The sequence below is a fragment of the Panicum virgatum genome, chromosome 6K (genome assembly GCF_016808335.1).
Source record: "Panicum virgatum strain AP13 chromosome 6K, P.virgatum_v5, whole genome shotgun sequence".
Lineage (NCBI taxonomy): Eukaryota > Viridiplantae > Streptophyta > Magnoliopsida > Poales > Poaceae > Panicum > Panicum virgatum.
Genome location: NC_053141.1, coordinates 38,687,757 through 38,758,165, shown reverse-complemented (window position 1 = coordinate 38,758,165; position 70,409 = coordinate 38,687,757). Strand labels below are relative to the sequence as shown.

At 48.0% G+C, this 70,409-nt stretch overlaps 5 protein-coding genes and 1 pseudogene across 7 annotated transcripts; all 6 read right to left on the bottom strand.

The window, feature by feature from the left end:
• Nucleotides 1–14,558: 14,558 nt before the first annotated feature.
• On the bottom strand, nt 14,559–15,700 carry LOC120639213. Its single transcript, XM_039915204.1, has one exon. The coding sequence runs from the start codon at nt 15,338–15,340 to the stop codon at nt 14,897–14,899; it is 444 nt and encodes a 147-aa protein (XP_039771138.1). The 5' UTR covers nt 15,341–15,700; the 3' UTR covers nt 14,559–14,896.
• A 2,688-nt stretch (nt 15,701–18,388) lies between these two features.
• On the bottom strand, nt 18,389–21,792 carry LOC120712541 (keratin-associated protein 5-9-like). Of its 2 annotated transcripts, none has more exons than XM_039998341.1 (5): nt 21,394–21,792; nt 20,567–20,619; nt 19,867–19,911; nt 19,724–19,768; nt 18,389–19,141 (listed from the first exon to the last, which is right to left on the bottom strand). In XM_039998341.1, the coding sequence occupies exons 1-5, from the start codon at nt 21,502–21,504 to the stop codon at nt 18,571–18,573; spliced, it is 825 nt and encodes a 274-aa protein (XP_039854275.1). In that variant the 5' UTR covers nt 21,505–21,792; the 3' UTR covers nt 18,389–18,570. The 2 variants fall into 2 exon arrangements, with proteins under 2 accessions (XP_039854275.1, XP_039854276.1); XM_039998342.1 differs by lacking the exon at nt 21,394–21,792 and adding an exon at nt 20,980–21,387.
• A 7,897-nt stretch (nt 21,793–29,689) lies between these two features.
• On the bottom strand, nt 29,690–32,313 carry LOC120712540. Of its 2 annotated transcripts, XM_039998339.1 has the most exons (5): nt 31,968–32,313; nt 31,555–31,698; nt 30,704–30,825; nt 30,189–30,582; nt 29,690–29,830 (listed from the first exon to the last, which is right to left on the bottom strand). In XM_039998339.1, the coding sequence occupies exons 1-4, from the start codon at nt 32,101–32,103 to the stop codon at nt 30,256–30,258; spliced, it is 729 nt and encodes a 242-aa protein (XP_039854273.1). In that variant the 5' UTR covers nt 32,104–32,313; the 3' UTR covers nt 29,690–29,830; nt 30,189–30,255. The 2 variants fall into 2 exon arrangements, with proteins under 2 accessions (XP_039854273.1, XP_039854274.1); XM_039998340.1 differs by lacking the exon at nt 31,555–31,698 and having other exon boundaries at nt 29,698–29,830; nt 31,968–32,306.
• Nucleotides 32,314–35,313: 3,000 nt separating this feature from the next.
• On the bottom strand, nt 35,314–38,050 carry LOC120712539 (exocyst complex component EXO70B1-like). The gene has a single exon (XM_039998338.1). It carries the CDS (start codon nt 37,719–37,721, stop codon nt 35,811–35,813), a length of 1,911 nt encoding a protein of 636 aa, XP_039854272.1. The 5' UTR covers nt 37,722–38,050; the 3' UTR covers nt 35,314–35,810.
• Nucleotides 38,051–52,366: 14,316 nt separating this feature from the next.
• Nucleotides 52,367–53,736, bottom strand: LOC120639212 (annotated as a pseudogene).
• A 6,876-nt stretch (nt 53,737–60,612) lies between these two features.
• On the bottom strand, nt 60,613–61,308 carry LOC120713467 (ethylene-responsive transcription factor ERF018-like). The gene has a single exon (XM_039999425.1). It carries the CDS (start codon nt 61,306–61,308, stop codon nt 60,613–60,615), a length of 696 nt encoding a protein of 231 aa, XP_039855359.1.
• Nucleotides 61,309–70,409: the final 9,101 nt, after the last annotated feature.

The window sequence follows — 70,409 nt, the reverse complement described above, 5'->3', positions numbered from 1 at the left end:
CCTGGAACGCATTGGAGTTGTGGATCCGCCAGAGTTTCTTTACCGGGAGTACGACTCCAAGGGCACTCTTCGGTGTGACCTGATGATCTTCATAGCAAGAAGCACCCGCTACCCTGATGTGGACCCTTGGTTCATCTCCACCACTGGATTCCGTTTCCCGGATACCTATCGGAAAGCCGCCCGTAAGGCCTTGCGACGGCTCCGAATGATCTACAGGCATCACCTCCAGCGGACTCCTATGGGATTTTTCCCGCCGACTGAAGGAAGAGGACGCACATGGATTGCCAGGATGAGAGGACTTGGAAGAGAAGAAGAAGACCTGGAAGACACGGTCTCTCACCTATCCATCTATCTCACCGGCCTGGATGAGCTCTATCGCGAGCAAGCAGCACAACTGAAGCAGCAAGTCCACAGAGCAGAAAAGGCAACCCAGGAGATGGATGAACAACGGTCGAGGACCGTACATGCCGAGTATTCCCTAGCCGCCCTCCAAGTCCAAATGGATGAAAAAGAGGAAGAACTGGAAGAACAGCGGGTAAGAGCCACACGCACCGAGGATTCGCTAGCCGCTCTCCAAGCTCGGATGCAGAGGTACGAGGCTCGTTGGGGAATATGTGGATGGATAGAGGAAGACGAAGAAGAAGAACCCATGGAAACCCATTGGGATGTTGGAACTCAAACTGAAGAAGAAGAACCTGAAGAAACCCACTGGGATAAAGGAACTCAGACCGAGGATGACATGATGGATCAGTATCTCCCACTGAAGAAGCGCCCTCTTAGGATCGAGGAAGAGTCTCCATGATAGGAGTTGTCTCCAAGCTAGAACCTTTGCTAATAATCATGTACCCATGAAGTTGTACCCCCCATGACGCCATAAATAAAAATCATCTACCCCTTTGTGTACCTCAAATAATTGTGCAAGTTTTTCACCATATCTTTGTTTTCAGATGGCTGAGGAAGGATGGACCCAGGGCGACTGCCAAGCTGCGCCTGGCTTCCCCAGCCTATTGATCAACGCCCTGGAGAGCCTTGGCGTCACGGAACGCCCAAGGTACTACAGCAGAGAGTACGAGCATCACGGCACTCTCCGCTGCAGGGTGATCCTAGTCATCGCCAGAAGTGACCGCTACCCCGACATCCAGTCATGGCGAGTGACTGCTACAGGGTTTAGGCACCAGGACACCTATCCCCTAGCCGTCAGAAAAGCACTTCGTTATCTGTGCCGGATTTTCGAAGGACGCCTCACCCCCACACCAATGAGGTTCTTCCCACCAGCCATCAGGACACCAGTTTGGGAAGCTCGAATGAGAAGCCTGGAACGGCGCCGTCATGAAGAAGTCCTCCTGTACCAAGTAGCTACCTACCTAGCCTCTTTGGATCAGCTCTTTGACGAGCAAGCCAACTTGCTGAGGGAACAGACCCATCGAGCCGAGCAAGCAGAGCTCGCGCTAAGACTGCAGCAGATCCGAGCAGTCCAAGCCGAGGCAAGAGCCGCAGCAGCGGTCAGCAGTGAAGCAGTTGCTCAGGAGAGCCTCAGGCAAGCCCGAGACCAGCGTATGCAAGAATGGGCTAGTAGTGGAACCCCAGTCCCGGCAATAGGAGAAGACCATGTTCTGCTCGGAACGCCCGTCATAGGATGGGGACCACTCGTTGGAAACCCACTAGCCCCACCCGAGAATCCTGGAAGGTCTACGGCCGCCGCCGCAAGAGAAGCCGCAACGCAACCCCGGGAAAACGGAGGTCTAGAGGATGGCGAACCGGGACCACTCATTTCCCCGGAGGTCGTGAGTTCCTTTCCGAGGGAGGAACCCACTCAAGCCGATGAGTCAGCCTAAAGTGCTAGCGACCGTCAAGGGATGAAGCCGTGTGGTCCGAAGAAGATCAGTGCCCCTTTTCTTTTGTAGTTGTGTACCCGGTCGTGTAGTATGCGTTTGGCCTTGCCCCTTGTTGTACCACCCTTGCTGTAATAAAGTTGCTTGTGCTTGTTGTTTGTGATGATTGCTTGTTGATTGTGTGCTTGCCGGCAGTAAATAGATACTGCCTTTTCAAAAATACGACTTAACCAACTTAAACATCACCTAATTTTAGTCCCAATCCACTCGTTCTGCAGATGGTTTCCCGGAGCATCACAAGGGCCTCCCGAGTCAGGGACCCTGCAGCCGCTGATGCAGGAGTACACCCTGACGGGCAAAACCATCCTCAGGAAGAACAAGAAGTGAGTCAGGGCAGAGGAGAAAATCATGGTGCACAGCTGCCACCACCACCACCACCACCTTTCGTGGACCTGGCACAAGTAATCCATAACCAGACTCTCATACTGGAGACACTGGCCAATGCTCTAGTGAACAGGCAGCCACGAGAGCAGACCTTTAATGACAAGCTGACAGCTTTTCTGAGGGCCAAGCCACCCACTTTTGCCGGATCCAGCAACCCCTTGGATGCAGATGACTGGCTCCGCGTGATCCAGAGGAAGCTCGAGCCATTTGGGTGCCAAGATCGAGATAAAGTTCTTCTGGCTGCACATCAACTCACCGGGACTGCCTTAGCCTGGTGGGAGAATTACTGCGCTGCAGCCAGAGATGCCTCCACCATCACCTGGAATGAATTCGTGAGGGAGTTCCGCCGTTATCACATCCCCTCGGCCACCATGAAGCGCAAGGCAGATGAGTTCCGCGCACTTCAGCAGGGGAGTATGTCGGTGGAAGAATATACTCACCAGTTTATGGAGCTGTCTCGATATGCGCCAGATGAAGTGAACGACGACGAGAAGAAGCAGGACATGTTCAAGAAGGGACTAAACCCAGAACTCAGGACCCTGCTCACCCCTCAGATCTATCCTGATTTCAACACCTTGATGAACAAGGCAATCCTCACCAAGAAGGCTAAGATTGATGAAAGGAAAGAGAACAAACGCAAGTTTCTGGAGAGTAAGTCTCGCCAGCAGGATCGTTTTCAGAAGACCAGAAGTCTCAGCTACAACGCACCAAGGTCCCAAGCCCCAATGCAGTACAAAACTCAGTCTCAAGTGACAGGACCACGGGCCCCTAACACACAGCCCAGAAGCCAGAACACCATGAGGGCCTCACAGAATAATGCGAGTCAGGTCACCAACAACAACAGCAACGTGAGAGCCTGCTTCAACTGCCGTGAGACGGGTCACTTCATTGCCGACTGCCCCTATGCCAAGAACAAGCCGGCTACTTCAGCCTTTTCCAACACAGTGAACGGACCCAAGCCAGTGCTGACCGGTGCCAACCGAGTGCCCCTCCGTGGCAACAGCAACAACAACAACAACCAGCAGAGGCAATCCCAGCAGTCTTTTGGACGAGCCCGTGTCAACCACATCGACGCACAGGAAGCTCAAGGAGCCCAGGGCGTAGTACTCGGTGAGTACCTAGTCAGCTCAACTCTTGCAACAGTACTGTTTGATTCTGGAGCATCACACTCATTCATATCCTCGAGCTTTGTGGAGAAACATAAAATACCTACGGTACTACTAAAAACACCCCTAATAACCCGGACGCCCGGAGGAGACATCAGGTGTCAACTGGGTTGTCTACGGGTAAGGATCAATTTAAGTGGGGTAGAGTTTCTAGCAGACCTAGTAGTACTTAAGTCAGAAGGGATAGATGTGATCCTTGGAATGGATTGGCTGAGCAAACACAATGGCCTCATAGGTTGTACGGATAAGGTAGTACATTTAACAAACTCAGAGGGAGTCCGAGTGACCTGTCATACCCGGGAAAGTGGAGCAAACCCGATGGTGTTTAGCATGGAAGCCAAGTCCTTGGAGGAAGTCCCAGTAGTGAATGAGTACCCCGATGTCTTTCCCGAAGAACTTCCCGGTATGCCACCAGATAGGGACATAGAATTTGTCATTGACCTTGTTCCTGGAACCGCCCCCATAGCCAAAAGACTCTATAGGATGGCAGCCTCTGAGTTGGCAGAGTTAAAGAAACAACTAGAGGAGTTACAACGGATTGGCTTCATCAGGCCAAGTTCGTCTCCTTGGGGAGCCCCGGTTCTATTCGTCAAGAAGAAGGACGGAAGTATGAGGTTGTGTGTAGACTACCGGGCACTAAACGAAGTCACCATCAAGAACAAGTACCCCCTTCCTAGGATCGATGACCTTTTTGATCAATTAAAAGGAGCCAAGTACTTCTCAAAGATTGATCTCAGGTCTGGGTATTTTCAGCTCAAAATCGGGGAGAGCGACATCCCGAAGACAGCTTTTGTCACCCGATACGGACAGTTTGAGTTCACAGTGATGTCTTTTGGACTGACAAATGCACCTGCTTATTTCATGAACCTCATGAATAAGGTTTTTATGGACGAGTTAGATAAGTTTGTCGTAGTCTTCATCGACGACATACTTATTTACTCGAAGAGTATTCAGGAGCACGAGCAGCACCTGAGGGTAATTTTGGAAAAGCTAAGAGTGCATAGACTATACGCCAAATTCAGCAAGTGTGAGTTCTGGCTGGAGAAAGTAGCCTTCCTTGGTCATATTTTGACCGCAGAAGGAGTGGCGGTAGACCCCGAGAAGGTCGAAGCAGTATCCAACTGGCAGCAACCAACCAATGTCAGTGAGATCAGGAGTTTTCTCGGATTAGCTGGGTATTATCGGAGATTCATTGAGGGATTTTCTAAGATAGCCCGGCCCATGACGGAGCTGCTCAAGAAGGAGAAGAAATTCACCTGGACGGAATCGTGCGAAAGGAGCTTCCAGGAGTTGAAGCGAAGATTGACGACAGCCCCAGTGCTAACCCTGCCGGATATTCATCGGGACTTTGTCATCTATTGTGATGCGTCCCGACAAGGATTGGGTTGTGTGCTGATGCAAGATGGGAAAGTCGTTGCATATGCTTCCCGTCAGCTCAGGACTCATGAGCAAAATTACCCGACTCATGATTTGGAGCTTGCAGCCGTAGTTCACGCACTTAAAATCTGGAGGCACTATTTGATTGGAAATAAGTGCGAAATCTTTACCGATCATAAAAGTCTGAAGTATATCTTCACCCAACCAGACCTAAACCTGAGGCAGAGAAGATGGCTGGAATTAGTCAAAGATTATAATTTGGAAATTCATTATCACCCAGGTAAAGCCAATGTAGTAGCCGATGCCCTAAGTCGGAAATCCTACGGGCCCAAGAATGACCATTTACGAGAGGAAATGGCACGATTAAATGTGCACATTGTCCCTCGAGGTTCCAGCCAAGTGCTGAACGTTCAATCCACTCTAGAAGAAAGAATCAGGAAAGCCCAAAAATCGGACAAGGGGCTGATGGAAATCCGGAGGCAAACCGGAGAAAATAAGGCCCCAGACTTTCGAGTTGATAATAAGGGAACGTTGTGGTATAAAGACAGAAGTTGTGTGCCCCAGAAAGGAGATTTCAGGCAGATAATCATGGATGAAGCCCACATCTCAGCCTACTCCATCCACCCAGGATCCACCAAAATGTATATGGACTTAAAACAGAAATATTGGTGGAATGGGATGAAGGCAGATATTGCACGATTCGTCGCCCATTGCGATACTTGCCAGAGAATCAAAGCTGAACACCAGAAGCCGGCAGGATTGTTGCAACCCCTACCCATTCCAGTTTGGAAATGGGATGAAGTAGGAATGGATTTTGTAGTGGGCTTGCCCAGAACCCAGAAAGGACATGACTCCATATGGGTAATAGTGGATCGCCTTACTAAATCAGCTCACTTCATACCCGTACGGACCAACTATGGCGGAGAGAAGCTAGCCAAACTTTACGTGGAAAATATAGTGAAGTTGCATGGTGTGCCCAGTCGAATTGTTTCCGATAGAGGGACCCAGTTCACCTCTAGATTTTGGAAAAGTTTGCATAAAGCTATGGGCACCAAGCTAGACTTTAGCTCCGCTTATCACCCACAGACAGATGGTCAGACAGAAAGGGTGAATCAGATCATGGAGGATATGCTGAGAGCGTGTGTCCTCACTTATGGCAAAGATTGGGAACAAAGCTTTCCTATGCCGAGTTCTCATACAACAACGGGTACCAAGCAAGCTTGGGCATGTCACCGTTTGAAGCTCTCTACGGAAGAAAATGCAGAACCCCTCTGATGTGGTCAGAAGTTGGAGAACGTGCCCTAGTCGGCCCCGCACTCATAAAGGAAGCAGAGGAAAGAGTCGCCGAGATTCGAGAAAAGCTAAAAGCAGCCCAGTCCCGACAAAAGAGCTATGCAGACAAGAAAAGACGGGAAATAAGTTTCAACCCAGGAGATTTCGCGTATCTCAAGGTATCACCCATTCGAGGAACCCGAAGATTCCAGGTACGAGGGAAATTGGCCCCCCGGTACATTGGACCGTACCGAGTTCTGAAGAAAATTGGAGCAGTTGCATACCGCCTAGAGCTACCTGAAGAAATGTCGGATATACACCCGGTGTTCCACATCTCGCAATTAAGAAGGTGTTTGAGGGTACCCGAAGCAGAACATGTGCCAGTTGAAACGATAGATCTGCAGCCAGACCTGCGATACCAGGAGGTACCGGTTAAGATTCTAGACACTGTCACCAGGAGGACCAGAAACTCCGAAGTACGGATTTGCAGGGTCCAGTGGAGCAGACATGGAGTAGAAGAAGCGACGTGGGAACGTGAAGACGCTCTGAAGAAAGAATTTCCCCACCTGTTTAGGAGCCAGCCGAATCTCGAGGACGAGATTCATTTTAAGTGGGGTAGGTTTGTAACATCCCAAAAATTTACCGAATTAAATCACATGACAAAACATTTCTTTCAAAAAAATTTCTTATTGTTGAGCTCAAGTCATTCCTAAACCCCTTTTCTGATCGAGCCTCTAAATCTTCCTTGGCCTAAGTATCACCTAATTATTTTCTTCCCTAATCCATGATCACGCCAACTAGCTTCCTTCTTGCTAGTCCTTCTTCTTCCTGTTGAGACCAACTGTGCAACACCCACATGCTTGACCCACGCACACGCACCCAGCACGCAGGCAAGCAAACAACTAAAGCACGCCAGGCAATGCACCCCTGCAACACGCACGCGGCCTCGACACGCCGAGCCGCGACCCGCGTGCACGCACCGCCGCTCTGGGCGCACAGCACTGGTGACCTCGACACAGCGCCGCCTGCGACGGTCGCCGCCTGCCCGAGGCGTCGCATCACCTCGCCGTTTGCACCCCCGCCCGTCGTTGACGCCCGCACAGTGCCCGCTGTCACCGCCGGCCGCGCAAGCGCACTGCTCCCTGAGCCCCACGCCGCGCACGCGCCCCTGCCCGACGCGTCCCATCCCGCCAGCGGCTCGCCGCGCCGCTCGGCACAGCGCCGCCGCCTTGGCTCTCGCGCACGCTGCGAGCAGAGCTCGCGCAGCTGCCGCATCGACCTCCCCTGGCCGCACCTTCCTCGCTACGCGCCAACGCCCTCTGCACACCCCGTCCTCGCAGCCGCTGCACACCACCCTCTCCTCGGCGCCGCGCCGGTCCCAGCCACCATTACTGCCCGTGCGCAGAGCACCGGCCGGCCACCACGTCCTCCCCTCCTCCACCGCCTCTCCTCGTCTATAAAAGGCGCCCCGGTCTGCTCTCCACCACCACCAAGCCATTCCGGCCACCACCTCCCCTTCCCAAGCTCTGCAGCACCGTAGCCACCAGAGCCGTCGCCGAGCTCGGGCCGCTGCCGTGGCCAGGCCACCTCACGCCGCCTCCACCCGAGGTGAGTAGGGGGATAGACTCCCCTCGGCTCCCTCTCCCTTTTGCCTCACTTCCCGGCTGCCATCTCGCCTCGGAGCACCGGCGCCCAACCCCCTCCCGTCGGCCTTCTCCCGTCCCCTGTTCTGTCGACGCGAGGAAGAAGAAAGGGGATTTTCCCCAAAGCCCCCTCCTTCCTTTCTTTTGTCTAAAGAACCCCTCCACCAGCCCAGTACCAATCGCCAAGCCCAAATCAGCAGCCAGGCTTATGAGCCATTAGCCCAACCCAATTAAAGCCTAGCACGTGCACGTGAACCCCTCCCCCATTTAGGATTAATCATTTTCGGAATTATTAAAACAGCCAGCCATATGTCCCACGTATTTTTTCAATTCAACTCCGATTCCATTGATTCTCTCTTCTAAATTCCACACAACTATTATACCATCATTTTCAGTGACCCTGGTCTCTGTCGAGCTCATTTTTAGAGTAGCACTAACATCTCTAACTAAGCCCTTCTCATTTATAAAGTAATCACCGATTAATCCTAAAGCTCCGGATTTAATCCTTTAACTCGATCGGCTTATCATTTCATGCGCCAAAACAACTCCGATCGACCCAAAACTTTACCACATCTCTCTTAATATAGTTTTGACCATGGCATTAGAAGCACACCCAAAAATATCACTCCATACCCTATATCTTATGTGTTCCCGAATCGAGCTCAACGATAGACCCTTATTTTCTGTGTATTGATTGTGTGCTTGTTTGTGTACGCTGTAGACCACGGAGTGAACGAAGGAGAGCCCGTCAGCGAGCAGTACTGTGAGCAAGTGAACGAGGACCCGTTCCACGACCCCGAGCCCGAAGGACAGGACATCCCAGAAGGCTTTGAAGACGGCAAGTTCAATCCCATCCTTTGATGCATGTTTCTGTCCTAGTTTTTATAAACACGACCCAATGGCCTGTTTTATAAAGTTGCATATGTTTTACTTGCATGAAAACACGGTTGGATAGCCACCCCTTGATTTGTGACGACTATTCCTTGACCACCTAGATTAATGTCTGATTTTGCTTGGACGTTAATCGATATTAGAACGCTTAGGACTCTACTCATAATATAATTTATTTGATAAAGAAAATGTGTGCGTGTGGGAAGGGAATAAAATGTGGATTTTCGAAAGATGAGTATGGACGGGATGGACGGCATTTCTGTGTGAATTGCCGATTGGTGTGCTTATGCCTGTGTGGCAGGGCAAAGAAGGGAGATATCCATCTTGTCGTGTCTAAGGACCGAGTTGGTGTGTCATCTCACCTAACTCCACTATCGTGCAAACCACTCGACCGTTGAATGGGCAACGGCGTAGCATAAATCCCACTAGTTGGTGTGATAGCCATCAGGAGAGCTGAGAGCAACGGGTGACTAAGAAAAAGGGATAAGCCCCGAGTGACTTATGCCCGGTTATACCTAAGTGAACGGTTAATGACCCCTTGGTGCGTCCCGTGATGGCTAGTCAGGCTTAGCTATGGTGGGTAATGGCTATGTTGGGATCTACACCGACACGACGGTGTTCGAGTTGTGGTATCCTACTTGTGGATCTTGCACACCTCTGCAGAGTTAAGAATCTATTCGAATAGTTCGTGCCCACGGTATTGGGCGAGTTACGGTGTGGTCACATAACTAGTGTTTCTTTGGGATGGGCTGGTGTGAGTTGTTTTGGAATTGTGTCCGGCAGATGTGCCGTGTGCTACGACGGACGGGGAGTCCGGTAGCAGTTTAAAAATTGGAAACTCCGTGTTACTTCTGAAATTGATTTTCATAAAGGTTTTCTTTAAAACAAACCCCTGCATAAAATATCGTTTTTCTGCAAATCAAACCGCAACCTTATCCTTGATTTACCTGTGCATGTTATTCTGATATAACCCCCCTCCGTGGGTGTGGTTGGACTTGCTGAGTACATTTGTACTCACCCCACTCTTACTTTTTACAGAAGAAGACCCGGACTTCGTACCAGACGACGCCGAGTAGGGTTATCGTTCTACACCCAACCTTGCCTGTGGAACCGGCCCTGTTGAGATGCCTCCGCTGTCGCAGTACTCTGAGCCCGTAGTAGACCCTATGTGGTTCGCGGTCTGGTGTTATGTCGTAGCCTGGTTAATTATTATTATCATCTGTATCGAGTGTCCTCCAAGGTTTGTACGGTTTTGAACCATCTGATGTAATAAATGTGGCATCAGCCTCCTGGGACTGGTGTTTTGTATCACATTTAAGTTCTCTCTTATGAGGGGACGATTCAATGTCCCACCCTGGACAGTGCATCGGCTGCCAAGTTCTCCTTGCCCTTCCTATATACCACCTTGAATTGCAGCCCCATGAGTCTGGTCATTGCCTTACGCTGCATATCTGAATGTAAATTTTGTTTACAAAGGTAAGAGAGACTCTTATGATCTGTGTGTTTAAGGAACTCTTGGCGTTGTAAGTATGGCCTCCATTTTTCAACTGCCATGATTAAAGCTAGGAATTCTTTCTCATAGATAAACAACTTTTGGTGTGCTGGACCCAATGCCTTGCTGAGAAATGCAACTGGTTGGTCCTTCTGCATGAGCACAGCTCCCACCCCCACTTCAAAAGCATCCGTCTCCACAACAAAAGGCACATTGAAATCAGGAAGAGTGAGTACTGGTGTAGTGGACATGGCCTGCTTGAGACTATCAAAAGCTTGCTGAGCTTCAGAAGACCAACAAAATTGTTTTTTCTTCAATAACTAAGTTAATAGTTTGGCAATTAAACCATAATGCTTGACAAATTTCCTATAGTATCCAGTCAAGCCCAAGAAGCCCCCAAGCTCAGTGACAGTAGTAGGAATTGGCCATTGTAACATAGCTGCTGTTTTTGTAGGATCTGTAGACACTCCTTGATCAGAAATGATATGTCCCAAGTACTCCAGCTGATTTTGAGCAAAAGAACACTTGCTTCTTTTCATAAACAACTGATGTTCTCTGAGTTTGGATAAAACTTGTGTTAGGTGTAACACATGATCATGCAGGGTAGGGCTGTATACTAGAATGTCATCCAGGAACACCAGCACAAACTTCCTCAAAAATGGACTCAAGATGTCATTCATGATACATTGAAATGTAGCTGGAGCATTTGTGAGACCAAAAGGCATTACTCTGAACTCAAAGTGACCATGGTGTGTTTTAAATGTTTTCTTGTGCTCCTCTTCTTTCTTCATTCTTACTTGGTGGTATCCTGATCTCATGTCCAGCTTAGAAAAGTAGCTGGTGCCTGCTAACTCATCCAAAATTTCATCCACCAAGGGCATAGGAAACCTATTCTTAATGGTGATGTCATTCAAGCGTCTATAGTCTACACAAAACCTCCAACTGTCGTCTTTCTTTTGGACTAACAATAATGGAGAAGCATAAGGACTAGTGCTAGTGGTAATGAGCCCAGCCGCCAGCAGTTCTCTGACCTGTCTTTCAATTTCATCCTTGTGTAATGGGGAATATCTATAAGGCTTTGAATTGACTGGAATAGCATTAGGGAGGACAGGGATGGCATGGTCATACTGTCTTTCTGGAGGTAGACCTTTTGGTTCAGCAAACACATCTTGGTACTGATCCAGCAATTGTTGCACTGGTTCTGGTATATGTTCAGGCGAAGAGTCTGATGGTAACACATCTACTACAGACAGAGCCCAAACATCATTACCCACCATCCATTTCTGCAGTCTATCCACAGGTAATTCTTCCAATGACCTATTCCGAGTTTGGACCCCTTTAATAGTAATAGGTGCCCCTTTATGTTCAAATGACATGGTTTTGTTATCCCAATGATGAGTGATGGGACTGTGGGCACTCAGCCAATCAAAACCCAAAATGGCATCATATGCAGGCATATCCAGAACTCTCATATAGGTGACAAAGGAATGCCCCTGAATCCACCATTCTAGTTCAGGCACACACCTGTCAGAAATTAAGATGTCCCCATTGGCCACTCGTACTTGTTTTGGTGGGGCTGGTACGGGCACAATACAACTCTCTGCAGAAATGCTAAACTGACAAAAGAATGGGAGCTACCACTGTCAAGCAAAAGTAGGAATACTTTGTTCTTTACTAGTGATCTTAATTTCATTGCCTCTCCATGTTCAGTGACAGCCAAAGCATTCAGAGATAAGGTGTAGAATTCCTCTGCCAATGCATCCTCCATGTCTAACTGTTTCAGAACCTCATCAGTCAAAGTGACATCCAAATCATTAAGAACCAAGGCATTGACTTGATTCTTAGGCCGTTTTGTACATCTAGCAGCATGTGTAGAATCATATGGCTCCCTGCAATAGAAACACAGGTTGTTGGTTCTGCAATAATCCCTCAGTTGCCTCTCTTTGGTCAACTGCAAATTGGGAGTTGGGGTTCTCTGCTCATGCTTAGGTGGGGTGGAAGAAGTGTGTCTGAATGGTTGATGAAATTTAGATCCTGTGCTCCTGGTCTTCTCTTGGATGGTTTGCTGTATTTTTGCTAGCATCACAGCCTTTTCCATTGTTGCTGGAACTTGTCCCTGCACTGGATATCTGATCTCTGGTTTTAATCCTTTGATGAATTGTGAGACAAAATAGGTATCCCCCATGCCTAGATCATGCATAGCAACTTGGTATTGTAAAGCCTCGAATTCAGAAACATACTCTTCCACAGTTCCAGTTTGGTGTAACTCCAACAATTCATCAATAACATGTTGATAATCATAAGCCCCAAATTTCTGCTCTACTGCTGTCATGAGTTCCTGCCAAGTGCTAAGGCCATGTTTCAACTTGTATACCTGCAACCACTTTTCTGCATTGTCATCCATGTGTAAAGAAGCTGCAGTAGCCCACATTGATTCAGGAATGTTCATCAGCTGAAAGTAGTCCTGACACTTATCTTTCCAAATTCGTGGGTTCTTGCCATTGAAACGAGGAAAATTCATCTTGGGAGCAAAACTTTTACTGAGAGAATGATCAGTGGGAGGCCCTCTGCTGGCTGCAAACGGATTTCGACCTTGATGCCCAACATGAGAAGTCCCTGCACGACGTGGTCTGAAAGGTGGGACAGTAGAAGTCTCTAACGAAGTAGCGCTGCCATGTATATCCTCTTCAGTACGCATCTGACGAATAGTGAGCTGAGCAACTACCTGCCCTGTAGTCTCTATCTGCTTCGCTAATGTCTGCTGATCCTTGATCATCTGGTCCAACACAGTGGCAGAGATGTCCACCTTGGCTTCCAACTTGTGTTGCATCCGATCTACCTCCTCTACCTTGGCAAAAAGCAAATCAAAATTCTCATTAATGTTGTCCCAACGTTCCTTATCCAGATTGGCTTGGTCCTCGATGGTCGACAACAGAATCTGGGTTTGGGCGGAGGGCTTAGGGGGAGCCGTTGTGTCTGCACCTCAAGCAAGCAGACCACGATTCGGATTGATGTAACCTCGGGTCACTCCACGAGGCCCAAATCGAGTCTCACAAGCCGAAGGAGTACAGCAAACACTCACCGAGATCCCCGAGCGTGCGTCGAGATGTTCGATGCCGTGCCCGTCTGTTCGATGCCGCGCCTGTCTGTGAAACCCGAACTTCCGTCACCGTGTGCGATGAAATCCTTGGCTCCAGAAGCTTCCGCGACTCATCCAGGGTGCTAATTGCAGTCAAGGCCGAGTTCGATCCCACTACAACCTAAGCGGCGCGGGAGAAATTGGTGGTCGACGGCGCCGGATGGCTAACCGTCGATTTGCGGTGGCCGACGCCGACTGGGAGTCGGTAGGCGGGGCGTGGACACCGAGATCGGAGTGATCCGCGGCGGAGCAGGTCTAGATCGCCGGAGTAGCGGATCTGACCGGGATTGGGATCGGTAAAACGAACGGAACGGAAGTGGCCAAGGATAATTGAATCTGATACCGCCGCCGGCAATCGCCGTGGCGTGAGAAGATCACAGCTAGAACACAGAGACGGGTAGGAGGGATGGGCGGCGAACCCCGAGTCCCTGCGATACTTGTTTCTCAAGAAGAAGGATTCGTGTCCGCGATACAGAGGAGCTCGGCCTATATGCTCGAGTCCTGACACTGACAGCTGGGTCCACGACTACAGAAAGCGATTACAATACAATGATCCTGACACTGACAGCTGGGTCCACAACATCCCCTATCACACCTTGGTGGCGTACCGCAGGTTTCCCGCCTCGGCTGTATCCTCTCGTGTGTGCGTTACATCCAGCTCGCCACGCCCGATGGCCAATGCCAAGCTGCCGGCCGCGACGTGCTGGCAAGCTTTGCCGTGCCGCGCCGAACACACGGCCCTCGTCCGTTGGACCCCGAGCAAATGTCCACGCCGCCGTGTGCGTGGTGCCAGCCCAACAGAACGCACCACTACTGCTCGGCTCAGCAGCTGACCACCCTACCCTACTCCGTCGCACGGTCATCTGATCATCTCTTGAATGTGCGGCTGCTGGAAGCTTAGCCCGTGTTTAGATGTTTTGAAAAAAAAAATTTGTGATGGAATTTTACGAATTTGAAGTACTAAATGAAGTCTATTTACAAAACTTTTTACACAGATGGATTGTAAATCGCGAGACGAATCTAATGATGCTAATTAATTCATAATTATTTAATAATTAGCGGATGGTTACTGTAGCATCACTGTTGCAAATCATGGATTAAGTAGGCTCATTAGATTCGTCTCGCGATTTACAGCTCATCTATACAAAAAGTTTTATAAATAGACTTCATTTAGTACTCCATGCATGTGTCGAAACATTCGACGTGATGTTTTTTGCGTTTACGGAGTTTATAGGGTGGTAACTAAACAGAGCCTTAGAGCCACGTTTTCATCCAGTGAATCCACCAGCAATCAATCATTGATCCGCCAGACGTTGTTGTCCAAAAACAAAATCATTGAGCCGCCAACAACCGCTCTGATATGATAATACAAGCAGAATTTTCTGTACCAGTAGTACAGTTCTCTGTGGATCATGGTGAAACTGTAGGCGATAGTGACCTTCATGATTTGCGAATGATTCATCTACGACGCGGTCAGTGGCAGTGCTATCAGGGACGGATGATACAGATCGCACTTGATGACATTGGCGACCATCATTATCACTGATCTTCCTCTAGATGATTAAGCGAACAGAACTACTATACATGCATCATGAATTCTCGTGATGCTGCCGTCGCGCAACTCTATCAATTTGAATTTGTTAGACCTTGGAGATCCTGAGGAAGATACAGAGGTCGTGCGCGAACGCGGTGATCGCGATGGTCTCGGTGACCCTGGTCAGGTGCTCGACGGCCACCTCGACGGCCGGCGGCGCGCGCGCGGGCGGGTGCAGCGCCACGGCGGCGGCCCCGAGGAGCGTCCCGAGGAAGAGCGCGGCGGAGTTGAGCCACAGCGCCCTCGCCTCCATCGCCGCCTCCGCCGGGCACTGCTGCTGCGGCGGCGGCGGCCGGCCGCCGCACTGCTGCGCGGACACCAGCAGCGCGAGCCCCGCCACGGCCACCGAGATGGCGCACTTGGCGGCGCGGGCGGGCGGCGCCGCGCCGCCGTCGGCCAGGGCGGCGCGCGCGTTCGCCGGGAGCGCGAAGGGGAGGTACCGGCCGAGGAGGAGGATGGCGGAGAAGGCGACGAAGAACGGCACGTCCATTGCGGCGGGCGCTGGGGTTCCAAGTTCGCGATGGCGGTTGGTGAAGGATCGGAGCTCCGAATGCCCGCTGTTATATACACGGTGTGCCAGATTCTCAGTTGCATTGCGAAAATGTTGCCGCGTAAGGTAGAAGACGACGAGACGAGACGACCTCGACGGGGTCGTCGCCGAGCCGCGGTTACCGCGGCGAGCTCTTGCGCGCCGGCGACGCGGGCTAATAAGCGCGTTCGCTCGACGTATACTACTAGGGCTCTAGAAGTGGCTGGAGTTGCATGAACTTCAGACGAGAAATAGTACTCTATAGTCTATACTGCGTGGTTACAGTCGTCGCTTGGTCGAAACCATGTATGAAAAGTTCGGAAGAGATTAATTGGATACTGGTGTGTAGATCCGGTCTCGGATCTGGATCGGACGTTGATTTTATATCGTAGTTGACTCTTCTTCTTTTTTTGACTAGTAGTTGACTCTTCTTGGCAGAGAGTTTGAGGTGAAAACGAAGGCCTTGTTTAGTTGCGTAAAGATTTAGGTGTAAAACACTGTAGCACTTTCGTTTGTATTTGATAATTATTGTCCCGTCATGGGTTAACTAGGCTCAAAAGATTCGTCTCGCAAATTACAATCTAACTGTGTAATTAGTTATTTTATTTAGCTACATTTAATACTTCATGCATGCGTTGAAACATTCGATGTGATGGGGAATCTTGTAAAGTTTTGGAATTTTGAAGGGAACTAAACAGGACCGAAACGTTGGAGGCTGGAACATTCGGAGATCAGTTCCTGGCCGTCAGTTTGTTTGGCCAAGCTGAAGAGCAGTGGAAAATATGGCACGGTCATTTTCAACTTAATAGTTGTAGTTGCAGGGGTGGAGCTAGAAAATTTGCGCGAGCGTCAGAGGGTGACAAATGAATTATTACGGAAAAATTCATTTTACACTAAGAGCAAGTATTACAGGACACAGTCAGCTAGCGAAATAGCATACCACGTCAGCCAAATCTGATGTGGAGTGAGAAAGGGGGAGAGAGAAAAAAGCGTGCGTGTCGTGACCAGGGTTCACCTAACCGGTGGGAACCGGTTACCGGTCAAACCGGTCCGGCCCGGTTCCGGTTTGGGTCGGTACCAAACCGGCCCAAATTCAAAATTTAAATTTAAATTCAAAAAAATGAAAAATTCCCAAAAAATTCCTAAAAATACTTCAAGGTGCGACGAATCTAATGGTGTCAAATTTTCTCAAAATTTCGTTCATTTAGTATAGTTTGCGGGGATTTAAAGTTAAACAAAAAAACGTGCATACAAAAATATATAAATACAATGAAAAAATAGTATAAAAGAGGGTTGGAGGGTTCATTTAGACTAAACTATGTTATACACATATTTATTTAGTATACTTTGCGGGCATTTGAATTTAAACAAAAAAAATTTGAATTTGATCGGTTACCAGTCAAACCGACCGGTTACCGGTCAAACCGGTTGAACTGAGTTTTTTGAATTCAAATTTGAATTTGACCGGTTTCTACCGGTAACCGGTCAAATCAGTCCGGTAAACTGGACCGGTGGGCGCCGGATCGGTGCAAACGGCCGGGTTAGGAAAACCCTGATGGTGACTCGCCGGCTCCGAGCGGGCGTAAGCCTTTTTTTTAGCCTGCCCCGTTCTTCCATTGGCTCCTGCTCCCTGCGCAAGTCAGAGCAGCGCACTAAAGGATGTGGGCCCCCCCCCCCCCCCGCTCCGCAGCTCGGATGAGCCGGAGCCTGAGACGTCGGCCGGTAGGCGAGTCTATTAACCATGCTCTAATCAACTGTTATATCTGTTTTTAACATTTAGCTATAAAATCAGATAAAGGTGGCCATCCAACTGTTAAAATCGAACAAACTTGGCCGGTTTTCAAAGGTGGTGGTTTTTGTGACAACCCACCTTATTATGAACATGGATAAACTCTAAGAAATTAGGGTTAAGATAATAAAGAGGGAAGGAGAAAAGAAAAAGAAAGGAAAACGCAGGAAGAAAAGTCAAACTGATTCAAATTTGGCAAATTTCATCCAAGTTTGAAAGTTCGAATATCAAACTCTTTGAAGAGTGTCAAACAACAGATTTCAACATACATTCGAATCTGAAGTATGGAATTCAAATTCCAACATTTACTAAAAGTGAAACCTATCAATTCGTACTCTACTTGTTAGTAATTTTAATCCAATTTATTTTTATTTTTTAGTGTTTTTATGTTTATAGTTATGCCTATTATGTTTTCATAAATAAGACCCAAATAGAACACTAACGGATAAATTGTATTTTGGAAAAAAAATATACCTCTTCTAGACCATCATCCGAGATCACTAAACCGAAAACAACCTACTATAAATACTTGATCATGCTGAATTTGAATTGATTCGGCATTGGAAACGGTTCAAAAGTAAACCATGATCAAAGGGCCACCGGTTCAACACTACAACTGCTGGTGGTTCGTGGAGCTCTCAGCGTAGGGTAGGACACGACGAGAAGACTTGGACAGGGTCGTCGCCAGGCCGTGGTTATCTCGGCGGTTGGACAGGGGCACAGGGCACACGGACACGGCGAGCAGAGTCGAGCTCCCTGAGCGGGCGCCGCGGGCTAAGCGCGTTGCTCAACGTACGGCGCGGCTTAGAAACGGTGGTTGTGTTGCTTTTTTTTTTTTTGAGGCAGGTGGTTGTGTTGCATTGAGAGAGAGAGAGAGAGAGAGAGAGAGAGAGAGAGAGAGAGAGAGAGAGAGAGAGAGATTGGCCGATACGCCGTGAGAAAAAGCTGAAAAACGGCACTGTGTTGACACGGTCCTGGGTCGTTGACATTGCGGTTGACTCCCGGGAGTTTCAGAAATTTGAGGTGAAAATGAAGCATTGGAGAATGCAACATTCATAGATTAATTCGGGCCATCACTGTCATTTATTTTGTGATGCAGCAGTATTTTTCAAGTTTTAGAGTTTCTCTGCACCGAAACAAAGCCTCGATGGTTCAGTTTCAGTCTGCTGAATTTTACCGGGGATTTATGCCTCGTGGTAAACACTTAACGCTACCTGCAATTCACGCCGTAATTTTCATCTGATGAACATTTGCCTCCCAGGCTGATTCTCTACACTGAATACACACACGAGCAAAGTTTCACCCACATGACATGCCATATATAATTCAGCACAAAACAAAAAGAAGAGCAACAACCACACTAGCTAGTATCTACTACTGCAGTAACAATCTAGTCTAGTACCTAGCACAAGCATCCACCGGCGCAGCAGGGGTTGTTACCGCACGGCGGGCACCGGCACCCTCCCCTGCACCGGGGGCAGGAGCACACGCAGCCGCAGGAGCACTCCAGGCACGACGGCGCCGCCGCCGGGCCGCCGCGGCAGCAGGCTTCCGTCCCCCGGCAGGACGGCTCCCCCTCGCAGCACGCCGACTGGCACTTGCAGCAGGGACGCCGCAGGCCGCTGCAGCACGAGGACAGGCACCGGCCGAGTGCGCCGAGGCAGCCGCAGCGCCGAGGGCAGGAGCACGGCGGGCCGCCCGCGGAGGTGCAGTCGCCGGAGCAGCAGCCGCTGCACGGCGGTCGGCAGTGGCCGCCGCAGCCCGGGCTGCAGCTGCAGCTGGGAGGCCCGCAGGCGCGGCAGCCGGGGCTGCCGCAGCACGAAGGGGCCTTCGGACAGCTGCAGCTCGGCGCGCAGCAGCCCCCCGTGTCGCGGCAGGCGCAGCAAGAGCAGCCGAAGCAGCCTGGCGCATTGGGCTTCGCCAAGCAGTGGCAACAGCAGCAGAGGCATGAGAAGCATGTGCGCAGTTTTGATCTGCACAGTATTACGTAGTCTGAATGGTGGCCACAGTTCAACTGTGCAAGAAATGAGGAAATGCTGTATGGAAATGGTACATCTTGAGCTTTGAGAAGACAACATGCCATAGGCTTCGCCAAGGCTGCAAAATTGATTTAAAGATACCACTATACCAGATGTCAGCAGCTTTACCTTTTTCCGACATATCTCCTGGAGTCACTTTGCTGCTGTACTACCCATTGCTTCTAAGTTCTAAATTCTAATACTACCCGATGAAAGCTCAGTTTTACAACAACAGTGTAGACTAAACTTGAATCTTGAAAGGATCGATTCTTTGATAAATACTACTGAATTCAAAAGTAATGTTAATTTACATATATATTCCGAGCAGAAACACGGCACCAGATTACCCAGCATTACTGTGCAATGGCTTTTGCTGCTACTTGAAATTGATGGATTGTTTATTTACTTGTTCAGTGCTTCATCACATCTTAAAATCAGTGTCATTTCTAGTGTTTCATAGTTTGAAACAAGCAATTAAAAAGCTTGAATATGCTTGTCCATTAGTCCAAAATAGTTTTCAGTGGAAGAACGAGGTACCTGATCCAACGATAGACGCTGCAAGATCCATGTTTCCTTTTGCTTCTGTAAGTAGCAGAGCCAGCAAAAAAAAAAGAGACACTGATAAGCAGCATCAACGTAAGACCTAGCTGACATGCAAGAATCAAGTTAAGAACTCATACACTGGTATCATCGGATCGGCCTTCGTGCTGACGAACTCGGTGACACTGTCAGGAATTACTTGAAAGCATTAGTAACTTGGTGAGCAGAACATTGGTAAATCAGGGTACACACAGACATAGCACTGTTAATTCTTGATATACTGCTACTAGCCTTTATCCTCCAGCCTGCCCTCAAATGTGAATACAAATGGAATCTGATCTATGTTTGAACAGTCCAAATTTGGAGCATGGGACCGCCAGGACAAAATACAATTATTACGGAGCCACAACAGTTCAAGAAAATCACAGTATACATGTCGCAGTTCATGTGAGGCTGTTTCCTATCAAGGGGGAAGGTGTGGGGTCAAGAAATATCTAGCCACAAAAGAGAAGATATTTCTTTCTTTCTTTCTTATTTTATTCTTTTAAAAAATAAAGAGCCAAATTCTACTAGGACTTCATCACCATAACTGCACATTTCTTAAAAAACAAGAAATATCATCAAGAACAACAATTCTAAAAAAATAACACTGACTTGTCTTTTATGCTAAAGAAAAAAACAATGACATGGAGCATGAAAGTAGTATGAACAAGAAGGAGGTTACTCTGGCCGCTTGCCCATCGGAGGCAAACAATCATAGGAAAAGGTCAGCGATGAGGTTGCAACTCGAGACGAGAAAGAAAAAAGCAGAAAGGGAGGGAGAGAGAACAATAGCGTTACTCTTTGCAGCAGCGCGAGACCGGCTGAATCCGCTCGAGGCCCTGCATCTCTTGCTGCAAAAAGGCGAGTAGTCCCCGTCAGTTGATCAGTCGGGCATCAGTCAGGCCGCACCGCACGACGCAGCAGCGAAGTGCAAGCTCCGCTCCCCGTCCATGTGCCATGAATGGAAGAGCGCAGGCAAGGCAAGCAATGCGCTGCAGGCCTGCCGCAGAGCGGGCTCGTCTGCCTGCCCATTGATTGCCATGCCGTGCCGATGCAAGACGACGACGCCATGGCTCGTTCAGCAGCAAACATTTTTTTTTTTGAAGAAAGAAGCAGCAGCAAAGATCTGAGGTGAGAGGTACTAGAAACTAAAGGAGAATTTTTTTTCGAAGGAAAAAACTAGGGAGAATGTGACTAATCCTAGTACTTACGAAAAGCACATGCATGACGAGCATCAAGCTTGATTAAGATGGATTATTACAGCATGGGCTCACGGTGCTTGCTCCCCTTCTCTTGCCAAAGCCTCCTTTCATCACAAGAGAAGAGAAGATCTTGGAAAGATCAAGACAGCTATGGGTGACAAAAGCATTATACTAGTCCGTACGGCGTGGCACGCACGTCCGAGCAGCCGCCGAGGGGATCCTGTCGCGCCTCGGGCCTCGCGACCAACTCCCACTCGCACTGTCCCGAGACCCGACACGGATGAACTCTCACGCACGCACGAACGCAGCACAAACTTTCTCGTCCTCCCTGAGATTTTGCTCCGGTCCCGGCGCGCGCTTCCCAATCAGGCATGGGGCGCCCGCCGGCGAGCGAAGGAACAAAGAGAGACAAGGGGCTAGTACCTCGAGGAAGCCGACCTCCCGGTTGAGGACCTGCACCTCGAGCTGCAGCCGCCGGCGGCCGCACAGGTCCGGGTACCTCGGCGGCGACCTGGGCCTCGGCGCCTCCCCCATCCTCGGCTCGGCCGGCACCTTTCGACCAACGGCCAAACCAACCCTACGACGCTAGCTAAGCTACGCTATGGATGGCCTGCTGGGCGCCACCCCGGCCGTGTCGCGCGGGTCGGCTCAGCCGCTCAGGGGCAAGTGCGCGCGCGAGAGGGACAGCGCGAGGCAGGGTGGCGGCGGCTGGTCAGAGGAACGGCAGGCGCGCGGGGGGCGGCCGTAGGGACGGGGATGGATGGGTGGATCACTGGGCAGTGGGCAGTGGGCACCGGCCGAGTCGACCCGACCCAGGCCGGCAGCTCGCGCGAGCTAGCAGTGGCTCATGATTAGCAGCGGCAGTAGCAGTACAGCGCCGGACCCAGGGGTTACATCTTCAATCCCTTCAAGATTCGCCGTTCTCAGAAAAAATTAACAAGTGCTTTCTCTTCTCTTCGGTGGCACCACAGTACGTGCCATCGCTTCGCCTACGCAGAGCCTCATCCGGGAATGCGAGCTGAAATAATGCCCCAACCAAACAGAGACCACGGCGCCTTCTTTTGTTTTTCCGGCAAGGCGGCAGCCGCTTCGGCCGCTGGCTCAAGCTTCCAACTCCTGAGCCAGCTCTCACTCCGAAACGGCGGCCTACCTGGCCCTGGGTCGGTCGATCCTTGGCTAGCTACGAGCCGAGACGGAACTGAAGGCGAGCCGAGACGGCAGCTACGAGCTTCACTTCACCTCACCATTTTTCTCTACCAGACTACCACTACCAGCAGGCAAGGCAGCAGCCGCATGAGCAGCCACCGCCCACCGGCTTTGGTTGCGGCCGCAAGGATTGGCCCGGCCTCGCCTGCCGCCACTGACGCCCGGCCAGGACCGAGCGGGCCAGCGGCCAGCGGCCACGTGAGGGCTCAGCGCGCCTGCCCGGCGGGGTGTGGGGTGGGGTCTGTGGGGGAGCCCTGCCGCCGCACAGGCCGTGGGTGATCTTGTTGTCCGACGACGAGTGTGATGGTTGGCGGGTGACGCGTCGGGGATCCCGATCCTCCTCGTGGGAACGGGGGCTCCGCCGCTCCTCCTCGGATGCCATGCCAACGCCCATGCCCGCCGGCCGCCGCCCGTGCTCCCGTTCGACCGCGGAGCGTGCGCGGAGGTGCAGGTTGCGGGTCGCAAACCGCACCTCGCAGCCTATCATTCTTTTTTTTTTCCTTTTTTTTGAAAAGAACATTCTTTTTTTTCCTGAGGGGGGCAAAACCAAACGTTATCTGGAGGTGACGTGACCGACGGACAGTCACACTGACACTGTTCGTGGGAGCTTTGTCCACGTGTCAGGACGGGTTCTGGTGACGTGACCGACGGACACAGTCACACTGACACTGTTCGTGGGAGCTTTGTCCACGTGTCAGGACGGGTTCTTTTTCTTTTTCGGGCTGGGCTGGGTCGTTGGAACCCGATGAGAGAGAGACGGTTGGCGACAGCCCAAACCCAACGCATCTTGAGCCTCCTCCTGCCTTCATGGGCCACGGGCGGGGAGTAGTAGCCCATGCATGCAGTTAACCGAGCCCACATGACCAGCTAAGAGCAAGGATGGGAAGCCGTTTCCCCTTCCGCGTTCCCCTTGCTACAGTTGAGAAGGGCGGCGGAGAGGCGATTTCGATCCCGGCGTCGATCTCGCCGGCTCCTCCTCGCGTCCGGCGATCGTTCCGGTGCCGGAGGTGGAGAGGAGCCGCGGGATCGATGGCCGGTGTACATACCTTTAGACCTAGTAGATAGTCTAGGGTTTAGTTTCTTCGCCTTGTCGACGACGGCGAGGAGCTCGGTGAATCCAGGTGGTGTCCGCAAAGTACAACCGGCGCTGCGTTCTGGCAGCGGCGACGGGCTGGTGCGGTGCGTCCTCGCCGATCTAGGGTTCCGCTAGATCTCGGTGAGTTCTTTTGTCCCTCCTTTCTCTTCTCTGGGGTTGCTTCTATGGTCGTGGTCAACTCCGGTGAGGATTCAGGGAGGTTAATCTACCGCTTTCCTGAGGAATCGGGTGGGTGGTTTCTTTGCAACTGTTTGGGTGCCCTTTCTCCCCTGTCGGTTGCTTTGTCGTCCGGTGATTTCGAGCTGTCGGCGGTGCTTGTGGCGTCAAGTCCCAAGTTCCTCGGCATTGAGATGGCCGGCGGTCATCAATTCCTGCTTGTGCGTTCAGTGGATCTACGGCACGTCGATGATTTTGGCGTGCTACTCGGTGAGGCAGTCAAAAACTTCGTTTCTTCATCGAGATGGGCTTTGGCTTCAAGCTGCAGCCTTGACGGCTTCATCTTCCAACCTTTGGGGTGGTGGTGGAGCGTCGAGGGGCGGCTCCTTGCGCCGGTGACGAAGACGACCGGGAGGCCCTTGGGTGGACCAAAATGTAATTTTTCTTTTTCCAAGGGTGTGTTTGTAAGAGTTGCAATATAAACCTTTAGATGTGAAATGAAATCCCGGTTCTCTCAAAAAAAAAAGCTAAGAGCAAGGATTATAATTCAGCCAGCAGCTGGCTGGATAGCAGTGCCACCTCATACACCAGCAGCATATAGCCGACTCGTACAATAGCTTGACTAACAGATCGGCTAAGAGAACAGCTGTATTAAATATTCAAGCAATTAATGCTGGTACATTCTCATCATCAGCTGTGGTCTATATCTTTGTGGCCCAAAGAACACAATATGAAACCATACAGATAAGTTCATGTGCCAAATATCATCACGACACACATTACATAAGTGTTATTAAAAAGACATTAACCAAAATTATTTCCGACATGCAAACCGTCAAGTAGAACAGAAAATTATTTATCTAATAAGCGATAGACACCACATCATAGTTGCATCTTCACTACAAAAGAGCAGCCAACCCATTTTCATTTGCATCAACAGACTTGGAGTCACTGTATAAAAGAGCAAAACAAGCAGGGATAAATATTTGATCAATCCAAACTTACAGATATATTCTCAAACAAGAGCATAGTATTCTCAAACTAAAGTAAATAACATAAGAAGCTGAATGCTTACCTATATATAGCAGCACCCACAGCAATCACCATATAGCATGGTATCCTGAAATGAAGTCCCTATAAGATATCATGTTGATGATTAAAGTTAAAGGGAAAATGAATTCAAGCATATGCATATACAAGTATCTTACCAATGATTAATTTGGATTCCTATTTCCAAACCTATGCCAAATGTGCTCAATCATATCATTTTTAAGTTGGGTATGCTGTGGACGAGCACGAATAGCAGCTTTTCGACGCATCACATCAGCAAAACATAAATTGTCACCAACATTCACTTCAGGAGGTAGGGCCAATGATGCCCCTGGTTGCTCATTCAAATCAATGTGAATTGTAGCCTCCTCTTTCTCATCTTCTACTATCATATTATGGAGAATGACACAAGCTAGCATGATCCTCCCAACACTCTTGCGCTTCCATAGTCGTGCAGGCCGACGAACAATGGTAAACCGGGACTGCAACACCCCAAAAGCATGCTCTACATTTTTCCTAGCTCCTTCTTGGTACTTGGCAAACAACTTATGCTTCTCTATTTGGGGAAGAGGTATTGTTTTCATGAAGGCTGCCCACTCTAGATATATGCCATCAGCTAGGTAGTAACCTGTACTATATTCATTTCCATTGACTGAAAACTGAACTTGAGGGGCTTCTCCTCTCAATGCATCAAAAAACAGTGGGGAGTTGTTGAGCACATTAAGGTCATTGTTTGACCCAGCAATTCCAAAAAAAGCATGCCAAATATGAAGGTCTTGGGAAGCAACAGCTTCTAGGACCATTGTTGGTACTCCATAATCACCATGGGTGAATTGCCCCCTCCATGCTAAAGGACACTTTAGGCGGCTATAGAAGAACCGAACAACCTCGATGTGACTTGTCATTGGATCCTCTCTCTATCTGAGTTCCCGTGATCATGCGCAGCGGCAGTTGAGCTCTTCCAAAATGATTTCACGGGTGAAGTCGGAACGGGTGCAGTAAAAATAATGGTTTTATCTAGCCTCTAGTTTATCTTTACCCCAATTTACAAACCGATCGACTTCAAGCTGCATTGTCTCGTTTTGCATGGAAAAGGCGAAGCTGAAGCCGCAATGAAATCTTCCAAACACGCCCATATAATACTTCCGCTAATGCGACTGATTTTCAACAGGGACACACACATATGCAGATCACTCACTAGCATGGCAGGGTCTAGCATGTTTCAGATCGTAGATCGTTTAGAAAGTATTGTGCGGTGGCCTCCAGCACAGGCGACGACCCGCGGCAGCTGGTGACAACGATTCTAGGACCCGCGTCGGGCGCCTCTCTCCGCGCGCTTTTTCCTTTTTTTGGCATCGCGGGACACGCGTCGGCTCACGGAAAGGCAGACGCTCGGAGGGCGCAGTTTCTAGGGTGTATAGTATATACAGTATGTCAAAAGAAATGACATGAAGATATGCTCCAAACTAAATATTGTGAAATTTACAACTACTCAAATCTATTACATTAATAAAGGAGTCCGATGCCACCCCATTCGAGCACACACCGATTAACCATTTTCCATCTGAAATCAAATCAAATCACCCTTGAGTCGCCCTAAACTCTAAACCCTAGTCGCCCTCCGCGGCGGCTCGGGCGGAAACCCTAACCGCCGCCGGCTCCCTCCCCCCCCCACCCTCGACGCCACTTGAGTGCTCTGCTGGAAGTCCAGGGGCGCGAGGAAGGCGGTGGCGGGGTTCTCCCCTTCTCCAGTCGTCCTTTCTCCTTCCCATCGAACCTAGTTGCGGCGGCGGTAGGCCAGCTTATGGCAATCGATCCGGCCCTTGCTGATGTGCCCATGGATGGATCTGGCCACCGGGGGTCCGCTTCATGTCGGCGGCGGTGGACTCGTGGTCCGCTCGGGGCGGGGCAGCCGGTGGCTGGCGGCGGCGGGCCCAGCGGGCCGGTATCTGTCGGCGCCGGGTGCGCGACTGGTGTTGTGCCGCAGCCGGTCATCAGGTCGGTGGTGGTACTTCGTCGCCCCTTCCCACCCTCGTTGTGCCGTCACCGCCCCTTCCCCAATTGCTTGGCGGCGGCGGCCATACCGTGCTTGCACCTTCAGGTTGTTGCGTCCTCTTACCGGTGGCGGCGTCACTGGATCCACAACCGCCTAGCCCGTGCGGACGGCGCAACGGCTGGTGCCTACTTGCCAGTGGTCGCTCAGGGCTTTCGAGCGGACCACCGGCTTGGGGCCGGCGGCGTGCTGGGCGACGGCTTGGGGCTAGCGGCGTGCAGGGTGATGGCTTCGTTGGTGGACGACCTTCTTGTGCTGGCGGACGGTCGCAGCTCGGTGAGCACAGGGATAAATCTCAACCGGTGTCTTGCTGGTCGACAATGAGGTTGCTTATTGCAGGGTTTCCCTCGATGGAGGCTTTGTCGGTGTGCCTTACTACTTGATGGTCTGTCAATATCGGGTGATACGGGAAACCGTTCGAGGAAATCTTGTCCGGCGTAACGCTGGAGTCGGCATTGGTGACATCGTTTGGTGCCACTCCTTCCCTGGAGGCAATGTTGATATATCCTTCTACCCGAGCTAGATGGAGGTTTTTGTGCTGAGGGCAAGTGCATCAAGCTTCTAAGTAGGCAAGTGATTTGATGGCTTGGTATGCGCGAATACATTGCAAGGTTGAAGCAGAAACGAGGAAGAAGTTTGAAGCTTACTCTTCTAGATTTCTTTTTTTGTTTTGTTGCTTTTTTCTTGTATTTGTAAATTTCCTCATTTGAGGTCTAGAGTCTAAGAACTCTTGTAGCTCCTTTGGTTGTAGTCAATCGTGTGTGAATGTTCAAGGCCGGAACTTATTCCATAATCTAAAAAAAATAAAGGAGTCCATCTCGAATACAATTAGCTAAATTCAGAATAAAAAAAAGGAAAATTAGGTCTCCATCAAAGATTTCGAATACAATTAGTGAGTAGCTAAATTCGAAATTAAAAATATAAGATTTGTTGGAAGGGAAAATACTTATAGACCGAAATAGTCTATTTGGCTGAATTGGATCTAAACATCCCGGGGGACCTTCTTTCATGTGACGGAGTAAAGATTTATAGTACATAGCTGTGGCGACCTCGAGTATTGGGCCGAGGTACCGGAGAGCGGAGCCTCCGCTTCGGCTTCGGCTCACGACCGTGCTGAAACCTGGGCCTCAAACATATTTGAGTCTACTCGTTATCAGACCTGGGCCACAACCTGAGTTTTCACCACCGGCCATCAAGTTTGCTCACGTCCAACCACCAGAACTAGCTATTACAATATTGTTCAAATATAGCTGATAGCAAACATCAATGACTAATGTCTAGCTTAAAGTCTTATTAGCCTGATAGCTTGCACTTGCAGTAGCGAAGACTTGCTTGCTGGCATGGTCAATCTCTTCTTGCAGTCCCTCTATCTTGGCCTTCTACCAATCTCAGTCGATGACAGTAGACTCATTGTCCTCCTCCATGCAAAATAATGACAGAATTAAACAATATAATAGAAATTTGCTGTGAATAGCTATACAGCATGTTCAAGTTCAAGTAATCAATATAGTGAAACCGATATATACTATCTCTTTTTGTTCATCGTCATTGCATGTCATTAAAGCTGCTGTAGTTGAATTAGGATCACCTAGAAAGAAGTAGCAGATATTCATATTTCCAACAAGAAACTAGATTGAACATAAGAACAAAAAATTACCTAACATGTCTGCACGAGACCAAACCTGCATGCACATAAGAGCTTCTATCATTTTAGGTGCAAGCTGACTACGATGTGGACTGATAACCCTCCCACTAGTACTAAAAGCTTATTCAAATGCAACTGTTGCTACAGGAATAGGCAAGATATCTCGAGCAATGGACTGCAAAGTAGGATATTTGATCCCTCTATACTTCCACCAGTTGATGATATCTAGCTCCTGAGTCCTAGGCAATGTTGGCTCATCCAAATACAGATCTAACTCTGTGCGGACATGAGAAGAGGCAACAACAGGCTGTGAAGACACATACTGATCAAAAATGTTTCACAACTCATCATCTCCTCCACTGTCCTCATAATACTTATTCATCACTACAAGAAAGGACAGTTCGTCAAATGTTCATGTGCATGCTTACTGAACTAGTATGGCCCATGGAATTTGTGGTGGTGATGGGACTGAGTGCATCGGCTAAGCAGTTAGTAAAAAAATGTTTTACCTAAGGCTGTACTTCTTGGTTGCAATATCTGCTGTGCAGAGCATGTCAATTATGCAGTGTTGTTCCATGGAGCCTCAACATTAATGCTGGAACAATATGAGTGCAATGTTTCTGTTTTTCTCTCATGCCAGTATTTGTTAGTTCCATGGCTGGGTTGTGAGTTAACCCAAGATCTGAAGCAGCGGAAATGCGACAGTGATACTGATGATTGCTTCATGTTGACAATTTCAATAGAAATGGTTCAGGTGAGGATTGGTTCAGTGACACTTTACATCAGCGCTCTAGGTGCAGCTGCTAGTATGAATCTCATCCAAGAATGTATTGTTTATAACTGTATGAAGAACACATTGTTGCTCTCCACAACACATCATTTGCTATGGGATCCAGGAGGTTCAAAGTTTACTGTGATCATTGTACAGGGCAGAATGGTGTTCAAGAAAAGAATGAATCTCACTAGCATTGAATCTCACTTGGGGGACAAGCCGCTTTTCAAGGAGGGAGGAATGTTAGGAGCTGGGCCGAGTCATGGGCCAAGTGCTGGCCGCGGGCCCAAATAAGCTGGTGGCCTTCCTTACAAAAGACAGCAGCAACTACACAGGAGGCATCAAACAAATTATCAGAACATTACTGTTCCACTTCCTCAGGTCTCTCCCCTCTGCTGTTCTTCCTCTACTTCCCGATGTATTTCTGATCCATCCCAATCCCTTCTTGTTATCCTATTTCCTATCCCGAACTCTTTCTCTCGTGATTGTATTCTAAACTGAGCTACTACTATGGCAGACCCACCACCTGTGTTGTTCCTTTGGATTGGGAAAGGGGTTGCTAACAGCTCACTTGACACAGTCTTTCCTGCAGGGAAGTCGTGCACCACCCAGGACCAGAGACGGTTGAATATGATCCCGTAAAACCTTCAGAATCCTACAATGCTCCAATTATGCTGATAAACAATTACCCCTCCATACCCAGAAAAAAAACCATGATAGCATTTCACCGACCTGGCTTGGTTTTAGAGTTGTGAAAAAAGCACCTCCAGTTTCAACTTTCACCATCAAGGTCGGCAGTTATTCTGTTTCATTGCACAAAATGTTACAAGCGGTACCAGCACCATGGTACAGTTTACGGTCTACAATATGGTAAAAGCAAGCCTAAGGCCCTGTTTAGTTGAAACGCAAAAATTTTTTGCAAAAGAATCTTGCTAATTTGAAATACTAAATGAAGTCTATTTACAAAACTTTTTGCACAGATGAGTTGTAAATCGCGAGACAAATCTAATGATGCTAATTAATCCATGAGCACTCCATAATTAGCAGATGGTTATTGTAGCTCCACTGTTGCAAATCATAGATTAAGTAGTCTCATTAGATTCGTCTCGCGATTTACAGCCCATCCATGCAAAAAGTTTTGTAAATAGACTTCATTTAATACTCAATGCATGTGTCGAAACATTCGATGTGACTTTTTTTTTGCGTTTACGGGGTTTATGGGGTGGGAACTAAACAGGGCCTAAAAATGGGAATCCAGTACAGAGAAGATGAGCACTCATCCGGCATCAACTGAGGCCGCCAAGGAGTCACTCGGTTGAAGGGATGAGGAACTTGAGGAAAGGTTCAGCCTTGGGAGCGATGGACCTCACGTCCTCGAATGTGGCCATCTCAAAGTCCTCGTACTGGAAGCCAGGGGCACAGGTGCATCCCACCAGGGAGTAGTGCTGCTCCGGATCCCGCTTCCGAGACTTTACAAGAACGCTGCCATCGGAAGCAAACGACTCAACGTCCAGTGTGGGGAAGGAACCAAACCACACATTCGGTGGCACGGTGTACTGGGGGCGTTGGCCGGCTTCGAGGTGTGGGCCAATGACAGTGAGGTCAATGTGGCCATCATCGTGTAGCTCAAAGACCTAAAACAAACACGGAGTAGCCGTATTAGATAGAGCCGGCCAATTAGTTGCCTAAGTGCCTTGGTCATGGAATAGCAAGAAGAGACAGCTCAATGATGTCAAGCAAATAGATGGTGCTAACCGTGAGAGGCTCTCCCTTGTAGAAATGCCAGGTTTCAGCACAGGGAATGCGGTGGAGACGTGACACACTCCCTGCAGGAAGCAAGAAGTAGATTGCAGTGCTCACAGCACGGTCGACCTTATCTGCAGTATATGTTAGGAGAAATTAGACACATATAAACCTATAGCAGCTAGATTTCATATTCACATGCCATCCAGTAGATAAGTGGTACTCTAGCTAGTGAAGATCTACCCACCAACCCTTAGCTAACAGTTAATTACTGATAGAATAAGAAAAACATGAGAAGTTACTCAGAGAAGTTTTCACAGCTACAGACCCACATTCATCCATGGATATACACTAAAGTTGAATTATGAAAGCAGCAGCCAAGTTTTTCAATCTTAGCAGATCATATATGAGCTACACTGTATGCATAAGACTTGCAGCAAAAGGCTACAAATAAATGACCCAAAATGAATGGTGTTTCAGCATTGGGGCCTATTTGCAAGACACGTGATTTTTTTAGGACATGGAACACAAAGCTGAACTAATTCAGAAGGATTTGGATCCTGAGTTCCTGACCCGCTCTTTGGTGACCAGCCGTCCAGCCCTTTCAGGTTCTGACTGGAAACAGGGCACTTGAGCAAATGGCAGACCTAATTCGTCTGATACAGATACCAGATGTTACAGCTTGCTCAGTTGCAGCTGCGGTAGGTCCTAGAAGAGAAATGAGAAAGCATGATGCTACAATCCTGAAACGGGAAATCACATCAAGCGATGCCTTGTCGCGGAGTACACAACATCGAGCCATACGTTTGCAATAAAAGAGCACCATCCCTCCTGCTTAGCCGAGCAAAGATAGGAACCACAACCTGGCAAATTCACCATCACATTCCCTAGCATTCCCGATGCGCCCACTTCATGGATCATGATGCATACATCCGTCACACAGAGAGAAGTAGCACGCACTGCCAGGCTTATCCGGCTTGAATTTCCTAGCTCGCAGAGAGCAGACCCTACCGAACCTCAGAAATTAGTCAAACAGCAGCGAACCAAAATCAAACACTACCCCCACCGATATCTAGCTAAGGCCTGCACACGCCCGAGCCTAGGACGCAATCAATTCCGTCTAAATCCGGGTCCGATCGCACACTATCATCCCGCGCAGGAATCAGTCCCCGCGCAGCGAGAAAGGATATTATATATATAAAAGTCTAAAACGAGCGCTAATCCCACCTGGGCGGTGATGGAAAGCTACGGAGTTGGGGATCGCGGGTGCGCGTACACTGGGGCGGGAGCTGGGCGGTGGAGAGCGTGACGGAGCCGTCGCGGAAGGTCTCGGCGTAGAAGCCGCCCTCCGGGTGCGGCTTCAGATCCAGCAGCGCCGCCACCTCCGTCGCCGTCATCTCCTCCGAGGCCATCCCGCCTCCCCGCGCGCGCGCGCCCGCCCGCGAGGCGCGAGCTCCCTCGTCGCCGGACCCCCCGCCTAGACCCGGCCGGCCACCGGCGCCGCCCGCGCCCTGCTCGCCGCCGGGGCTCTCGGATTTTTCCGCGGAGGATTCGGCTTGGCCGGCTCGTTGAATTCCAATTCCTCCGCCTCTGCGCGGTGGAGCGCCGCCCCGTGTCTGTTTCGCTTTAACCCGGCGGGGACGTGACGGCAGGGGGAGCGGAGTGGGTTGGTGGTGGTGGCCCACTGGCCCGGGGCCCGTAGTCAATTTGGGGGTTGAATCCGGAGAACACACGGCTCCAGGTGTTACGCTTTCCTCGTCTTCGGTAATCCTAGGTAATGGCCCGCTGGGAACAAATGTGATTTATCTGTCAAACAAATTTCCTTTAATCTGAAACAAATCTAGGAGTAATTTGCAGCCACGCAATTTTGTTTGTGCAGGATGTTTCATTGGACGACGGCTTTAATTTCAGCGAGCTTTGAACAAGGCTATAGTTTGGTACTCCCTTCATCATAAATTTTCTAAATATATAAAACTTTTTATACACCTAAATATAATATATCAACTGAAAAAATCAAAATGACTAATAATTTACGACAAAATAAGTATTTCAAAATAGGATCATGATTTTATGGTTTATGATTTTAGAGAGATGACCGGGGGCGATTTGATTTGTCAGCCTTGATGTTGGAAGCGGTCAAGAGTCAACATCGATAAACAGAGGTTTAGTTGGACAAACATAATATGAAATTATAAAAAAATATTTTCATAAATTATGGTGGTGGTGACCAACCATGAAACTGACGAAACTAGGTGGAGCGCGCGGCCGGAGGCGCTAAAGCCGAGCAAGGCGGTAGCGAAGGCAAAGAGCCATGTAAAGGTGAAATGCACCGATGGTCGAGTCAAGGGTGACGATGGAGGAGCTCGATCACTCGCAGCACATGCTAGCGTTAGGGATAGTTGCCACCGTGTAGCAAAAGTGGTTGACGTGCAGGATAGCGACGCGCCAAGAAGCAACAACTAGATGGAGAGGTTAAAGTAAAGTAGAGTTAACGGAACCATCGTTTTAAAATATCTGTGCTGCCACATCATTGCGTACTTTATGATGTAACTGCAACACATTCTCAAACAAAACAAAAAAAAATGTGACGACAACACGGACGTCGTTTGCACGGACGCCGGGCTGAACCCGTCGCCGCCGGGCCGGAGGTGTTGCGACCTTTTTTTTCTTCTTTTTTTTTGATAAAACGGAGGTGTTGCGACCTGACGCCGCCGGTCCGAATCATTCGGCGGGGAACCCGGCACGACGAATCCGCATCCGGCCCTCCCCAATTGCACCTTTCGACGGAGGGCCGCCAGTGGGGCAAGCAAGCAAGAGAGCCAAGCGAAAAACCGGCCATTTTTTTTCCTCTCGTTCACACGGGCGTTGCGGCTCAGTTCGGCAGGAAACGAATGATTGCGCGGACACGGCAGCGGGCGCCACCACATGATTACTGGCTCCGGAAAGGTGAGCGGCCACGTTCTTCCCTGACTAACACCGGAATTATTTCCGGGGAATATCCCACCATTATCGGCGAATTATTCGGTGGTTAAGCTTTGGTTGGGATTACTATTCAAATGGGGCATTGTAATTATGCGCGGTCGACGTTAACGAGAAACACAAAAAACAAACAAAGAGTAATAAAAGAAAATGCAGTAAGCATGAGCGGCTCACCAGCTGGAGTATGAGATTCAGAGTCGTCGATGCACATGTCACCGTACCTGATTACTGAAAGCGAGGTCTGCAACATCAACAGGATAGCTCAATAACAGAACTCACGTAACTGAAAGAGTAAAACGCACGGGCGGTAAATGAATTTGGCAGGGATTCACATCAATGATGCTAGCTCACTAACAGGAGCTCGTACACTTCAAAGTTGAAACATCAGTCTCGCTGAATCTATGGCCTAGGCAGCGCAACACTGCTATGTAATGTTCAAATGCAGAGTTTATCTACGACACAGGACGGATAGAAAGAAGAAAGATGTAGTATGTGTGCAATGTGCTCATGAACCGCCGTGTCAGACGATGGTTCCCCCTGTGGAGATGTCGAGATGACAGTATCATACTGACTGCTGTGAGGTGAGAAGTGTTCAAAGTGCATTGCTTTTATGGCAGTTGAATATTACTGAGAAGATGACAGGTGCTGAGTACTCCAACATATTTTTCTTTTCCATTGAGAACACACAAAGTTGCCCTCTCAACAAAGAAATATTCTAATTAAAGATACAATACAAACCTGTACCCGTGTCATTTGCAAGGCAAAAGGGAAAAAGAGAAGAAATGATGCAGGTATGCCAAGCAATTGCAGCTCTAACAATACAGCAGCTGCAACGGGAAGGGTTGGCCAGGTAGGCACTGAGATTATAGCATTGTCTCAGTTTTCCAGCAGCATGCTAGCTTAAATTCAATATGCATACAAAAAGATGCCAAACGATACCGGTAGGCAACACGCATACGGTGGCAGTTTTTTCAGCTTACATTACAATGTTCTCTTCAAAAGAATTACATCAAGAGAACATCATAGCTCCAAAGGAAAAACAAGCAGATGGCACTGCATATATATGTTCCCTGCATGGTTATATGCAAGTAGCACATAATGCTAGCCGTTCGATTTAATGGCATGTATGTCATTACATCATAGGCAATGCTGGACCATGTGATGCCAGAACACATACAACACCACCCCAGACATACCATTTTCAGTTACATGCATTGGTACATCATATTGTGCATTTGTCAAGAGAAAAAGGGCAGGCATAATGAAGATAAAAATGGGGGTGATGGCTCTTTTTTCACAAGTGACTAGTCACACACTTGTAGTAGGAAGGAAATGGAGAGTGCATGAGAGTAATTTCTCATACCCTGGTAACAACACAAAGCAAGGAAGATAATAGGAACACTAACTTAACTAGTAAAAAGAGACCTTTCATGAGGAGAGCATCCTGAAGTGGTGTGTACAGGGAAAATAATCGCACAATTGAAGTATTCATGCCATGGCAGTGACAGAGCAGTATGCAATTTCTAACTTACTGGTTGTATGCTAAAGTAGTAACAAAGTGCTAAATCTTATGGAAAGCTGTCAATAATGCTAACTTAGTAGTTTAGCTTACTATTGGTTTTGACACATGAAAAGAACTGTACTATAGAGAAGGCTAGAGTTTCCTTTTGAAATTGTAACAGCATGATAATATCATATTACAAAATCATGTGGTACATGAGTCATATAAATCTTTTTACATCTAATCCACAAACATAGATCCTTTGGATAATTGTTAACAATGAAAAGGGCCACAAAAGCTGATGCAAGGCAGGGCAGAAATGCTATGAGTTCCAACTATCCAACATTACTGAAAGAATTTCCTATATGGACAAGCTGCTTGCAAAATTATATAATAATAGTGTAACAACTGAACAAGTTCTCTTACAGAATGGGAACCATATGGAGGGCGATTGACAGCTTCAACAAGATCCCAAAATGTATTCATGTTTTGCCAATTCTGATTGAAGGTCATAACCTTTATCTCTCAAGTACCAGAATAGTGGAAATAGAACCCCGAATGCCAGCACCAGCTTCCGTGTGAAGAATCAAAGAATAAATAGCAACAGCAATCCAGTTGAATGCCTGAGGTACAAGTCCTTCATCCATGTGATCTCCTCCTATTATGTGGGGTAGGAGGAACACCCTCAAAGAAATCACCCACAGCTATTTCAAGATCCTCAACAGAATACTTGATGTACAGTTCTGGATGCTTCCCATTCTCTATATGATGTCGAAACCTGCCAAGGAACGACCGGTATGCTGGTAGTAGCTTCTCTGCAATCGAAATCCTTAGCTCCTCCCTCAGCTGGTTGTCTGGCACACACCACCCAGACTGCACCCTATGTGCGTCCTCAAACGCGGCATTGAAGGACTTGAACCGCTCCCTCAGCGCTGATTTAGATATTCCTGACGAAAATCCACCACTTACATGGAGCCCCTCATCACGCAAACAGTTCAAGATCTTCAACCATGAGGTCCGCTGGTAGTTTGTTGCTGCCATTGTGAACTTGCCGGTAAGACGTTTCAAGTAATCATCACCAATCATGCCCCAGAGGTCTGGTGAATCTTTCACCTTGTGCACAATGTAGTGTACATTGTTCATCATGAACAAATGTGAGAGAGCTGGATCCTTGTAGAGTGCCGCCTTGCTCTCCAGGTTGTGTTCAAGAACAACAATGATCCAGACAATGTGGGAGGCAAGTGGCAACTGGTTCTCAAGCTCAGGGAGCTCGAGGTCCGCCAAGGACGGCGCGAGCTCATTGCCCTCAGCAGCAAGACGGGCACTCGCTGATGGCCGCGATATGATCAGCTCGGAGAGCGTGACCTTGTAGTCGCAAATGAGGCTGCTATAGTTCATCACATACCGAGTGAGCGGGTGGATTGTGCCGCCAGGCACCGCGGTCTTGGGCGGGTCGCGGAGCACGGCGTTCTCGAACTCGGAGAGTATCCCCCTGACGGCGTCGGCGAGACGCGACCGGATCTCGACGGCCTGCACGTATATCGACTCCGCCGCCTTGGAGGCGGCGAAGATGTCGGAGACGTCGGGGAGGAGGTCCGAGAGCGCGTCGTGGAGGTCGATGATCTTGAAGAGCTTCTCGGGGGATCTACGGCCGATGCTGATGGCCTCGGCGAAGCCGAAGAGCTGCAGCGCGGCGCCCTTGACGGCCTCGGCGAAGGGGGTGTCGTGCGTGGCGGGCGCGGCGGCGGCGGAGATGGTGGTGCTGGAGATGGGGAGGTCGTGGAAGATGTGGAAGCAGAGGCGGCGCTCGCTGGCGAAGACGCCGCGCACGGCGGCGCGGGCGGCGCGGATCCAGCGGCGGATCTTGGCCTCGAGCGCGTCCCACTCGAGGCGCTGGACGTCGCCGATGCTGAGGCGCTCGACGCCGAGGCGGCGCAGGGAGGCGTCGACGGCGGGCTTGCGGACGGAGGCGTAGACCTGCGCGCACTCGCGGCCGTAGCCGGCAGCGGCCATGCGGGAGGCGATGGCGCGGAGGTCGGCGACGGCGTCGTCGGGGAGGAGGTCGATCTCGCGGATGCTCCGGAGCGAGCGGTAGGCGCTGCTGCTGCGGCGGCCGACGGAGGAGGAGACGGAGTCGTCCTCGTCGGGGGCGGGGAGGTCGGCGGAGGAGGCGGAGTTGGAGCGGTCGCTGGTGAGGGAGAGCGAGCTGAGGTCGGCGAGCGCCTCGATCTCGAGGTCGAGCGCGCGGGAGGAGAGCACGTGGCGGAACTCGTCCTCGAGGCGCGCCATGGCGACCTGCAGGGCGCCGGATCCCCCCGCGGCGGCGGCGGAGGACCCCGAGGACGAGGAGAGGCGGCGCGGGCTCCCGACGGCGGCGGGCGAGGGCGGCGCGAGGCGGCGCAGGTCGTCGACGGCGCGGAGGAAGCGGTCGGCCTCGGCCCGGTCCCCGGCGCCGTCGAAGAGCATCGGCTCGTCCCCGCCGGCGCCCGCCGAGTCCCAGCGCATCACCACCCGCTCCGCCGCCTCCAGCTCCGCGGCCGATCCGTCCATGGCTGGCAAGCCGGGTTGACTCCCTCCTCCTCCTCCGCTCCCTCCTCTTGCTCGATCCGAAGCTGCTGGCCCGGGTGGCTGGCTGGCTGGGCTCTGCCGCGGCGGCGCGAATCCGGGGAGCCGCACGTGTGGGCGCGCGCGCGCGTGGATGTGCGCGATGTCGCACGGGGCGGGGGCAGAGGGGCAAGTGATATAGAAGTGGAGGCGACTGAGGGGCGAGGCGAGCTGGCTCCGCTCTGTGCTGGCCTGCTTGCTGCTTGCTGCTTGCTGCTTGCTGCTTGCTGCTGCTGCTGCTCCGCTCTTGCTTGCGAGCGAGACGGCCAGACGGGCAAAGCCGGCGCTTTGTTTTTCCTCCCCTGCGGTGTGAAGTTGCTTTTTGTTTGGACTCGCGAGGACTAGGGAGCGAGAGCCACAAACACCTCCCGTTCTTCTTCTTCGAGAAAGAGCCATGAGCTCCTTTGCTGTTACTCTTTTTCTGTTCTTTTTTTTTGTGAAAGAAAGCTTTGTTGTTATTCTTAAGATAGAAATGGCTTAATGGCAATGCGCCATTGACCTTTATAAAATTATTACAGCTGTGGGTAGTATGGAGGGGAATGGTTGTATGCAAGCAAACTCCTATGGAGGAAAACCACACGGCGCTGCTATATCTTAGGTCTTAGGACGTAGTATTTCCACAACATTTGGAAGCGCGCATCAAGGGGGGGACTCCGACTCGCGCCGTATTTGCCCATCATTTTCACGGTAGGATGATGCTTCCGTCTCCTTCCTCACGGCACAAGTGCTGTGTGTGTCCCTGCGCTTACCGCGCTCGATCAGCGGGCTCCGAACCTCCGATTCCATGCATGCTTGCGCCAGTACACCAAAACTAATGGAGACTAGCTCAACAATAGGGGGTTGATGCTTTGGCCACAACAATGGTTAGCAATAACAGTGATAGCGAAGTGAGGGGGCGGGGGGGGGGGGGGGGGTTCAGTTAGGGACGACTCCGGGGTTAGGATTGATAAATGTTTGAATGTTGTCCTTTTGGTGAGGATGAGACATCCAAAATTGGAAATGAAGGAAGGTAACAAAGATGGTACGGAGGAGGAGGGAGGGGTAGAAGATATTACGACTCCGTAAATTGGTTTTCATAATTCTATTGGAAAAATGAACCATCAGATGAACGAGTATTAATGAGATCCCAGCGGACCCAGCCGCTGCATCACGGTGTCCTTATTACAAAAAAGCAGCCATAGGCTACGGATATATAGCAATCAGATCAGAAAGAAGCTAACAAATGAAACAGTAGTTTTTCAAGCATAAAGCCGGTCACTATACCTTCACACATGCTTCTCGTAGACTACGGCCATGTTTGGATGGTGGGGTAAAGCAGTAAAAAAGGGTAAATTTGCCTCACATTTACCCCTAAAAATCCAAACATATAGGTAAATGTGTCCCTTTACCCAATTTGCCCCCTCTTTACCCCTTTACTCCTTGAAGGGTGTCAAATTGGAGTAAAACTGAGTACATGAGAGACATTAATTGCTATTTCCAACCACTTTTACCCCTACATCCAAACATCCCATGGAGTAAATTAGTTAGGGGCAAATGTGAGGTGTAAAACATTTATTTTAATAGGGTGATGGTATTCCTCATTTTGCAACTATGATCAAAAGGGAAACTAGCTAGTGAGCCCTCTAGAAATGATATGTATGTAAGAATTGATTGGTACTTTAGCTTTTTGTCTACCCTCCTTAATACATAGATTGGACTGAAAATAGTCCATTTTCGCATTGAGTCCATTGAAAAGTATGTTATTTATTAAGTTGCACATTGGCTATACAGGAAGCATGCAAAAAACATAATTTGTCACCAGCCAAAGATCTACGAATGGACATTTAAAGGAATAGAACAAACACATCAGCTATATGCATTCTTCCTCCTAAAAATATAATATTATAACAAACATGGTATTTTTTGTTAAAAAGGGGTACGTCCAAACTATGTATCTTCCCAAAATATCAAGGCACAGGCAATCCTTCATATGGCCATACCAGAATTTCGAGTCTCGCTCACGATTTCTTTTGCACTTTAGTGCTAGTAGTATAACTTATATATTTATTTCCAAGGGGATTCTACCAAACTCCATCCTCATTTAAACAATCATTTGCTGATGTGACAATTTATTTTGCCCATATAATTAAATTTGTGATGCCTAGCGACCCTTGATCCTAATGTGTGCACACATACACTATGTTCCATCTAGAGAGTCTATATTTCTTTTCGGGATCATGGTTTTGCCAAAAAAAAAATCTTAATATGCATAGTAATCTAGCTATTTAAGTATGGCTTTATGCACATGAAAGATTGATAACACAAATATGGATAGACTGCTAAGGATGAGATTAATGAGAACTAATCTTCCCCTACGGAGGTGCATGCACTTCCAACTACTAAGCTCTTTTTAGAACATTTATTCTATTTCCTTCCCATCTTTATTTCTGTTTTTCATTCTACTGAAAAAATATTAGATCAAATATCTATTTTATATATATTTGAGTGTTAGAAGAAGCCACCACGTTCGCCGAGAGGTCCAAAAAATTCCCACGTTAATCTAAAAAAGAGAAGGATTTAAACCGTTGGATTTTATAAAGATCTAACGGTCTAAACTATCTCATAGAGTCCATACCAAATACGATGGATCTAGACTTACTTAAAGAGTCCATATCAAATACGACTAGACAATTAGAAATTTTAAAAGAAGTAAATTTGTATCTCATATCATTTAGTATGAGAAGCTTATTATGGTATTAAAAATTCCCACGTTAATCTAAAAAAGAGAAGGATTTAAACCGTTGGTTTTTATAAAGATCTAACGGTCTAAACTGTGACACCTCAGGTGTCAATACTTTGAAATTCAATCAATACACATTAGGGAAAGTAAAAAGAAAAATTTGGGAAACCAATTCAAAAAGAAAGGATCAAATAAAAGACAAATCATACAAAAGAAATTAAAGGAAAAAGAAAAAAAAGGGAAGCAACTCAAAATTTATTTCAAAAATGTGCACAAAATTTTAGTTGCTCATGAGAGGTGTTTCAATTGACATGTGCTCAATTGAACTTCAGCCAAAATCAAGTCAAAAACTGATTAAAACTAAAGTCCTTTTGTGCAAATACGTAAATGTACCAATAGTTCAAAATGTGAGTTTCAAACGAAAATTTGCATAACACGAAAGTTGTAGATCTTGAAAAGTTATGCAAAAATGGTATTCAACACTTTTCCATCTGAGCCCTCCAAGTAGGAGATAATTTTTGTTTACCGAGAGGTCCCTGAAATTTTCAGAAATCGCAAAAGAGCCCCTACCTCCATCTCTCTCTCCCGGCTTGCTCTGTTTCGCCCGCCGCCCGCCGTACGCCGCCGGTGGACTTCGTCCACCGCGCGCCCACGGCCAAATGGACCCGGGGAAACCGTTTAATGCCACCTGGCCCGCCCCTTGGCACCTCCTCGCGCGCACACGCGTCCCAGGCCGCTCCCGAGCCGCCACGACACCCCGGCCGGCGCAGCGCCGCTGCCTCCTCCGCCCGCTCGCCGTCGAGCCGCCCAGGACCAAATCGACCGCCCCCAGTCACTACATTGCTCACCCAGGAGCTCTTTGGCCTATAAAGACCCCCAGAAACCCACGGTCGCGCCCCTTCTTCCTCTTCTTCCTCCTCCCGCCGCTCCGCCATGGCCGCCGAGATCCAGCTCGCGCGGACCCGCTAGCCCAGCCCCACATTGCCCCCTCCGACCACCGCAGCAGCTTCGCCACCTCCCAGTTAAGCTCCACGCGCGCGGAATCGAATCCAAACCCCCTCCCGAAGCCGTTCCCCTTTTGCGCCGCCGCCGGCGAGCTCAGGCTCACCGCGGACCGGCCAGCTCCGGGGAAGACCGAGCCCGACAGCTACCCCAGAAGCCTCCACGAGCTCACGCGGTGCTCGTGCGCGCCTTGTTCCCCTACCCCGAGCCTTCCTTCGCCTCCAGCGCCGGCGAACCGAACAACCGACCCGCCATCAACGCCGACGAGCTTGAACCTGTGCTCCAAACGCTCGAACGTCGACCAGGGTAGGTGTTCCTCGATCCTTTCTTCCCCACGCGCCTCCTCGTGGCAGCCCCGGTAAGCCCTGCACAGCAGAACACCACCGGCAAGATGCCACGGCGGAGAAGGCCGGCGAAGGACCCGGTTGTAATTTCTTTTTTTCGTTCAAGGGTGTCTCTGCAAGTTTTACAGTGTATACCAGTGAACTTCTAAAATGCGAAACAAATCACAGAAAAATCAGAAAAATGCAAACTCAACTGATCTGGAATCCTTGTAACAAAATCTACAAATTTTGTAACATTCACATTTGCAGAAACTCAACTGAATTTAATCTAGGGAAAAGAATAAGAAAACCACCTTATGCATGTTCATGAAGTTCTGCTCATCAAATGACTTTGATTTTTGGATATGTTATAAATAATGGGATGCTAAGATCACAGTAAAAAGATGACACCAAACCAAAACCGTTATCGGTTAGAACAATCAAGATTCTCTAATTTGTTGTTAGCAATTTCGATTTAATTCTGGAAAATGTGTACATGAACTTGCTCTGAAAATTTTACTACAGCCTTGTGCCACTGAATTCCTGCAAATCTCAAAAATTCAAATTTATTAGAGTTCATTTGCTTTATACCATGATTTATGCTTGTTTAATCAACTTAATTCCTCATATATAGTTCTTATGCTCAGAAAAATCTATATTTATTTCTGGAGTCTCTTTTTAGCTCTATGTTCCTGACTAAAAATTTTGAGCTGCAGTTACAGAGTTTTGCTTTGTTGAATAATCATGCTTAGCATCTTTGGGCTAGATTTACTATTTTTGTTCTGAGTAATCTACAATGTTTCTGATCATTATTTTTGGGCATGATCTTGTTTAGAGTATGTTCTACCTGTGATAAAAATTTCAGATGCAATACTGGTCTAATGCATCTTGAGAAATTCATGCAAACTCATGTTAAATTAACTGAATAACTAATTTATCATAGTGAGTTAAATCTTGAAAAATTTTCTGGAGTATGTTTAACTCAGGACTAGTCTCTGGTAAAAATTTGAGAACCAAATCCTTAGTAAAACTTTCTGTAGATTTAATCTTTGTTAATGGCTTGCTGTTTTTAATCTTTTTATCACCTCTGCTATATAAGTGTATAAAATCTGGAAAAATTTCAGTACTGAGTTTATGTTTTGAAGTTACTTGCATAAAATTTGTAGCACCAGAATCCATGTTGAACATTCTGTACAAAAAGATGAAGTAACTAGAGTAATCCATTTGCATGAATAGTTATAGTTCTTGCTCTATGGTAGATGCTGAAATTTATACCCTGAATGTTCAAGTTTGAATCTGAGTTACTTTATTGTTTCATCGCTAGCTCTTTAGTAGTTGTGTTGTTAAGAAATAATGAAAGCATGCTATGTGTTGAAATTAAAAATGAAAACCCAAAACCCCGCTCATTCATGAATAACCGTAGTTATGTGTGCTACTCTATAAACGATTGCCCATGCAATGAAATGTGAAATCATCACTAAATTAACTTTCATGGACTACAACTTTATCGTGAAGGAAAGAAATTATATTCCTGAATAACTCAAAATCTTGCATTGCATATAGAAACGGTTAACCTCGCGGACGGAGACTACGAACTGGTGCCCGCGGACTCTCGTGCGGAGCAGGAGGTTAATCTGAACTGTACTAACTTGTCCCAAGACCTGGGCCAAGCCCCAGAAGCTTTTCTGGCTGACAGTGCCCAAGAAGGCAAGCCCCGGAGCATAATCCCACTATTTTCCGAATTTTCATTCTGCTATCTATTTATTGATGTATGGTAATAGTTGGTTTTCTGCAATTAAGTTCTCTAGGCGTTGATCGAAAACCCTAGATGCATGATCCATAGGAATCTATGTTTGATACCGGATCTTTTTATCGACTAGTTGCCATGCTAAATAGGTACGGTAGAAGTCGAGTGCTTTCCTGCCTCTCGCGAGCAAATAGGAATTGTACTGACTTTAATTCCTGTTGAAATGTAAGGACAACGGGCGGGGTTGTGTAGTTGTGATACCCCGCTGGTGTAGTCAAAAATGGCTAAGGTCGCGGTGTGTGGCTCATTTCGTTAAGCGTTTGAAAGTACTAGCCACATACCGAGAAATATGGTAATCGGTAAGCTTAAGTACCTGATTGGACCGGCGAGTGGAACGATCTCGCGCCCTCCTGGTAGAAGTAGGGTTTATTTTTATGTCGCGACGTACGGGTGCAGAGTGGTCGGACTCTGTAGTCGGGGAGGGTGTTCCGGATCCACGGACTGGAAAGAAAGGGGAAAAGTAGCGTGGGCGGGAGCGAAGTCGATCCCCATGCGTGTGGTCTAGGTTCCCCTGGCCAGGTTGAAATTCGATTCGGAATCGTCCGCCTCTCACGGCATGAGATTGCTTAATGATTTCGGTCACATAGAGTAACAAGTGGAATACGATGATGAAAATACTGCTGGTTGATTAAATGGTTGCTCTACCATGTTTGAGTAGAGTTAGTTGCAAATTTAGAATGGTTAAATCCACTAGAATCTGGCTAAGTAAAACCTGAAAGTAAGGATCAACACTTAGCGGCATTTTTTTTTTGGCAAACAAACCCTACCATCCAAAAAGCTTGCATGTCTAGTTATCGGACTATGTTATATCCGGAGACGGGTCAGTCTTGCTGAGTATTAGTATACTCAGCCTTGCTTGTGGCACTATTTTTCAGGTACTAACTTTGAAGATCTGTTTGCGAGTCTTACTTGGCCTTGTACTCTGCCTCCGGGTTGGTCTGTTGAGTGGGATGGCCCTTCAGCTGGTGCTAATCACCCTCCCGCTGAGTGACGCATTCGTACGGGCTTTACCGATGCGTCACGTTATTTCGTTAGTTATCTTTTAATGCTTCCGCTGAACTTTAAGACTTGAATAATTTGAGGAGTTGGAACTCCGTAGTACTTCACTAGTCTGAACATGGTTTGTAATAAATTTTTTCTTTCCGCTGCAATCACTCTGAGATGTATGAAATGATTTGTGTTGTAATCTCTGGGCTCACCTTCGTGTGAGTGTTGTCTGCTGATCCTGGAATAGCGTGGCTTTTATCGAGGCTTCACTCGAGGAACTACCGGTGAGTGCCAAATTGGGTCAGAGTTGCTTAGCAACGAAGATCAGTGCACCCGGGCCCAGTAGTTTTGGGTGGTTCCGCCACATAAACTATCTCATAGAGTCCATACCAAATACAATGGATCTAGACTTACTTAAAGAGTCCATATCAAATACGACTAGACAATTAGAAATTTTAAAAGAAGTAAATTTGTATCTCATAACATTTAGTATGAGAAGCTTATTATGGTATGAGATACTAAATTAGCAATTTAGAAATATGTGATGCTAAATTACCAATTTAGAAATTGCAAAGATATGGACTTCAGGTGGGTTCTAATTTACGTAACTTCATTCTTCTACTAGCAACGTGTAATCTACTTTTTTAGTGTAAACCTTATGTAATACACGTCAATAGCATTTATGTAAATAGAAGGATATGGAATTCGGCTGCCTATGATTCTCTTTTACAAACTAATTTATTTGATTTTATCCTCCAGCTATAAAAAATAATTTTATAAAACAAAGTAAAAGCACAGATGCACACATATGCTCACGATTAATTAATTCTATGAATATGGCCTTGACACTACTCTATGTGCACTCTCGGAAAGACTGAGCCGATTGATCTTGAGATTAAGAAAAGTTACTTTAGGAGACTTGTTGTGCACGCTTAAGATATCATTGCTAATGCCTAGCATAAATCTAAAGAAAATACAAGCATCCATGCTGAGTCAAATACTCGCACTGAGTGGACAACTTCACCCAACCAACCTAACACACTGGCAAAGTTCATAAAAAAACTTAGCATCATGTATCTTCCTATTTATTATCCTTATATCACTGGCCACCTTCAACGCTTTCCATTTGCAAGCACAAGGGGAATGACATGACATGACATTACTGGAAGTAGCTAGCAAATTTGTAGATTAAAGATGACGAAAATCCTAATGTAACTTCAAGACCAATAACAAGGCAAAAGGCGACAACAGATTCAGTGTTAGAAGTCACCATGTCTGCCGAGATGGTCTAAAATTACTCAAAATTATCTAAAAAGGAGAAAAATATATGTTATTGGATTTTATGAAGATCTAACGATCTAAACTAACTTATAGAGTCCATATCAAATCTGATTAATAATTAAGAGTCCTTGATAACTAGCTAAATTTGGTATTTAAAAAATAACAATTAGGACTTGATCAAAGAGTACATGATGAATATGATTGGAATACCTAAATTCATAATAAAAAAATAGAAAAATTAGCCCGTGATAAAATAGTACATATTGAATATGATTAGCTAACGATATAGAGTAACTTAAGAGTCTATATCAAATACAATTAATAAATAGCTCATTTTGGAATTAAATTAAGAAAAATTAGGATATGCGACCAAAGAGTCCATACTGAGTATGATTAATAAATAGATAAATTTGGAATTAGAAAAAGAAGAAAACTTAAGGGTGAATATCAAATACAACTAATAAATAGATAATTTCAGAACTAAAAGGATTAAGAAAATTAGGATATAACCAAGGAGTCTACGCCAAGTATGATTAGTAAATAGATAAATTTGTAATGAGCTATTGATCTACATTTAATAAAACTCCATAAAAAAATAAACATTCGACAACACTTCATTTTTGCAAAGTATAATTAGATGATAGGGGAAGCATAACCTGTAGACACCAGATGTGTCAAGTCGCAACCTCATCTGATAATGAAAAGAAATTGATGAAGATGAGGATTGACTGTATTATGCTATTTTTTTAAGAAAATAAACATATAACATATATCATAGAAGTTGTGGTCTTATATAAAGGCACCTCAAAGAGGAGCCAATTACAAACTCGGTCAAATGGCCAGACACACATGAACACCTCCACACATCACAGAAGCGCAAACCTAGATGAATCCATAAATAAGCTGCAAAACATTGTCATCACTACCATGAAGCTCGCCTTGAAGGCTACTAGAGGAACCGACATGCAAACTGGCCCATAATGATGCTTGGGCCAGTGTCGTTGAAGCTTGCCAGGAGCCTTGAAGAGGAAGAAGATCCCATTGACGAAGACCAACACCTCCGACCCAAGGATGCAGATGAAAACGGCGCCAGCGAGAAGAAAAGCAAAGTCCTTAAATCTATGGGAAGGCTTCCAACACAACAAACGGTTGAGATCCGTGAGAACCTGGAGAGAAAAAGGCTCAAAGCTGCTTTAATAAAAAAAGTTGCAAGGAAAGAGGTGAAGCAAACCGGAATCACAACAAAAATTAGTAAGCAAAGACCGCATAAAGAGAAGAGGAAGGAGGAGGAACTGGCAGAACAGAACCATGCGGGGCCGAGAAAACAGAGAACGGTGAGGAGATGTGGCCGGGCGGAGCAAAAGAAACAAGAAAGAGATAAGGAAATTTTATTTGGTTTCATCCTGCAGCCACCACAATGGAGAAGATGATGATGACACCATTCGCATCGGAAATGGCCACAGATGTAGGGGAGCGGTGGCACACGGCCAAAGAAAACATGTTCGAATACAACAGACCATAGATAATATACCAACATATACACTAGGAGAAAGGAATCAGCCCACCTCCCTCTTCTCCACTGCCGAGACCTCGGAAGAGAAGAGGAAGGGGCCTGAAGCGATGGGACCTGGATGAGCTATAGTAGAAAGGGTAGGAAGAGAATATGGATGGGAAAAGCTTTGAGCACAAGGGTTGCGAGTCTGTATTATGCTATTTAGATTGGCATTGCAAAAAGCATTACATTAAATGAATGGTGGTTTAGTAATGAGAAAAAATTGGAATCCTAATTTTTTTTTGAAAATGCTTATAAATACTTCGATCTATGTGAACTAATCAATTGATCTATGGAAAAATGTTTAGGTTGATTAGATCTTGAAATTAGAAAGACTTTAAATAGTTCATAAAAATAGACGTGCCGACGAGACCTTCGTTGAGTACAACAAATAAATACAAATAAGTTTTAAATAATAAGATAATTTAGAGAAATTATCACATTTGTTGAAAAAACAAAAGAATAAATATCACTGAATTTTATGATGATTTAAAGACCTTAATTATTCTATGAGGTTACCCTAGCCTTGATATAACTTCAATTGTCTAAGAATATACTTGGCCTCGAAACAACAAAACAAAATTTATTTTTTCAATTTTAAAAAGATAGCAAAGGTTAGTAGAAAAGCTAGATACCCGCGCTATTTGCGCGGGCCACCTTGCTAGTTAAAAATAAAGTAGTGTTCCATCTTCCATGAAACCAAATTACATGATAAGGTGCTACCATTTTGTTCTTCATTTCCCCTTTATGTTCTCCTAAGTGAACAAAATCCTATTTCCTTTTCATTATTTTAACAACAGTTCGTTTGATACACAAGGTGTTCTAGTCTGGTCTGGTACTCTCCAATACTGAAATGGTCAGATACCACCATTTTTACTTTCACCTCATCACGCATTATAAAATCGATTAGGATGATACCGTCTGCCACACACATCACCATGCCTTAGGATGACAGGGAGCAGACATGTTCCATGGATCTCACACGTCACTCCCGATTGCCAGCCATGGATTGGAAGGCGGGGCCGGGTGCGATGAACCGACGGGGCTGTCGCCGCCGCCCAAGTCAGGCTGCCGGCATAGTTTATTGCCGCGAGACAGTGAGATCGGCGTTCGCCTGCGCTGTCCTCGCGCATGGCTCCAGCAGCGGCCTGGACGGGGCAAGCACAAGCAGCAGGCAGCATGCTGACGATGACGAGAGATCCTCCTCATGTTCTCGAGCACTGGTCCTCTCCTGCCCCGTGCACAGAAGCTACGCATGGATTCGATGGGATCATCGGTTGTTAATTGCCGGTTTACAGCGACAACTGCCCGGCCGTCAATTGTTTATCTGCATCGCCATGTGAGGTGACAGCTCATCGATCGAGCTTCATCAGAGTAAAAGCCGCGGCATTTTTCTTTCAGAAGAGAGCGGCATTTTTCAAAAGCCTTTTTTTTTCTTCAGATTCGTGTCGTCGTGGGAGCCCGGTAAAAACTCAGTCCGTTCTTTCATTACCAGCCGGTGAAATCGATGTTTAGCTGGTAGCTGGTGGTGCGGCTCCCCTCCTGCAGGCTGCACTAATTTTCAGCTGTGGATCTTGCTCTTTCAACCTGCTGCATCTGTACTGCACCAACATGGGAATGAGAGAGTTCAGAGATCATCAGGGACGGCCGGACGGGACGAGGCCCCTACCAAGATCATGGGCCACTGTACTCCTGTGCTCTGTAAAGGAACTGCCCACTGAATGCAAATCTTATCCATCCTCGCGGCTTTATTAATACGTATGCCTCGGAGCGAGTTAGAGCAAGTATTACGACCGGCGAAGAGCCGGCTGAATCCTCCCTGGCGGAGAGAGAAAAAGAGAGAGAGCGTAGCGAGCGTTTCGCGAGACGGCGGCCGGAAGCGGGCGAAGACGGCCGGAAGCGGGCGAAGACGCACGCGCTGTGCTCCCGTTCGCTGCTCGGCTGGTGCGCTCTCTTTTCATTGCCTACCGTCGCTTTCGCGCTACAGCTGCTGAATAAAAAAAGGGCAACCTCCAGCTGAGCTGGAGCTCGCATCCGCCGGCAAGCGGGCGGCGTTATAAGTTTTGCTCTTATGGCCTGCCAAGGTACAAGGCGTGCCACTGTTCCTCTCCAAACAAGAAATTAAAAAGCAACAAATTGGAAAGGGGTGCTTTCGGCGAGCTCACCGTTCTTGTTCTGTACCTCTGCACCAGCCATTGCTCCCAAACCAGCCAGCCATAAGCCTGTGTCCAATCCACGATCGGGCACTTGGCGTTGTCCCGCCGCTGGTCTATCGCCGTTTAAAATCACTACTAGAGGCGCTAGCTACAGCCATGCATGTCGTCAGGTGACAAGGGCACCACCTCTCTGATCTGAGCATTGTTTTTTTTTCTACTTCTTTTTGTTCTTCTTCTCCCAATCAGTGATTCTCAAGCATCCACGTCCGGTAACAGTGACAACCTGTGGTCTCCTAAATTCCTAATCAAATGCAACGGTCTCTGTATAGAAAAACGCCCGCAGGATTATTCGTTGCTGAAACATGTCCAGGACACGGCGCCAACGCCTGCCTTTTCCTCGTTTGACAAGAGGCATCTCCCCAACAGTATGTGTCTTCTGCGTGGTGTGAACAAACGCAGGGAGAAGGAGCAGGTAGAGTAGTGCTGGCAACATGCTAGTGCTCCATGCTGTTGCTGTAGGGTCAGGCAATTCTATTGTAGTTTTCCTCTTTTTTTTTTAATAGAGCATTTCATTCTTTTTCAGAGCAGTATCACAAACGTTCAACAATCATTCAGCTGACAGCTCCTGGCGTCTAGAAACTGCTTGATTTCTCAGCGATCTGACTTTATGTTACCCTAGTATTAGTGCTCTTATTGTCCTCGTGTTTATGTTCGTGTAGGAGCTTTCATATAAGGAGATATTTTTTTTATCCTTCAGAGATTATTGTACTAGATCATTTAAGTGAATATTAGAATTTATGTATATGGATGAACCTTCACAACAGAGCTGTCGACTATCCTGAAAATCCTTTTCCTTTTTCAATAGAATGCAATTGCTCATAGAAATGTACATAATGCAGCCGGTAGTGTGAGAGGCCAGTTGATAAAACAGTTCATCATGCTACTCTGAAATCAGCCAAATTGTCGATAGTACTTTCTCTGAAATTGGCCGAATCGACAATATTACTTTCTTCGATTTTTATATATACCTGCACGGCAAGGATGCCAATATGAAAAGGAAACTGCCTCTCTGTGTTTCTTGCCTCACTAGACTTCATCAAGTGCTAAAAAGTACGTTTTGATGAGAGAATATATACCAAATGAATGATATTATGGGAGACTTTTTAGTTTTCAAAAGGTGACAAGTGGGGGCCCAAGGCGTGGATGGAGAGGGCGGCATCAGCATTGTGAACTTGCATGGTCTTTAGTGTGAAATGAATGATATCTTTCAGATTGCCAGACCAAAAAAGTTGCAAATCTCTAGACTGCACGGGCAACAGTTTTAAACAACTTGATGATGTCAACTTGTACCGCCTATAATACAGCTCGGTTTGTTATCTTGCGTTTAGTTTGCATCACTAAAATGCAGGATAAAGTTGTCATCCAAGTTGGATCAAGGTTTAGGTAGGCACGGGCAGGTGTATATCTGGAAGATATGCATGGGTAATGGGGTTGACTTTGTTCTCACAAAGGTTCATTTTTTTAAATACTAGTATGCGTACGCCGCACATGATGTTTGTCAAAACAGCACAAGAGAATCTTCTTCCTGAGATTTGTATTATTCTGTTTTTGAATTATATGCTGTCAGCCTGTCATTATTTTCCTTGATGGATGGAATAACCAGTGGTAAATGTCAAATGAACAATCAGGTTCCAAAAATTTGAATTTGAAAACACGAAATAAGCTGATATGTTGTTATCGTGGGCCGCATTCATTCTGAATTTCTGATGTCCTTGTTGAATGAAGAGTCTTTCGCTTGATTGTGAAATGTCATTATCATGGGCACCGCTGAATATTCAGATAAGTGGTTCTTCAAAAAAAAAAAATCGGATAAGTCGTAGGACGTGACATCACTTGATCTTGTAAACATCTTAAGACCCATGATCAGTACGGTCCAACAGGTAGCTATCAGCACGTAAATTCTTGTTACTCCTACTATCGATCTCATCACAGAAACGAAATTACACGACAATTAGCTGCCAGGTGGGGGCTCACTTTTTTGTTTTTGGAAAAGAAAGGATTCTCCTTAGCACTGCTTGATTGGAAGCACCAATTGCATTATTTTTTCTGTGAAAAATTAATCTGCAGGCATCTTAAGGCTGCTAACCGTATCTATCCTCAGATTCTGCAGGTGCTCAAGTTTGAAGTACTGAAAGAAGTATTCTTGAAAATAATTTGAAGGTACCCAAATGCTTGTGCTCTATGTGCAACAGTACACCTAACAACCGCTAAAGTTTCAGAACATCATATTCTGGAAAATCTCAAATGATATGCTCCAGAATTAAGATTGTGTGGTTCTGAAAATGGTTGCTCTACTTGAACAATTATTAACAGTTCTCCCATCTAAACTACCGATGCAAATTTTTCGACAAGCATTGTCGTCGAAAGTCATCTATCTGAACTGTTGAGAAGTTGAAGTTTGCAGATGCCACTTTTATGAAAAGTAGCAGTAGATGAACAGCAGAGAAATCCTGATGACTTTGTAGACTCACTATTCCATTGATTTGCTAAAAGATGATGATCTTGCTTTCGGTCCATTGCTCTCTGTTCTTTATTTTTTTATACCAAAAGTCCAATACGATATGTTTATATATACACGTATTGGAATGAGATGAAAGCGGTTCAGAAACTATAATCTTTTATATATACACGTATTGGAATGAGATGAAAGCGGTTCAGAAACTATAATCTTTTATATATACACGTATTGAATCATCAGGTACAAGCAAAAGATTCAGAAGTAACTGCGGGCTGATCGAACCGCCAGCTCTCGGGCCAACAAAAAAACGCGAGAGGAGACACCTGCGTGCGCAGGCAAATCTCCTTGCAATTCTAAACACGCCTCTAATGAACAACATCTCCCGTGCCCTGGCCGCCGGGCCGGCGGCAGCCTGCTCCGTCGTCCAATGTCACTCCGTTTGCGCTTTGCCCCTGTAGGGCTTGAGGATCTGGAAGGAGCAGAGCAGGCTGGCGTCGACGTTCATGAGCGCGCCGGCGTTGTTGAACTCGCCGCAGTAGTTGGGCGCCGAGAATATGGTGACGAGCTGCCGGTCGGCGAAGAACTCGTAGCCGTCCTCCACGACCTGCAATGGCGATTTCATTAGGACTGAGCTTGGAGAAGACGCCTGTTTAGGACTGAGCAATTTAGGAATGGAAGGGCGGTTGCCTGGTGCGCGCGGCAGATGAGGTCGAGGTCGTGCTTGGTCAAGAACTCGGCGACCTTGTCGGCGCCGAAGGTGAAGGAGACGCCGCGGTCGTTGTCGCCCCAGCCGGAGCTGTCGCGGTCGGGGTCGGACCAGAGGAGGTCGCAAAGGAGGCCCTGGTCGGGGACGTCGACGGGGCGCTGGATGTCCCTGATCCGGGCGAGGCTGTCGAGGTCCGGCGAGAGGCCCCCGTGCATGCAGAGGATCTTGTCGTCGATGACGGCGGCGACGGGGAGGCAGTTGAAGCAGTCGGTGAAGAGCTTCCAGAGGCGGACGCTGAAGCGGCGCTTGCACTCGTCGTAGAAGCCGTAGATGCGGTTGATGGAGGCGCACTCGTGGTTGCCCCGGAGCAGGAAGAAGTTGTCCGGGTACCGGATCTTGTACGCCAGCAGCAGGCAGATGGTCTCGATGCTCTGCTTGCCGCGGTCCACGTAGTCGCCCAGGAACAGGTAGTTGGCCGTCGGCGGCAGGCCGCCGTACTCGAACAGCCGCAGGAGATCCGAGAACTGCCCGTGGATGTCACCTGCATGGAGGCCGCCGGATCGATGAGATGTGAGTCAGGCCAGCGGAAGGAAACGAAGCAAGAAAGGGCCTCGACGCACCGCAGACGTTGATGGGGGCCTCGAGCTCGAGGAGGTTGGGCTGGGAGAGGAAGACCTCCTTGGCGGTGACGCAGAGGTTCCGGATCTCGGCCTCGGTCAGCAGCACCTTCTTCCCCGGCGCCTTGTGCTTCTTCCCCTCCAGCAGCCGCCGGATCAGCTCCTCCACCGCGCTCCCGTCCATGACGCACGACGTGTCACCCGGCGGCGGCGAACCTTTGGTCCGACCGTACAGGCAGCCTTGCCCTTCTTGGACGGGAGGGGGGAGACGAGAGGACCCCGCGTGTCGTGTTGTCTGCCTCGGGCCCCGCTCTATGCCCGCGCAAACGCTTGGCCCGCGGCGACTTGCCAAATCGGGCCGGGTGGCGGCGGGAAGAGCGGCTCGCCGGTGAGGGTGGGGAAGGGTCGATCAAAATGCGAATCGCCGGCGCCCGCCAGCGCTGGGTGGGTGGGTCGAGCCGTCGTTCTGGTCAGCCCAGGCAGGCCCTGTTCGATGCTGATCCATCTTTCGGATGGGCCCAAACGACACGCTCCCAAGTCGTGGTCAACTGAGCCCAATGGGCTTGCATCTGCACACACCAAGACCGCGTCAAGCGTACGGCCTGGCAACATTCAAAGCCCAGGTTTGTTGTTGAGTGGCGGGCCAAATTCTTAAGCGTACGGCCCGACAACATTTTCTCGGTCTAGGCGGTCTTTAGTTCAAATTTTTGTACTATTTCACCAAAGTGGGATTCTATTTTGGAAAAACAGTACAAAATTTTGAACTAAATAGGGTTGGAGGTGCACCTAAGGTCACCTCTTTGCAAGCCTTTTTTTGACCCTGTACCATGATAGCCTGTAATCCGTTTTGAAGGTGCTTTTTTAACAAACGACGCATTACACTAGCTCGCCAATCTCTTTTTCCGGCTTCACAAGTGGTGTACCCATGGTCCACCATTTAAGTCGGTTGAAATCTTTCTCATAAATCCATATGGGATTAAACACATTAACTCCTAGCATTTATTAGTAGGCTTTTAATTCTTTTATTGTCAAAGAATAAAAATGGGGTGGGGAGCTTGAGCCCCCTGCAACACCCTAGATGTTAATTACCTTTAGTTAGAACTAATCTATATATTTAACAAAATCATTAGTACTAATCATGCATGCATAAATCCATTAGATAGATTTTGCTAGCATTTTAACACATGTAATGATGAATTTTGTTTAAAAGCCTTTTTAATGACTTATTGATACTCTCTCACAATAATGTAACTATTGGCATAGGGCGTACTTAAAAATGGCAGGGAAGTTGGGGTGAAAATGCTAGAGAATTTGAAGAGGGACATTAAGGATTTTGAGAGGGGGATAACAGCAGTTGTGGCAGACCTGCACCATGACAACATACTAAAGCTATTTGCAGTGGCTGATGCAGAGTTTCAACTTAGGGGGGGGGGGCTTGGTTCTTCCTCCTCCGTATCTCCACTCATTTCTTCACCCTTTTTTTTCTCTTTTTCTCTCATATTTCTCCTTTGATTTCAATGGAGGTTTTGGGCAGTAGGGGGGCTAGAGCACCCCTATAAATCCACCCTGGCTATTTGGGCATTGCTTTGAAGGTGAGTGTAGATTTTAAATCTAGGAGTATGCTGCTAATAATAGTCTTGAAAATGTTCTCTATGAAGGTACTATTTTTTACATAGTGGGTAGAAGATTATCAAGGTTTAATAGAATTTGCTTTCAAATGTAGCATCTTCACGAGGACAAAAGCTAGAGTGGGAATTGATGTTCAACAACAATCCGCGGATAGCTCAAGGGCTTTGCTATCTTCATAGCAAAAACATGCTTCACAAAGACCTAAAGCCCCAGAATGTCCTTCTTGACAAGGACTTCATTCCGAAGATAGCGGATTTTGACATGACGAGGATTTGTGATAGTCGAAATACCCACAAGACCACCAAAAAGGCGGCCGGGACAATATAAGTACACAAGCAGCCAACAATTTCACCATTATTATTAAGAATGGTAACTACTAACCGCCAAATGAGAAAATCAAATTGGGCATTCTTTGACACCTATGGTCAGGGGCAAATCCAGGATTTGTGCTTTGGGTGGGTGCATCCTTCTTTTATTCTTCTTCTCTCCCTTCTTTTCTCTTCCTCCTCCTCTTTCCATGGAGTTCTTGGGGTGGTGGTGGGGGGGGGGGCTTAAGCCCCCTGTAACACCCCAGATATTAATTACCTTTAGTTAGAACTAATCATATATTTAATAAAATCATTAGTACTAATTATGCATGCATAAATCCATTAGATAGATTTTGCTAGCAATTTAACACATGTAATGATGAATTTTGTTTAAAAATGCTTTCCAATAAGAGCTAATATCATGTTTCACTTAATAATATTAAAAATACGTAACTATGAAAGATAATAAATTTATGCTAAAAAATTGTTTTGAAGGCCAGATGATCAAGTAAGATCCTTTAACGAGTTTCAAAAAGAAACCATTTCAAATTTCTAGTTTAAACGTCCAAACATATGAAGTATTTGTTTAGTTAAAAGCATCTAGATTTGAGCGGCTGTTAAACTTTATTTTGACTAAGCACAACATTTTTGGACAACAGGAAAGTTGTAGACCATCTAATGGAATAATGGATTTTCTAGGCAGTACGATAAGCACATGGAAAAACAATATTTAGTCGCCTAAGCTCGCAGTTAAACCTCGGTCAAAATGTTGTTTGCAGACTTTACTGAAAATCTCCCAAGCAGCTATGGCCCACCGGTCATCCTCTCACTTCTCTCCTTCCCGTACCTTCTCCTGTGCTCAGTACAGAGCACGGCATGGCACCTTGCCGTGCATCCTCTCCCGGGCCACCACGCCTGTCCCTCTTGAATCCACACTTTCTTTTCTTATTTTCATGACCAAAATACACCTAAATACTGCAGCAGAATACACGCACGGTACACAAGGTCACGAATCTTAACTAAATTGCAGCCGTACAGATTTCACAGGCTTCTGCCATTGCCGCTGATTTTTCTTCTGCTGCCACAGTAGCCTGCACACACCACAGCTTCAAATTTTGGGAGCATGAGCGCTTCACGAAAAACTTAACGTTTGTCATGCGGCGATGCGCCGGATCCAGTGTAGTACTAGTGTCAGGCAGTCACAACTCACAAGTAAACAAGGTGCCGTCTTGATTGGCAGAGAAGAATTGATAGGATTTCTCATACGAGGTAGGTTCGCCAGCCAGTTCCCAAGAAGGCCGTTCGTCTCATGTGTTCTCCTTGACTCCAGTATTGTTTGGACTCGGGCACTACTACGAAACACAATATCCCTCCCGTCATCCCATTCCCATACACGCCGACCGGTCTGGTGGAGGATCGCGGATGAAGCAATTTCGTTGGAACTCGCTGGGTTTAGATATAGTAGTTGTTTCACCGCTGCTTGTGGACTTGTGGTAGGATTTGCTGGTTGCCAATTGTTAACTCCGTAATTTTTGTGCTAGGAACTGTGTGTGATGAGTTTGGGACCTCTGTTCCTAAACTCGTGTTTGCAACATTTGCTTCTCTCCCCTCTTAATGAAAAATGTGTCTAGGCACGGCCGCGAAAAAAAAGATAAGCCGCACTTGATGGTTAAATAAACTACACCAGATTATATTATGTGAGGGTGTGTGGGGAATCGACGTTCCAGCAGCAGGATACTATCCATATTGATTGCCGGCTCTTAATAATCTGCACGCGGGTACAGATAAGCTAGTCAAGACGTCTTTGGTTTAGAGTTGATACGGTAATTCTTTATAAAAAAAACCTCTGATCAAGGGAGACGCCGCATACATCTTCCATTGTGCCAATGAACCATGGTAGAGAGAAAAAAAAAGAAATTACCTTATCTGTAAACATAATTAATATATGTTACTTGAGCAGTTGAGCTGGGCACCAGGATCAATTCAAGATAGCTTCGCCCTTGCTTCTAATTAACCACCCAAAAAGACCTACTCCCTCCATTCCATAAAGGCGGTTCATTTAGAAAATTTCAAGCATATTACTAGTAGTGGAAAATAATTATATTACCCCTAATTAACTATAGCTGTTGTGATTGAAGACTGGGTTGTTTATTTGGCTCCCTAGATCTTCAATAAATGCAAATTTGAAGGCTAAACGGACTATCTTTGTATTAACTACTAGACACAGACCGGTTCCAAGATCTGTTGGATCAGGATCGAGAGTGACGACTCGAGCCATCACCACCGGTTCTTGACCCGACAGTGATGTCCGTGTAAAAAAACTCCATTGTGCCCCTGCTCCGCACCGCTCGCAGCAGGTTCGCATCGCTGCCCGCTGGCCGTGCCTCCACGACGCTGCCACAGCCCCTCTTGCAGCGCGCCGCCGCCCCTCCCACTTGGCCGCTTGCCCCAAGCCCTCACGGATCCACCAGCCGCCCCGTTCGGCCGCTTGCCCAGTGCTGCGGTAGATCCACGCGCCCCGCGCCGCTCGTTGGGAGGCATGCCAGGAGCGGGGCCTGCGTGGGACCGCCGGCGAGGTAGGGGGAGGGAGAAAGGCGGCCGGGAGAGGAGAGGGGAGGGAGCCGGGGAGGAGATTGGAAAGGATGGGAGGGAGGCAGAGAAGGGAAGGGAGTAGGGGCGGAGGAGGAGAGGTAGAAGGGATCAGTGCGGGAGGAGAGGGAAGCAGCGGCATGGGAGAGGTAAGTATGAGATGAGACTTGGGAGAGAATGAGAGGAGGGGGAGGGAAATAATGAGCGGTCATGGCATCATTGCCGGGTCCTAACATGAACCGACTGTGGTGCCCATTGAGCCTACCACTGCCGGTTCGTAATACGAACCGGCAGTGATATCCATTATCACCGCCGGTTACAAATAGAATACGGTGATGAGGCATTTGGGGTGACTAATTCTGTAGTAGTGTACCTCCCTTGCGCGAATGCTTGCCTAGCTCCCGCGTGCCGCCACATCCCTATTCCATACTCTCCCTCATGTGACGCCTTCCTCTCTCAATTAACTCTAGGACAAATAATGTCATGGATATCTCTCTCTAGTCTCTATATATAGCACGTCCTGTAACTGTACTTTTATCATGTTTGTTACCAATTAAGTCCGCATTGATTATCGTTATTACATGCCAGACGATGGCACGCATCTTCTGACAGTATAACCCATCATCATTCATTGTCATTTCGTTATTCCCTTGAATTAAACAAATTAATGGAGTAAGTTTAGAATCAGGAATTATTCATCCTCCCTCCCTTCCTCCCTCCATCCCTGAAACAACATGGGTGTATCCGGCACATGTCTTTCCTCCCACTTTCCACTAGATTCTGACCCTTCTTCTGTGATGGGGATCATATTGTATACGCACACCAGCCATTAGTTCCTCATGCGATATAGGGCCATATCCGGTTTGCTTATAGGGGATTATATTGATCTAGGGGAAAGGTGCAGCGTGCACACTGTTTGCTTATTACTAGTTTATTCTTATATGCGAGATCAATTATTATTAACCAATGCAATCAGCTGGTGCCTTATTCTGTATTAACAAAACCTAATCTCCCTGATCGAAGCATGCAGTTGGTTTGTTTGCAGGTCGCCGGCCCTTGCATGCGTGCTCCAGTAGTGCAGCTTTTCTCCATCTTCTTTTTCCTTTTGGCCTCTTTCATCTTTGGCATATGCACAGTGGGTGTTGGAAGTACGATACTGTATCAGTCACTGACATCGTGGGCGCAATACGTTGATCAACGCAACGAGTTGTCCAGGTTCAAGGTTATGCTGATGCGTATGGGTTATGGATTAAACTAAACACAGTGCTCATCAGTGCTAGATTGCTAGCAAGAACAGGCCATGAGGTGGGCTTTAGCAAACGATTTGAAAACACTGAAAGAGCACGCTTTGCACACCGGTTTTACGATTATAAAATTGCAGATTTCATCGACAGTAGTAAACATGCAAGAGAATAGGACAGGTCTCTTGGGACTTGATATACGAGAAGATGCTAGTCTCAAATAAAAACGAGTGGCGGCACATGCATCGCCGAATTTGGACATTATTACCAAGAGGCAAGAGGTGTCTACACATCACTCTTGAGTATTAATTTTCTCGAACAATATAATGACACTTGATGAGCTTGATTTGTCCATTAATGGTACGTCGCACAACTAATTAAAGGGTACAAAACTTCAACATCATCACGCACATTATATATATATATATATATGAACTATACCCGCCCTCTCATGGTCTATCACATCCTCTCTATTGCCTAACAAAGCAGCCATGACTACTGCACTGAGGACATCAATTGACTGCTTCAAAAAAGGGTCCCGTCCTCTACATCTTCTGCTGTTCGAGCACCCCCCACGTTTTTTTTTACGTATTGGCGAAGCTAGAGTAAATTGAAGGAGGGTGCATTTACCTTGGTGCATGTAGTTGAGTGATGAATAGTGCATATATATATACGGAGAAAATTTAGACTTAATCACCTTTTTTGCATTTTTCTGTGGGTGCATCATATCAGCACCGCCTAATTACTATATAGCTTCGCTCCTGTATGGCCGTCTGTATACAAGCACGCACTCGGCATGAGTGTTTGACTTTTTTGTGTGTAAATTTGGCCACTTACTAGTTACCACATGGTCTTCATGGTATGCTCCGAGAGTAATTAAAATGGACAAACTTTGATCAGTTTGTATATTTATTTTCTAAATTTCAGTCATTTGATCAAGAATCAAACTTCTTGGCCAATAAAATTGTATTGGCTCCTCTGGTATCTTTTTTAAACTGGGATGACTATAAACATTAGGCTGAAGTGGTGAACCCAACCTTTGCCACGATTAACCGTGCTTATTATTCACCCTAACTTAAGCCGCCGCCATCAAAGGAGATGGTGATCATGCCATGAAAAGAGCACAATCTTCACGCTATAAATCAAAATTTGTGAAATTCTTGATTTCTCAGCTCGAGCATCATACCTGGTACCTCATCAGTGCTTAATGCAAAAATGCAGTCTAATCCAGATGTATATATATCCATGTTTGTGTACTGAATGTATACATGTATACTAGTAGTACTGCCTATTTTAATTAAAGGAACCACCTCTTGGTGTGGGGGCATGCATGGTAGAGAGTCATCATAAACTGCAACTCCATCCACCAGGGTAACCTTCTCATAGGTCGTCTTTGCCACCGTCAGAATCGCCAAAGGTCATCTGAGATGAATGTATGATCATCGTCGCCGTCGATCATATCCTGTGATGCCTCTCCACTCAGCGGCATCACTGGGTGAGGGGAACCGTACATGAAATCATCCAATGCCGGAACAATATGATGGGCCGCCGCAGTCCCCGCCGCCGACGACACCGGCATTGATGGCAATGTGTCCATGAAAGACCAATCAAGGTCGTCGTCACTGCCGGCGAGGGCGGTCCCACTACCGTAAGTAGTGGATGGCAGTGACAAGGCCGTCCTGTCAATGCTTGCTCCTCCCGCGGGGGCAGCTTGCTGCGACGGCGACACGGCGGTGCTCGCCGACGACGCAACAGAACTACGAGCCGGCTGGTTGGCGTGCCTGACGGCTTCGGCCTGAATCTTCTCAGGCGTCAGCAGCGCGCCCGGGATGTGCCGGACGTTGGGCGGGGACTCCGGGAAGTTGAGCGACCCAGCTCGGGATCCCCGGAGGCAGACGGCGGCCGCGTCGAACGCCCGCGCCGCCTTCTCGGCGGACTCGTAAGAGCCCAGCCAGATCCTCTCGCGGCTGTTGGGCATCCGGATCTCCGACACCCACCGGCCCCATTTCCGCAGGCGCACGCCCTTGTAACGCCGCTCCGCCGGCGGCCGCGGCGAGCCCTCGCCGTCGCTGCGGCTCGCCCCGGCGCCATCATCCATGGCTCGAGAGATGTGTGGGTTGGGGAGAGGACTTGATTTGCCAAGATTGATTTAGCTTAGAGATCGAGTGGAAGAAGCTTGGACCAGCCGAGAGAGATTTATACTACATGGAAGACGCGGGGTCGATGATGACTTAATCCTCCGTGTGGCCGATGGATGGATAACAATGGTGATGGTCAACCTCGCCATGGGAGAGGGGGGATCGGAGGGGGCATGAGGAAGCTAAGGAGGTTGATGGGTGTATCAGGTGGTTCGGTACAGAGAATTAGAATATTGAACAGCTCGATCAACATGTCAATGTGAGGCGATTTTGACGAGCACGTTGGAAAAATGCAGGTGCGTGGCTGAAACAATCAATAGTTCAATAGTATAGGTTTGTGCCCTTTTGCTGTTCTGTCCCAGGCTCCCAGCTGAGTGAAGCTGAGAGGTCAAGTTGACAACATTGACCTCATATATTGTGATGAGTGATTGTCATGATGACTTGTAGGTTTTGGCGTGTTAGCTTTATTTTGGCTTGCGTTTGTGTCAAGCTAACTGCTATGTGTGCGTTTTGTTTATGTTTTTGTGTTTCCTTCTTCAGTGCCCGTGTGGAGCGTTAGGTGTTGACGGGTGGTCAACACATGAAGTGGACTAAGCGTGGTGTAGTCCCGACTCTGTGGAGATTGCGCCGTGTGCTTGGTCTTTGGTTGCAGGTACATGGGCGTCAAGTGTCGACGGAGAACTGCCGTGGAGGTGCTGTGGCCGATGGACCGTGCGGTGGACGGCGGTGAAGGGCAGCCGGGACCGGAGCTCGGGACGGGCGGCAGCTGTGGAGTCCACTCCTGGATCGAGGGCGCAAGCGACGATGGAAGGCGGGTTTCTTGGTTTGCGCCACAAAACCAAGGAGGCGGACGGCGGTTGAAGACGCCAAGTCGTGGAGGCACGGGCGTCATTCTCGGGACTGACGGAGGCGACGGGCGTCGACAGCGTCTAGGGCCTCGCTGCGAGCGAGGAGGTGACGGGCGTCGGGCGGCGTCTAGGGCCGTTAGAAGGCCGAGGCGGGAACGACATCTAGGGCCACGGCGTGGAGGCGGGAATCTTCCCGCGCGAGGAGTTTTGGCAGTTTTCTCAAAACCGGCCATCTACCCGGGTTTCACGGACCTTCCAAAACCGTGGACCAGATCTTCATCAAGATGGCGACATCGTGGAGAAGACTTTGTTCCGAAGAAAGAACCTCAGCCGTCAAATGAGATCGTGTACAGGGGGATGTTGCAGACCAACCGGTCTGACCGGTCCCTGGCACCGGTCTGACCGGTCCATGGAACCGGTCTGACCGGTCTCGGCGGGTATAAATACCCCCACTAGCCCGTGGCTGGTTGAGTCTTTTGAGTTTTCTTGAGTCCTTTTCGTTTTTCCTTCCCCTTCCTCCTGCTCCAGGTTAGGGCCAAGGACTCCAACGCAAAACGAGGGTTAGGGTTTAGCTAATCTCTCAAATTAGTGGGTAGGATGATGGGCGGATGGCTCTAGCCTTTGTATAGGTGAATTCCTCTGAGATTAATGAATGAAATTCGTTTGAGATTCACCTGTGTGTGCTGAGTTCTCATCCTCTCCCTCCTCTCTTGCGTTTTGGGTTCGAATTCTCCTCTTTTGGTGTGTTTTGTGTTTGGAGGAGACAACCCTTTGAATTCGTGTTTTGTTGAACTCTTTGTGACGACTCCGATGCATCTAGCCTAGTGCCAAACCCCCTGGAATTGCGAGTTCTCACGAATTGGAGTTTTTTTGTGTTCTTGAGAAAACCCCAATCCACTTTAATCTTCTTCCGAATTCTCAAGATCCTTTAATCTTTTGGGAGAGATCTCTTGGGGATATGTTCACGGGACAGGCGTGAAGGTATCCACCAAGTTTCGTTGGATTTAGACTTCGTTTGCTCGAGATTTGCCTTTTGAAGCCTTGGTTGCGGGCTGTTTGGGAGCGACCGGTCTGGGTGACCGGTCTGGAATTTCAATTTCCAGCCCAACCGGTCTGACCGGTCTGAGCTAGCGGTCAGACCGGTCTGACTTAGCAGAGTTGCTATTTGGGGAGTTTTTCCGTATTGCTTCCATTTCTCTTCCTAGGGCTTTTTGCTTTGAGATAGCTAGTCCATAGCTACTCTCTCACCCTAGGTTCGAGGGCTTGTGGTGATTTTTGGGATATAGCCTGACGGATCGATTTCGAGAGAAATTTTGATCGGCTCCCATTCACCCCCCTCTGGTCGCCAGTTTCGGTCCCTCAATTGGTATCAAAGCTTGGTTGAGGTTTTCTGTACCTTAACCGGTTCGAAAAATCACTTGGCGACCATGGCGAGTCTTGGGAAGATTCCGGTGTTTTCCGGCGAGGACTATGCCTACTGTAAGGTTCGCATGAGATCCTTCTTGCAGAGCATGGGAGCAGAGGTCTGGGATATTACCAAGAACCAGGCGTACGAGGTGCTTGCCGTTCGGACCTCTCCTCTTCAGGTGTCCGAGCACGAGGCTAACGCCAAGGCTATCAATGCCTTGTTCGCTGGCATTTCTCAAGCGGAGTTCTCACGCGTCCAGGGTTTTCAGGAAGCCCACAAAGTTTGGACGTGCCTTGAGAACTACCACAAGGGCACACCTCAGGTGAAGGACAGACTGTTCGAGACTCACCGGCGTGAATATGAAAACTTCACACAGGGGCCGGATGAGAGCATTGGCGACATGTTCAATCGGTTTCAATTGATTGTGAACAAAATTAATGCGAACAGATCTGCTGATGCCCTTGAGTACACAGAGCACGAGAAGGCCCTCAAGTTGCTCTACGCACTTGACCGCTCTGCGTGGGATCTCAAGGTGAACACAATCATCGAGTCTGCAGGCTATGAGACTCTGACCGTGAATGAGCTTTTCAGTAAGCTCAAAGCCACGGAGGTGGATAACCAGACACGAGCCAAGCTCAATGGTGCCCCTCCTTCCAAGAGCATCGCTCTTGTGACTGGACCAGATGGATCGAGCTCTAACGCTAATTCTGCTCTTGGCTTTTCTCTTGCCTCTTTGCCTTCTGTTACAGATGAGCAGCTGGAGACGCTGGGCGACGACGACTTGTGCCTCCTCATCAGCAAGTTCCAGCGCGTCTACCACAACAGGCAGAGGAAGAAGAACCCCGGGTGCTACAACTGCGGCGATCTGAACCACTTCATCGCCGATTGCCCCAAGAAGTCCGGTGGTGGCCAGAACAACCACTTCGACTACTACCGCCACCGCGACCGCGACGAGGGAGGCTCCAACAAGGAACATCGGCGCCACAAGCACCGCAGTCATGACTGGGGAGGACGCTTCGACAAGGAGTCGCTCAAGAAGCGCTTCCAGAACAAGGCCAAGAAGCGGGAGAAGGCCTTCCTGGCGCAGCTCAGCGACCTCGACAAGAGCTCCGACACCGACCGCTCTTCTTCACCGACCTCCGACGACGATGACAAGAAGAAGAAGAAGCGGGACAAGGAAGCCACCGGCTTCATCGGCCTGTGCTTGGCGGCCGGTCGGCGCAAGGGTTTCTGCACCATGGCGGGCGAAGCCGATGGTGCTCGTGCGTCTTCGGGTGGACATGCTACACCGACGCACGTCGACTCTTCTCCTGGATCCGAGAGCGATTCAAAGGTAAACTCCACAATTGACCTACTTGATACGGAGATTAGGGAGTTGTACGCCGCTCTCGACAACCAGAAGTGGCTGCTTAAGGAAGCAGCTAGAGAGCGTAGAAAGCTTAGGGCTGAGCTGGCTTGTGCTAGGGAGAAATCTAGTGAGGATGAGTGCGCTGGCTGCATATCTCACATGAACGATCTTGTTGCTCTCCGTGCCAAGCATGATGAGAATGTTGCGAACTTAGATGTTGCTAAGACTTCGCTTACTGACGTGTCTCATGAGCTCGCTAAGGCCAAGCATGAACTTGAACTGGTTAAGGACGCTCCCATTGTTAGTGATGTGCTTGAATGTGATGAGTGTCCTATCTTTAAGGCTGATCTAGCTTCTTTACAGTCAAAGTTTGCTACTGTTGTGTGTGAACTAGAGGACCTTAGGTCTAGGCCTGTTCTGATTGGTGCTTGTAAGCTTTGTCCCACGCTTAGGTCGGAGCTAGATGAGAAGAACGCCTTGGTTAAGTCTTTAGGGAAGACTAAGGTCGTGGAGTCTAGCCCACCTATTGACTGCTCTGTTTGCCCTGGTTTGATGTCTGATTTGGATAATCTTGCGGTACAGAAAGTCAACTTGGAGAATGAGAATACCTATCTTAGGGCGATTCTTAGTTGGGTTTCTGCTAGTGAGCCGCAGTTGGGCATGATGGTTAAGAAGTTCAAGCGTATTGATGGTTTTGGGGTCGGTTACACCTACACGAAGTCAGACTTTGACAGGTTGTATGGTAAGATCGGCAAGACTGCTGGAGTTCAGAGTGCTCTAAACACTACTAGTTCGAGCACGCAGCCTTCGCTTGTTGACCCCGTGGATGGTGTGCTGAAAGAACCACAAAAAGCACCTCCACAGAAGCAGGTTTGGGTTCCAAAGCCCAATGAGCTGAGGAATCCCCTCGACACGCTCCCTGCTGCCGCAGCTCAGTTTGCCCAGAAGAAGAGGGCTGCTCCTCCCCGTCCGCAGGCTAGGCCTCCACCTCCCAAGCGTGAGGTGAGGTACCACTGCGAGTACTGTGACAGGGAAGGTCACCTGGAGGAGTTTTGCTTCAGAAGGAAGCGGGCTGTGAGGCGTGAGCAGGAGAGAAGGAACGAGGACATGTACTCTGCTCGGGTGCATGGTCCTCCTCGGCGTGGTGGTAGGCAAGATGCTAGGGCGCGCCGTGTAGGTGGAGGTCAGGGAGACGGTGGCGCTTACCGTGCTCCAGCGGGTGGTCGCTTTGCCGGTCGTGTTCCTGGTCGTCCTCAGTATGGCTATGGACCATGGAACCGAGGCTTTGGAGGAGGTTACGATGCACCACGCTTTCCTCGCGGTGGTGTTCATTAGCCTCGCGGTAGACGGGACAGGGGATACGCTTTGCCTGACTTTGCTTACCCTTCTGTAGAGCAAATGGCTCGTCATTGGTTTGTTTCTCACTTTGCTAACCCCAGTGTCGAGACGTTTGCTCCCCCTATGTCTCGTTGGTGATGCATGTTGGTGGCTTGGAGAACAAGTGCTCCATGGATCTTGGTCTTATGCAGGTTTGATCAAGACTTGATGGTTCTTGAAGGCTGATGGATAGCCCATGGTGGTTTTTGTATCCTATGTATATTTGAGTTTGTCCTTTGAGTTCTTTGTACATTCTCTGGTTGTGTAGCTTTTGCTCCTTAGTTCTGGTGGCTAGCTCAAGTATCTCCTTCATATCGTCTTGCTACAGTGGTTCATTCTGTTTGAGTGCCTTAGGATTGTTCTAGGGGTATTTTGTGTCTTGGTATCTACCTAGATTTTCTATTGGTATCTCTATGCTTGTGTAGCCTGACTAACGCCTAACCATATGCTTGAGCTTGTTTTCTCTTGGTACTTGGCTTCTTCTTGTTGGTGTCTAGTTTTGTCTTGTGCTAGGTCCCAGTCTGTTGAGGGGGAGCTCTACCTCAGGTGCTGATGATGGTCTGGAGTTACTGCGCAGGCTGCAGGCTCCATCCCCTTCCTACTTCGACTACATGGATTTGGTCGAACAGGAGGTGGACCCGCTGAGGACGCAGGGGAGGTGACCTCGAGCTTGCTATGCTCTAGGTCCAGCGGGATCTTCATCGAGGTATGTAAGTGTTTGACTTGTACAATTTCTTCCCAGGATAGACTTGTGGCTTTCTGATTGTTACCTTTTCATAGTACTCAGTTGGATTCATTTTGGTCTAGTCCTGTGTGTCTTTGAGCCTATGTATTTGCTGAGTGCTTCATTTGCTTAGCTTTTGGCTTGTCTTTGTCTTTCTCTTAGTTTTAGCTTGGTTAGTTGCATTGTGCATATGTATTGTACATGTTTGCATTTTGCATTGCTTCACTGCACTGGCATTCTTGTATACACTGTTATGATCTTCTAGTGCTTGCTAGTGTAGTTTCTTAGACTTGATCATGTATAGCTTGCTCCACAGTATATGTCATATCATCTGAGTTAAGTTTTTTTTATTTGAAAATATGAAAACATGGTCACCCTATCTTGGCTACTAGCATGATAGGATGTATTGATGTGCTTTGCTATCTCATTCATGCTAGTGTGGCTTGTATTCTTTGACATGAGCTAAAATTGTTAAATTTGTTCAAAATACGTCTGAAATGGAATGAAAAGATCCAGGTGGGATTGCTTGTCGCACTGATCTAGCTTTCGGGACGGCTCACATAGCACTAGTGAGAACCCGGGCAAGGTTGTGCATGACTGAAGCGAGTGCCTTAAGCTTCTGACTGTCTTTGGCATAGGCTTGGCCTCGTTGCTAAGTAAAGCATGACAAACTTTCAACCCCTGGCAAAATCACTTACTTGATAAGTTCTGATATGCAGAATTAATTCGTCGTAAAATACAATGGCTGCTTTGGATCACCTTGTATGAGTTTGACTAGCACTGCTTTCTTTCTCCTACTTGCTGTTGCTAGATCATGGGTGATGCTTTTATATTTTGCTGATCTGAACTTGCTAGCTCTAGACTTGATTGATATATCCTGTTGAGCTAGATTCAGTTCCTATTTATGAAGCACACATGCCTGTCACTAGATGATCATATCTTTGTATGCCTGAATGTTTCACGTACACCCTCTGCACAGCATTCATTGCATAGCATGCTTTGAGGGGGAGTAGGCATTCAGGTTGAGCATTTATCCAGGGGGAGTTGACAGATTGAGTGCTGCACTCATGGGGAGTTGTGCATTTTGTGAGAGGTTAAGCATTTTGGGGGAGTTTGAGCTTTTGCATGCTCTCGCATCGGTTGTGTTGAGCCTTTGCCTCTTTCTGGAGGAACCAGTGCTTTGCCATTGCATGACTGTGTTGAGCCCTGCCTCTTTCTTGAGGGGTCATGCTTTGTTGATCGGTTGCGTAGAGCCGTTGCCCATGTCTTTGGGGACCGATTTTTGGCTTTGTTTTGTCTCATTCCGTGTGATCCTTCTTGACTTTTTTTTGGCTTTTGATCATTTGGATGAGATTTTCGGGTTTTTGCACTTCAAACCATTTCTTTGTGCTTGATTCGTGTCAAGTCACTCATCAAGGGGGAGAAATGTTCCAAACCATGTCAATAAATACCTTGGTTTGCTTGGTGATGAGTGATTGACAACGCTTGTCGAAATTGGTTTGAGTGTTTTGCTTCTTGGTTTTTTTTTTGAAGATGTCCTTTGACTCCTTGGCAGTGTTGAGCTGTGATCCTTTTCTTTGGGAGCCAAGCAGTTTTTCTGTGGAGTCTTCTAGATCCTTGCTCATGTTGAGTGGCCTTGTTCTTGGCTTTTATCTGGCTTTTGGGCACTCGCTTGGGTTGTTCTTGCTTTCATGTCATCTTTTCGACAATGCACTCATCAAGGGGGAGATTGAGAGGTCAAGTTGACAAGTACCTTGACCTCATATATTGTGATGAGTGATTGTCGTGATGACTTGGAGGTTTTGGCGTGTTAGCTTGATTTTAGCTTGTGTTTGTGTCAGGCTAAATGCTGTGTGTGTGTTTTGTTTATGTTCTTGTGTTTCCTTCTTCATTCTTCAGTGCCCGTGTGGAGCGTTAGGTGTTGACGGGTGGTCAACACGTGGAGTGGACTAACCGTGGTGTAGTCGCGACTCTGTGGAGATTGCGCCGTGTGCTTGGTCTTTGGTTGCAGGTACATGGGCGTCAAGTGTCGACGGAGAGCTGCCGTGGAGGTGCTGTGGCCGATGGACCGTGTGGTGGACGGCGGTGAAGGGCAGCCGGGACCGGAGCTCGGGCTGGGCGGCAGCTGTGGCGTCCACTCCTGGATCGAGGGCGCAAGCGACGACGGAAGGCGGGTTTCTTGGTTTGCGCAACAAAACCAAGGAGGCGGACGGCGGTTGAAGACGCCAAGTCGTGGAGGCACGGGCGTCAGTCTCGGGACTGACGGAGGCTGTCAGAAGGCCGAGGCGAGAACGGCGTCAAGGGCCACGGCGTGGAGGCGGGAATCTTCCCGCGCGAGGAGTTTTGGCGGTTTTCTCAAAACCGGCCATCTACCCGGGTTTCACGGACCTTCCAAAACCGTGGACCAGATCTTCATCAAGATGGTGGCATTGTGGAGAAGACTTCGTTCCGAAGAAAGAACCTCAGCCGTCAGATGAGATCATGTACAGGGGGATGCTGCAGACCAACCGGTCTGACCGGTCCCTAGCACCGGTCTGACCGGTCTAACCAACTGGTCTGACCGGTCCATGGAACCGGTCTGACCGGTCTCGGCGGGTATAAATACCCCCACCAGCCCGTGGCTGGTTGAGTCTTTTGAGTTTTCTTGAGTCCTTTTCGTTTTTCCTTCCCCTTTCTCTTGCTCCAGGTTAGGGCCAAGGACTCCAACACAAAACGAGGGTTAGGGTTTAGCTAATCTCTCAAATTAGTGGGTAGGATGATGGGCGGATGGCTCTAGCCTTTGTATAGGTGAATTCCTCTGAGATTAATGAATGAAATTCGTTTGAGATTCACCTGTGTGTGCTGAGTTCTCATCCTCTCCCTCCTTTCTTGCGTTTTGTGTTCGAATTCTCCTCTTTTGGTGTGTTTTGTGTTTGGAGGAGACAACCCTTTGAATTCGTATTTTGTTGAACTCTTTGTGACGACTCCGATGCATCTAGCCTAGTGCCAAACCCCCTGGAATCGCAAGTTCTCACGAATTGGAGTTTTTTTGTGTTCTTGAGAAAACCCCAATCCACTTTGATCTTCTTCCGAATTCTCAAGATCCTTTAATCTTTTGGGAGAGATCTCTTGGGGATATGTTCACGGGACAGGCGTGAAGGTATCCACCAAGTTTCGTTGGGTTTAGACTTCGTTTGCTCGAGATTTGCCTTTTGAAGCTTTGGTTGCGGGCTGTCTGGGAGCGACCGGTCTGACCGGTCTGGGTAACCGGTCTGGAATTTCAATTTCCAGCCCAACCGGTCTTACCGGTCTGAGCTAGCGGTCAGAACGGTCTGACTCAGCAGAGCTGCTGTTTGGGGAGATTTTCCGTATTGCTT

Coding starts and splice junctions, on each gene's coding strand:
- LOC120639213 (XM_039915204.1), bottom strand. CDS start 15,340: ATGGACGTGCCGTTCTTCGTCGCCTTCTCCGCCATCCTCCTCCTCGGC.
- LOC120712541 (XM_039998341.1), bottom strand. CDS start 21,504: ATGGGGGAGGCGCCGAGGCCCAGGTCGCCGCCGAGGTACCCGGACCTG. Junction 20,620..21,393: donor GGGAGGTCGGCTTCCTCGAG/GTACTAGCCCCT, acceptor GCCTTTTTGCAG/CAAGAGATGCAGGGCCTCGA. Junction 19,142..19,723: donor AGCGTCTATCGTTGGATCAG/GTACCTCGTTCT, acceptor AATACTGTGCAG/ATCAAAACTGCGCACATGCT.
- LOC120712540 (XM_039998339.1), bottom strand. CDS start 32,103: ATGGCCTCGGAGGAGATGACGGCGACGGAGGTGGCGGCGCTGCTGGAT. Junction 31,699..31,967: donor CGCCCAGCTCCCGCCCCAGT/GTACGCGCACCC, acceptor GAGGTTCGGTAG/GGTCTGCTCTCTGCGAGCTA. Junction 30,583..30,703: donor ACAAGGGAGAGCCTCTCACG/GTTAGCACCATC, acceptor TGTTTGTTTTAG/GTCTTTGAGCTACACGATGA.
- LOC120712539 (XM_039998338.1), bottom strand. CDS start 37,721: ATGGACGGATCGGCCGCGGAGCTGGAGGCGGCGGAGCGGGTGGTGATG.
- LOC120713467 (XM_039999425.1), bottom strand. CDS start 61,308: ATGGATGATGGCGCCGGGGCGAGCCGCAGCGACGGCGAGGGCTCGCCG.